Source organism: Natator depressus, chromosome 4 (assembly GCF_965152275.1).
Source record: "Natator depressus isolate rNatDep1 chromosome 4, rNatDep2.hap1, whole genome shotgun sequence".
In the NCBI taxonomy this organism is placed as follows: domain Eukaryota; kingdom Metazoa; phylum Chordata; order Testudines; family Cheloniidae; genus Natator; species Natator depressus.
Genome location: NC_134237.1, coordinates 89,274,079 through 89,346,167, shown reverse-complemented (window position 1 = coordinate 89,346,167; position 72,089 = coordinate 89,274,079). Strand labels below are relative to the sequence as shown.

The 72,089-nt window shown below is 43.6% G+C and overlaps 1 protein-coding gene across 4 annotated transcripts; it reads left to right on the top strand.

The window, feature by feature from the left end:
- The first annotated feature begins 19,807 nt into the window (after window positions 1-19,807).
- Window positions 19,808-67,005, top strand: PDGFRA (platelet derived growth factor receptor alpha). Of its 4 annotated transcripts, none has more exons than XM_074951394.1 (23): window positions 19,808-19,933; window positions 29,545-29,605; window positions 31,355-31,669; window positions 37,296-37,559; window positions 37,726-37,856; window positions 39,270-39,441; window positions 39,545-39,734; window positions 41,375-41,490; window positions 43,282-43,408; window positions 44,431-44,624; window positions 45,136-45,230; window positions 45,338-45,470; window positions 51,397-51,501; window positions 52,745-52,855; window positions 53,175-53,328; window positions 53,835-54,001; window positions 55,577-55,692; window positions 56,117-56,239; window positions 56,833-56,944; window positions 59,822-59,921; window positions 60,045-60,150; window positions 61,914-62,149; window positions 64,426-67,005. In XM_074951394.1, the coding sequence occupies exons 2-23, from the start codon at window positions 29,557-29,559 to the stop codon at window positions 64,571-64,573; spliced, it is 3,264 nt and encodes a 1,087-aa protein (XP_074807495.1). In that variant the 5' UTR covers window positions 19,808-19,933; window positions 29,545-29,556; the 3' UTR covers window positions 64,574-67,005. The 4 variants fall into 4 exon arrangements, with proteins under 4 accessions (XP_074807495.1, XP_074807494.1, XP_074807497.1 ...); XM_074951393.1 differs by lacking the exon at window positions 19,808-19,933 and adding an exon at window positions 20,223-20,365; XM_074951395.1 differs by lacking the exon at window positions 19,808-19,933 and adding an exon at window positions 22,819-22,860.
- Window positions 67,006-72,089: the final 5,084 nt, after the last annotated feature.

Below are 72,089 nucleotides of genomic sequence, written 5' to 3'. Positions count from 1 at the left end.
GTAAACAGTGAGGTGGCAAAATTTGCAGATGATACAAAACTACTCAACATAGTTTAGTCCCAAGCAGACTGCAAAGAGCTACAAAAGGATCTCTCAAAACTGGGTGACTAGGCAACAAAATGGCAGATGAAATTCAATGTTGATAAATGCAAAGTAATGTACACTGGGAAACATAATCCCAACTATATGTATAAAATGATGGGGTCTAAATTAGCTGTTACCACTCAAGAAAAGGATCTTGGAGTCATTGTGGATAGTTCTCTGAAAACATCCACTCAATGTGTAGTGGCAGTCAAAAAAGCAAACAGAGGGTTGGGAATCATTAAGAAAGGGATAGATAATAAGACAGAAAATATCATATTGCCTCTATATAAATCCATGGTATGCCCACATCTTGAATACTGTGTGCAGATGTGGAAAAGATTCAGAAAAGGGCAACAAAAATGATTAGGGGTTTGGAACAGCCTCTGTGTGAGGAAAGATTAATAAGACTGGGATTTTTCAGCTTGGAAAAGAGACGACTAAGAAGCAGATATGATAGAGGTCTATAAAATCTTGACTGGTATGGAGAAAAAATAAGGAAGTGTTATTCACTCGTTCTCATAACAGAAGAACTAGGGGTCACAAAATGAAATTAATAAGCAGCAAGTTTAAAACAAACAAAAGGAAGTATTTCTTCACATAACACACAGTCAACCTGTGGAACTCTTTGCCAGAGGATTTTGTGAAGGCCAACACTAAAACAGGGTTCAAAAAAGAACTAGATAAATTCATGGAGGATAGGTCCATCAATGGCTATTATCCAGGATGGGCAGGGATGGTTTCCCTAGCCTCTGTTTGCCAGAAGCTGGGAATGGGTGATGGGATGGTTCACTTGATGATTACCTGTTCTGTTCATTCCCTCTGCGGTACCAGATATTGGCCACTGTTGGAAGACAGGATACTGGGCTAGATGGACCTTTGGTCTGACCCAGTATGGCTGTTCTTAAGTTCGTATGCACAATTAAGGACAAAATCATCTAAATATCTGGTAAAGTCATCTTCCGTTGTTGCTGTTGTATGTAAATTACATAATGTAGTGAAAATATTATATAACTTTCCTGATATAGTACTCCTCAAACTTCCTAATTTTCTTTGGAAACACAACTTCCATCATCATCATCCTGGCAAATCCCAAAGGTATGTGCACTCCTTGAGTATTGAGCACCAGCTGGATTGATGTCTGGCAAGATGCTTAAGAAGATCTGGCTGGATATTTAATTTATGTCCATCAATGGCAACCTTATTGCACAATCAAAGCTTTTGGCGCCCATGTGATCGCTGGCCATATGGCAGCATTCCATGGTACACATGCTTCAGAATTTGTTAGTCTTCTAGTCTAATAACACTAGAGCTTCCCAAATCAAACCAGCGGTGATGTCAGGTGGGAAAACAGCTGGATCCTCTTGCCTTTGGGGCAGTTCTCTTCCTGCCTGGGGGATTGGTGGCTGGGTGCCCCGCTTCTGCCAGAGTCTGTTACCTTGCTGCACTGAGTGACTATGTCGGAGTGGCAGTGCCTCTCTCTCCGCAGCACACACAGCACACTGGGGGTGGGCGGACAGCAGGAGCAAGCCACATGCCATGGACACACACAGCCATTGCTGCACCAACCCCATGGGCCCGGCGAGGTGAGCCGACCCCACGGATAAGAGTCTGGATAAACTGCTGACTCAGGTGTGGGGTTGGGACAGAATCAGGTCAGGTCTGGGTTGGGCCTAAAACTTAGACCTGAGCAGACCTCTTGTGAGGTTGCAAGTGAAAGTCAACACCAGAGAGAGAAGCTGCAGCTTTTCTCATCACTGTGCTTTTCTCTTCCCTCTTGTGTGTGTTTGTCTTGTTTTGTCTTCTAGGAAATGGGATCAGACTTTAACAACAGACGTTAGCTCCAGCCCATCTCAACTAATGTCTTCTCTTTTCCCCACAAAGGACAGTTATTATCATCAGAGATTGTCAAACGAAGGGCATTTTCCTTCTAAAGACGCTCTCCAGCTAAACGGAACAAGAGCAGATACTGGGCTAGATGGACCTTTGGTCTGACCCGGTATGGCCGTTCTTATGTTGTTGTTAAACTGAAAGCCTTATTTAATACTTTACATTTCAAATGCTGTAATTGTTTTTTCTTTTCTGTATCTTTAAATAAAAGGTTAAAAGGATTGTTAATGGTGCGTTTTCCTTCGGACTAAGCAGGCTGAGATGGGCGAGGGAAAAGGTAAAACCAAAAATTGGAGGAAAAATGGGCTTTCATTGTTATGGGTTGGGTTTTTTTTGTCAAAATAACAAACTTTTGGAAACAAATCCACAACAAATGAAAATCTATCAGAATTTCCCATGGAAAAACAATTACCACTTTCTGACCAGTTCTTATGTTTATGTTAACTCCAGTTGTGAAGACAGGGCTTGGTCTTACACCGTTCAGGTCAATGGGAGTTTGTCCATTGACTTGAGGTGGGAGCAGAATCAAGCCCTTAAAGAGTAACAAACTGTCTATGCAATGTTTATAGATCAGAATTTGTGAGGCAAGGAAATGAAGAAAATGAACGTTTTTGTGAGCTTTGCATCTTTCTCAGCAGTTAATGAATGTGCCATTATAAGTTATCTCACCTTTGCCCCAACCTTCATTCACTGTGGCCAACTTCCACACTGCAGAATGTGGAAAAAGTTCCCATTTTAAGTGTGTGTGTGTGTGTGAACATGTGTACTGGAAAGACTGATACATTATTAATCCATGCTCCAGGTAGCATGACATATTTCTACATCTTGTTTAGTGGAAAGAATGTCCTTTTAATTAATATACAGTGGTAAGTTTCTATCTAAATGCTTCTTAGGGTCCCTGGTTGGTTCTTAAGTGGTCAGTTCCATTTTAATAATGTTTTTGTTATAAAGAGCAGTTGCACATGCTACTGCTACCCAATATTAACTCTTTTTCAAGAAATGGCTATTGTAAATACCGTTAGCTCTGAGTAATGCCACCTTTCCCCCTTTGTTGTGCTTCTTGTGCAACCTTTGCAGGCGCAATCACATTGGGCCTGATTCTCAATCAATGTAAATTAGGAGTAACTCCATCGAAGACAATCCAACGGGTTCTCCATTCAGCTACACCAGTTTTAAGCTGTTGTGATTCCATTGAAGTCAAAATGGTGTAAGGGAGTGGAGAGTCAGGCCCAATGCAGTTACATCAGCATAAAAATGGTGTAAGGGCTAAGGATCCAAAACTCTCTGAAGACCCTCTGGAGGCTTTTTATCATCTTCCATGGGCATCAGGATCAGACCTTCTAGATTTAACAGTGGCCTGGACCTTGTGTAACTTTCTTTATCTACCTTCTTCCTCTCCATGATAACAGCAAACCCAGCCTTTCCACCAGATCTTGTGTATAATCCTTTTATGAGACTGCTGTGTGAGGAGCTTCAGATGTTGTTAGCATAATGCATTCCATAGAATACAGCATATTTGCTGCAGTTACTTTACTAAAAGATAGGAAATAGCTAGATAATATCAGACCAGTTTGAAAGCCTAGGCAGATGGATCGGTGGGAGGATATATCAGTACAGATCACCTCATGGAAAGCTCCAAACACTATTCTGTTGGGGGCAGGAGGGAATGATGGGTGAGGTTTGTATCCCTCTTCAAAAAAGAAGGCTGTAGGTCTCACCCCCAAATTGGCAGGTCTCAGGGGAGCCTCAGGGACATCTGTGTGTTGACCATGTCCATCTGCACCACCTCTGATTCTCAGCAGCCCTTCTTTCTTGGTTCCTTAGCAGTGTGGTTCAATGGCAGCTGTACTATTGGAGACTCTCCTGGCCACGGCTGCCTCTGGCGTGCTGGTGGGAGTGCTCTGCCAGAAGGATTACACAACTTCAAGCTGTGTTATCTTTACTGACTGGAGCTAGGATGTTGTCAGTCCACTACTTCCTCCAACCCCTCTGCTCCCCAGTCCCTGTTTTCTCCCCTGTGTGGACCCTGGGCCATGAAGCATCTTCTGTAAGGTCTAGAGAAAGGGGACAGGCAGCCACAGAGGTAGCTGAACCCCCACATACACATGGGAGAGTGACAGTCCATGCATGGAGTGTCTACTCCAGGCCACAGTGTTTTATATTTATTGATAAGCATTTCTATAGCATTTAAAATATATTTGATAGTGGTACAGGCCAGGACTTCCTTCAGTCCTGCCCTATGAATACTATAGCTGTGCACACTCAGAAGAATTAACAAATCTGTTACATAAAGCACCTCCCCCACCCCACCCTCACTCCAGGGTGTGGAGCTACTTCATGGAGCCTACATGTGTGCAGTGTCTGGAGTAGGCTCACAAGGCCCTTGTGGGGTAAGAAGGGAAGATACAAGCAGAAAAGAATCCCCAGCCTTGCTCCCTGTGCATTCCCATATAGGGGGACCGTGTGGAGACCATGTGGAGCCATTGTCCCACCAAATCCATGCAGTGGAACCACACAGGTTTTCCTTACTGAGGAGCTTCTGAACCTGTGGAGGCAGCTCCTGATTGTGGACTGAATGCATAAGATCATTGTAAATTTCTGTTTATAACATGCTGATAAACATATCACGTCACGGGATCTGAAGAATCGGAGCTAATGGTCCTAGTTCTGAGAGATAGGAAACAGCCTGAGATTTAAGATATATCCCAAAGAGCATCCCCTGGTTTTTACTATGAGATGAAGTTGTTGTGTTTCACTTCCTGGAATTTTGGGCTGTACAGTTTATGCTTTCCCTGTCTTCCTTTCCCCCTCACCAAATATATTTAACATATACATTCTCAAATCAAAGCGTCCTCCACATTCTGGCTGAATAGGTCATGCTTCAAATGGAATCAGACAAAATTGGCTCTCTCTCTTTTTTTGTACCTTTCCCAAACAAAATTCTCCCTCTTTCCCAAAAACAGCTGTTTCCTTTCCAAGTATAGTCCTAACACATGAGTCTGGAAAAGTGGGATGAGAACATTACTAACTATTGCCCAAACCCCACCTTTTGGACATGTTATTTGCTTAGACATTTGACAGCTCTGGGTGCATAGTGCGTGTTATACCTCATGTTGTCCAGGCAGATTTTTCATTCCCTGTTTTATTGCTGAAATGTCCTGGCAATTTATAATAATCAGATGTAAAAAGATACCATATATGATTACTGTAGCCTGGGAGAAAATGCTCTGACATTTAAGATCTAATTCTCTTCTCACTTAACTAACTCTGTCCTTATGTAACTCCTTGGATTTCAACAGAATTATTCCTTATTTATACCCATATAACTGAGAGAAGACTCAGGCCCTTGATGTATTTTTCCACACACAGTTGGCTACAAACATTAATTGATGCATTTCACTTTCTAAGTTAAATCCTGCTCTGTTTCTAATGACTGTATCTTTCAGTTGTCTGTGTATGATATGGTTGGGACTCTGGGTTCCAGTCATGCTGTGCACAGAAAATATACTGAATATGGTCTAAATTTATACCTTTGCCTTTATTAGTTTAAATAACAAAAAGAAAACTTGAATATCTGCCTATGCTTTCTCCCTGTGCTTGGCTATTGCACCTGGACCTAGTTCCCTTTGCCTGAGAGACTCTCAAACCCATCTCATGATCTTGGATTGGCTCTAACTGGACTCACCTGATCTAACCTTGGAGTGACTCAGAAAAAACACCTCTCTATCTGTATGCAGGGTTAAAGACCCTGACATTATGGCAGCTCAACAGAAGATCCTTTCAACCCCATGCAAAGTCCTAGAATCTGCCACCCTATTAAATACCTCCCTCCCAGAGTAACACCCATAGATGCCATCCTTGTTTCTCTTCTGCAGAGGATCCAGCGCCAAAAATTCCATGTTGCTACCAGAAAATCTATTGTTGTTCTTTGTGGCATTTCCTTTTGTGGTCATGAATAGGTTCCATGACCCCCTAAGTAACTTCTGGCGCTCAGAAGGGTACAAAAGTTTTCCCACTCCCTCCCCAACAGAATTATCCAGGGTAGTGAATGGGTTATCCCACATGGAAAGGGACCATAAGACCATGACTCATATAGGATTACACCCAAGGAATACGTCCAGGAGTCCCTGGTTATGCTTTCTGCAGTAGCTTCATTCTGAGCAAGCCCTCATACACCAATGCTTGGGCACTAGACCTGGTCAAAATTTTTCACATGAAACATTTTTTGATGAAAATTGGACTCTCTTTGAAACAACAAGCTTCCATGAAAAGCTTTTGTTTTTTCAAATTTTTCTACTTTTTCATCAAAAGCAAAAAATTAATTTTTAAAACAATTTCTACTCTTCAGGTTTTTTTATTTCCCTCTCCCTTTGTCCCCCTCTCTTTCTGTCCCCATTATTCCTTTTCACCACTGAATGCAATAGAAATTAAAATGTTTGTTTTAAACAAACAGCAAATTTAAAACAAACGAGATAGAAAATTGAACCCTGTGAACCAGAAACAACTTTGAAATTTCAAAATTGTTTGTGAAATTGTTTTTCCATCTCTATTCTTGACCACCTCTGGACACACGCCATGTCTTTTAGGCCAATCCATTCCACCTTCTCAGAATCACAAGCACAGAACATCCCTTGGATTCCCTGTATCCCATGTCCTAAGCACGACTTCACATCTCCCCGTAGTCCATGTTCCATCAAGGGGCAGAATCTTTGCATGTGGCCCTCTTTACCACAAGCAAAACATATGGGGCTGCTAGTGGCTCTCCCCTAGAGTCTCTGTGAACTTTCTTAGAGTCCCCAGTCACTTCATACTTCTCAAGAGTGGTTCATCCATCTGTCTATTTGACTGTTCTTCCATTCTAAATTGTAGCTAATGGTGGTCTCTTTGGAGAGTCAGCCTCACTTTGGTTTGTTGCATAGCTGCTGCCAGTGTAGACGGCTGTTGGTACTTCATCAAGTCTGCACCTTCCCAGGCATACTGCTCCATCATATCCATTAGTTTCCCCACTACATAATGACAGGTTTCAGAGTAACAGCCGTGTTAGTCTGTATTCGCAAAAAGAAAAGGAGGACTTGTGGCACCCTCTAAGGTGCCACAAGTCCTCCTTTTCTTTTTCCCCACTACCTGGATCTTGGGCGTGAGTCAACCAGGTGGCCACTCCATCACATGTCAAGCATACACAAGAATAGGGCTTACCTGGAAACAGTCAGTATTGCTCCACAGAGACTCCCAACTGCTCCAGAACAGCAGCTTTCATGGATCATAATCTGTAGCTGCATCCTCATCCAGGCCCTAATACGCCACTTGTGCCACTTCCATCAGAATAAGAGCCAACCATGTAAACCAAGACTTTCTCTCGCTGAGCAGCAGTACCTACCATTTGAAAGCCATCAGATAAGTTGCTGGGTCATCTTCTGGTCTGTTCTTGGATAGGGATGGTGCACTTGGATTAAATAGTCTTGAAAGCAGCTGCTTCTAGGAACGCGGCTGCTGCTATTGTGCTCCAGCCTGGATTTGCTGCCTTTCCTGGAACTCTTCCCGGTGTTGCTTTTGGGCTGCAGGCTGGGCGTGCTGGGTGCTTCTGCCCCTTCAGAAATTCCAACAAGGATGGTAGCTGTTGTTTCTGCCAGTCTGTCCTCCTGTGCTGGATCGCTCCCATTTTCCTCAGTTGTGCAGAGGCTAGCTGAGCCGGCTTCTGACATCACATGTAAACAAATGGCATTCCCACTCCGCTGCGAAGAGAATAGACACATGGGAACTAGTCCAGCTTTACCTCCTTCCTAGGCTGTCATTATTTGAGTTAACAATAAAGGCAAAAAGTATAAATATAAACCCATGATTTTGCCTTGGCTGGTTCTAGTGCTTCCATATAATACCTCTCTGTCTGCCCCCAGAATGACACTCCAACTCCAGGACTGGTGCTTATCTAGCCTCGCAGAAACTTAACAAAGCTACCTCTGTATCTCTAGGCAGGGTTCAGGCTAACGCAGCTGAAGAGCCCTGTTATGGTCCTGTTTTGAGTTGACATAATAGACTCCCTGCCAAAAAAGCCCAGAGTCTCAGGCTATTTTTGAACCCACTAAGGGCTTGGAATGCTAGGTTGAATCACTGGCTCTTGCCATCTTTTCACCTCTACGGGCAGCTCAGGGTTTTGATTTGTTCTTTTCCTTGCTGAAAGGAGACCTTTCCATAATCATTCATGTCTGCCACATCTGGGCCTGACTACTGCAGTATATCTTGGTGCTACCCTTGAAGACAACTCAGGAGCTCCAGAGAGTACAAACCGGTGAACCACCTGCTCAGTAGAGTGGGTTTCCATGAGCACGTTATACCTGTGCTCCATGTGCTTGACTGTTTTCCCATCTGCTTCTGAGTCCAAGTCAAGCAGTTGGTTTAATTCTGTATGCCAGCATGGCTTGGAACAGCTCTTCCCATCTGGCTCTGGACTTATGCAACGTTGTAATAATGAGCTCGTCTGAGATGCTGCTGCTGACAGTTCCAGATGTGCACTCTTGGAGGTTAGAGATAGGATGTTCTTAATGGAGGGCTCCTTGTTTGAGTGCTTCCAGCTGTAAAACTCTCTCTCTCTCTGGTGGTCTGACAAAGCCCAAGTTTACTGACCTTCAGAACTGTGCCACCCACCGCAGCTAGCCCCCTTCCCTCCCGTTTACATACTGGCTCCTTCCAACTACCGTCTCCAATGCCCTGAGATTCCCCATCTGCTACCTCTGGCTCAGGGACTTGTGGACCCTGGTGGGCAGCTGTGGGGGGTGAGAATGGGTGTCAGAGGAAGGGAAAAGAGCTCTGAAAAGAACTGAACTAGCCCTAGCATCAGCATCCCTATTTGGTATCCAGTGATTACAGCTACAGTACCCCTAAGACCTGACACATTTGCAAAAAGTGAGTTTTCCACATCCCTCATGCAGAATAACCTATGTTTCTGAGAGAGACTTAAAAGGCATCCAGCATCATCCAGCTTCTACTCTATGTTTCAAAATAATAGATGGTGTGGTATGTACACAAGGTGACTGACTCACCCCTTTTTCCTCCTGTGACCTTTATCTCTATTCAGATGCTAATAATGGTTTAAGCTAATGTTTGCCATTCAAGATCCTAAAGCAATGCTATGCAATGGGCTGTAGACCATAACAGAGCAAGTTACTTTTAACTTTCCTCTTTCCTAAGTCAATATTGGGATAGGCTACAATGAAAAAAAACACCAACATACGGAAAAGAAGTTAGAACCAGGGGCGTGCTTTAGAAGCACTCTGAACAAGCAACTGCACAGGGCAAAGGGCAATTAAGGGGCACTGACAGGTGCAAGTGTGCTGCGGGACCATTTGTCTCCCAGAAAGAGAAGACACTCTGTTTCTTATATATTTACAATGGCGTCTGTCCATTGAAACTGTGTAACTACCTATATAGTTTAACCACACACAAGCAAAATTCCATGGCTCTGACTTCCAGTGTTTACATTGGTGACATTAATAACAAATGCAGGTCTGAGCCTGAAGCTGGAACTCTAGGATCAGCCTGTCAGCCAACCCTCTATGAGCAGCTACTGACATATTTTCTTTGGAGTAAAGCAGTTCCCTAAATCTTTCAGTTTGTTAGGCTGACTGATACTGGGCATCATAAACTCATTTGGGGCACCAGCCCCATGAAGGCGAATTATGATTTTAATATAACATCCACTATTGAATATGTCTATGCGCAGCTTCTAACAATTTTTCACATCTACATTATGAGCTTTAGTAACATCCTTTTTTGGGTATTTGAGGTACTACAAACTTGGAACGGAACACTTAGCACCATGCACAGTCTTATACCCCCGTGCAAGTGTGTAAAACCCTGTGAAACCAGAATGGCTCTATATTCAGCTTTGCTGAAAGAAATTGGGCTCATTGTGTTTTTATACCTATTTTCAGTTTTTTTTCAGCAAAAATGAATAGCAGCAAGAAAGCCCTATATTTGTATATAGGTATAAAAACACAATGAGCCCAATTTCTTTCAGCAAAGCCATTCTGGTTTCACAGGGTTTTACACACTTGCACGGGGGTATAAGACTGTGCATGGTGCTAAGTGTTCCGTTCCAAGTTTGTAGTACCTCAAATACCCAAAAAAGGATGTTACTAAAGCTCATAATGTAGATGTGAAAAATTGTTAGAAGCTGCGCATAGACATATTCGATAGCGGATGTTACATTAAAATCATAATTCGCCTTCATGGGGCTGGTGCCCCAAATGAGTTTATGATGCCCAGTATCACATGAGTTTTTATACCTATTTCCAGTTTCTTTCAGTAAAAATTAATAGCAGCAAGAAAGCCCTATATTTGTCTTTACTGAAAGACACTGGAAATGCCTTTTGAATACATAACGGGCCCAATTTCCAGTGTCTTCCATTTTCATTGCTACATATAGGGCTAAATGTATTACTTTTCTTGCATGAATATGCTAGCAGAATAAGAGGGGGCCTGGAGTCTTTTTCTCCACTCCCAAGACACCCACACAGGAAAACAGGAGGATGGACCAATAGATAGACTTAGGCTGCTAACTACAGCAGTAGATATGGGGCCTGTGCCACACAGCTGCCAGAGGCTGTGATCATATAATATGGGGTGCCCCCCTAGAACCTGCTGGGTGAATGTTGCCACCACTTTTCCTCTTTGGTACTAGAGCACTGCAGAACACTTTTCTCTCTGGTCCTTTGAGCCATTCTGCCTCCATTTGTCTGCCCTCGTTCCAGTTGGGTGCTGTATAGGACATCGTCCCCATTTTAATTCTGAAAAGTTGACAGGTGCTGTATTCTGTTGCAGCTTCTCACTCAGACTGGTAATCTCCCCTCAACGGGAACCAAGACACTACCTTTCTTTAGGTTTGTTTTTTACATTAGACATCCAGGTCTTGTCTACCCCGGTTTTGTAGAAGACTGTGTATGAGTTGTTAGCTAGTGGGATTTTGATAGCACAATAACAAGAGGGAAGCCTGAGCAATTGATGAGAAATCCCTTCCTCTCTGACTATAAGAAATTCGTTGGCAGTTTGTTTGGTTAAGTGTTATAACTCAAAGGTACAGCAAACAGCTGGGATAAATTATTACTTTGTGATAGCTTCAACTGTAACTGATCACTGAGAATACACCCATTTCAGTTCTCTGGTGCCACAAGGAGGCCTCCAGCAAAAAGAGGAATGAAGAGACTTAATAGTCCTGCCATTTCTGCTAAAAAAACAAACAGAATGTCTCTTCTCCTCCTGCAACTTAAAACCCCCCCTAAAAAAAAATCTTTCAGGCCTCCTTTATAGATCATAAAGAACAACTAAGGCCACAAACCTAATCCTCCCCTTCCCTGCTGCAGCCCACCTTTAAGATGCTCCTGTTAACCTGGGGTGAAATCCTGGCCCCATTCTTGTCAACAGCAAATATCCTATTGACTTCAGCAGGGCCAACACTTTAGCCCTGGAACCAGGGCTTAAATTCAGATGGAGCCGTCTGGAGTGTTGCTCCAGTAAATATTTTCAAACCTGTGGGAGCCCCTGCTCTCCTCCCTCCCCCTGAGGGGCTAAAGCCCCCAGTCCCTGCGATCCTCAAGCCCCAAGACACACACCCCCAGCGGAAGTCTGGAGCCCCAAATGGGGATGGGGCATGGGGAGCTCTGGGAAATAATCTCTGAGCATTTAAACCCTGCCTGGAACACATCACTCAGCTATGTAAGTCAAGCCAAGAGACTTCTTGGGGTTGCAAAAATTTATGATAAGCTGATTTTATATCAGTGATATAAGCTAAACAAATACATTGATATCAGACAGGGTGGCCATTAAAGGATATAGTGCCATCCTGATGCATGGGGAGTTATATAGGCAGGCCTACATTTTCAAAAGCTACTACTAATTTAGGGTGTTTCAGTTTTTGAGCCTCCAACTTGAGACACCATAAAGGTGCTTGCTTTTCAGAGTTATTGAGCAAATGCCCTCTGAAAATCAGGCTCTTTCCAAATGTGTCAAGCTGGGCACCCAAAATTACTAGCCACCTCTGATAACGTAGGCCAAATATTCTGGACTATTGTGACCTGCATGTAACTCATAGCTAGAAGAAGGAAATATGCTACTTTATCACATGACAACCCCCAGCCAATCATAATGTGACAGTGTTCTTGTGCTAAAACAACAATTGCATCCTTGATATTCTTTTAAATTAATTTAGTTAAATAATTGCTTCTATATTATTTGATCTTCCTGCAGAATGATATATTTATGTGCACACAATTACTTGAAACATACTCTGCTCTCAAGGGTTAACTTGGTTACTGGAACCAAACTGAGCATTTTAAAATGCAGCTACCATGGAGAATAGATGTCTTTAAAGCCCTTATATCATATGTTAAATAAAAGGGCTCCCAAATGATGTTCTAGTTTGAATTATTTGTCTTTGCAAATTCTCTGGTTTTATTGACAAAGAAAAGATATGTAGGGCAGCCACATTCTTATCTGTTATACCAGTTTAAATCTGGAATATTTCCACCAAGCTAAATGAAGTTACACCAGATTTAAACAAGGGAACAGGAATCTGGCCCGATTCATATAGTACTTAGTTTTCAAAATATAATTTGGGTTTAAAACACTTCCTGCAGCAGCTGGATGTTTCTTTCATGTTTCCTATCTACTAATTGAGCTGGCAAGGCGCTGTCAGATCTCACAGTATCAAAGGCTGTAAAGAGGAATGGTACTGATAGCCAAAAATGGCATAAACAATGTTGTCTGAATTTGGCAACATTGATTTGCTGTTGTAATCCAATAATTGTTGTAGACTGAAAACATTTCAAACAGAACAGACCGGAGACTTTTAAAAGAACAAAGCCTAAGAGAATTCTGTCCATAATTAAATATGGCAATTAAGGGGCAATTGTCAGCTGGGGTGGATCAGTGCTGATCTACCGCAGTGGAGGATCTGGTTCTTAACCTCTTCTTCATTGGGCCACCTTCATCCCTGCTGCCACTTCCCTGGGGGAGCTATCAGCGGAGTGTCATACATGCAGTGAATCTGACTGGCCTCAGACTGGCACTTCCTTGTTATGTATACAATACTAAGAAGGAAGGTAGATTCGTTTCATGATCAGATGCAGAAAGGGCTGATAGACCGAACGGATCTGACTCTGTTCCTCAATCATTTCGGAATGAACTGTCTTGGGGCATTATGAATATTTGACAGGACATTTTCAGAGGCAAAAAACCCACAGTTCTAAAGTGTGTCAGGAGATACGAATACCTTCAGACGAGGGCTTTGCATTGGGTCGTCTCCCAGCAAAGCTCTCACGTTCACATTATACAGGCTGTTTGAAACCACCAGCGTCCTTTGCAACAGTAAACAGAAAATCTTCATAAAATGAAACCGGCTGCAAATGAGAAGAATTCATAATGGAGATTCCTAAGCAGGAGCCGTATTTGTCTTTGCTGTCGTGAATAGAGGCAGCAGGTGGTTTCAGCGAGACAGGGGCAATGCTCTGTACAGAGGTAAAATTTGAATTGTCGATGCAGAATCTGACCAGTGTCACTCTGGTCTGTTGTCTGGCGTCCTTGAAAGAGGGTGAGTTCTCCGGTGGACTGGAGCGCCCTCTAGTGGTGTTAACTGTAGCCACCAGGAAATGTCTCAGTGCTTCAGAGAGAGGATACATTTCTCCCAAGGTTTACTCTTCTCTAACGCTCCCGCCCTATGAAGGCGCGAGGGTGTTACTATGATTTTAAGAATAGTGCAGACACCGCCTCCAAATTGCTTGAAAGCGTCCCTTACCATCCGCTAAACTCTTGCAAAAACAAGCCCCAGCCCACGCTGTGCAATGCGGCTGCTGCCGCCGTCTGCAGACGTTTTATTTCAACCCTCCAACAGATGTTCATACCGTGGTACTCTGAAAGTCGCACAGCACGCAGATTAATAATCCTTTCGCTGACTAACAACACGCCCCAGATCCTCAGGATTTAATGCTCATCCTCGTGCCATCTGGAGGCTTTTGTGTCCCATACCCCCTCCCCGCGCCTCCACTTTTGAGGCCATTAGTTGACTTTTTCATACCTGTGTCCTGCCCTGTCCGTCGAGCTGATCTACCAAAGGTACATTTAGCTCTGTACCCATTTCTAGCTCTGCCACAGCCTTCCTGGGCAAAGCTCGCCGTGTCTCAGTCCCCCAGGTGTAAAATGGGAATAATATGCTTCTTGCCTCCCAGCCTTTGCCTGCCTGGGCTCGATGGTGAACTCTTCCCAGGCCGGGACTGTCTCTTACTATGCGGGTGCCGCTACACAGAGCCTACCACAGTTGGTGCACCAATCCTGGGTAGGGCTTCTAAGTCTTGTCATGTAAATACTAACATGAGGACACGCCTTTGTCTGTCTCTTAAGAAGGCTGGGGAAAGCAATTTCACTTAGGAACTGATGGCAGAAAGTGGTGCAAAGTGGCGTGGGACCTATGGAAATTCTGACTAATCCCCCTACTGCCCCAGCGAGCATATCCAGGAGTCAGTTTTTCCTTGCCTCTCTGGGCTGGATGAGCTCACCCCTACACTGGGTTAGGGCTGCTTCAGGCCCAGAGCAGCCTGTTTATTCTGCCACAGTCAACACGCAGGGCAGAAGCCGAAGGAAAACAAAGCTTGTTTTCAGAGAATACAACTTGCAGCCTTTTTTTTTTTTTTTTTTGGACATCCTTTAACGTTAAAAGCCAAATGCAACAAGTAAAACATCTCCACGTTGTTGCAGCAGCCTCAGTAGAAAAAACTTTGGGCACGTCTACCTTAGCCAACAATTATTATGAATAAAAATAAAGGTAGGAGGAAAGGGGGGGGGCGGGGGGAACTAACCGTTAACTTCTTTTGTCTGGCTCAGCTCCCCTGCAGTGTCACTGGATCCCTGCTATTCAAAGCCAAATTATGTTGAACAAACAGATTGAGTGGAACTGGTGTTGGGGAAGAAGAAAAACATCACAGGGAGACTGTAAATGTGTGCACGTCAGCAGAGGGCCTGGCTAGCCTTGTCAGACTCAATCGAGGTGACGACTGGATTTCTTTTTCTCCTCTCTGCTTTTGTCTTCACAGCGGCCAGTGTAGTGTCTCTGGGAAGCTTGGTTTGCTTGCTCGGCTAGTTGTTTAGTCTGGCAGGGATAACAGCCCTCTTGCTACCCTCCTCCCCCAAATGTGGCGACAAACGGAGGCGCTGAGAAGCCCCCTTCTTGGGGGTTTGGTGGGTCTCTCTCCGAGTTCAGCGCTTGAAACAAGATTTGTGCTTTGAAACTAAAGGTGACATCGCGGGGGGTGTCAATACACCAACCCAACCCAACCGCGGTTGTTTCTCCTAGCCTTTCAAGCAGCCCTTTAAGAAATCGTCCTGAAGTGACTCGAATAACCTCTGATGCTAAGTGGCTTAACGATTCCAGAGCAAAAGCTGGGGGCGCGTGGAAATCAGGCTGCTTATGAAAAGGTGCCGAGACGCGAGGAAATTTGGTTTCAGTGTTTCTCGCTTGTAGGGCTCATTTGCCCGGGGATCAGAAATGATTTCCCAAAAGCCATTTCCTGTGGCCGCTGATGCACATGCTGCTCGGGTGCATTCGGATTTAAGGCTCGGGCTGGAAAGTCATTTTTTTGGAGTTTTCTAGGGTAGGGAAGAAGTTGTTCTCACTTTTCTGAGTGCTACTCGGCCGCAGGTAACTATGGTTGCAGCTGGGAGTGCCCCAGACGTGCCAGCCTGAGTGCCGTGCTTAGCAGAGTTTGGCCAGGCTCTGAAAGACGGGGGTGTTGCAGAAAAGTCACAGATCCGATTTGGGAGATTCAGTTTAATGGAGCCAGATATAGCGGCCGTTTATTTCGGAGCCAGGTCAAAACAAGGGATTGCCTACTTCATTCCTTATAGCTCTCCACTTTAGAGCGTGTCGGGAAATAAGCAAGGTTAGCTGCAAAAGTACAAGAGATGCGTGTCCCTGACCTTAAAGAGTGTCAGCTTCAAGGAGAGAGCCACAAAGGTAGGGCGGGCAAGAGGAGGGGTTTAGATGAAATCGGCCAGCAACACAGTGCTTCAAAGTCCATGCTGCAAATGCTTAAACATGGGTAAGGATAATTAAAACCAGACCTCCTCGAGCTGAGACAAAGGACTCCATCCCCGCTCCATCTGATCCCGACCCCATACAAATGAAGCCCGTTAAAAACAGTGTCCGATCCGATGCTGCCAGGCTCGGAGGGCGGCATGAAGGCACACACACAAGCCAAGGAGCCCAGCGAGCTCTGCCCCGCTACAGTAGAGGCCAGGGGTCCAAATTAACAAACCATTAGCCTGCCTAATAGCCTCAGCTAGTTAAACTCAACCCATCTCGCCCCTGGGCCAGAGGGACGCGCAGGAAAGGGTCATTATTTACAGCAAATTGTTTCTTCTCCTGGGGACCAATAGCGCTGCGGGGGCCAGAGAGGCAGCTTGAAGGCTCCCAGCCCAATAAACAGACCACATGAGCAGCTCTGGACAAGGAACCGCTGCTGGTTTCAACCTCACTCCCCAGCTACCCCCTTCTCAGTGTGGATTCCTCCGCTCCGCTCTTGGACCCACCACGAGATCTGGACTTTGAAGCACTGGCGAGCTGATCTGTGCATAAGAGCTACTATTGCCTTGCTGGCTGGGCCAGCGCTGCCGTGTATACACACGCTTGAAGTATAGGTTTGAAGTGTAAACATGTACTTTGAGGCAACAGCCCTGTCAGCTGGACTCCCAATGTTTTGTTTAGGACGCGAAGCTCCCATCTGTCTGCCACATAAACAGTCTGGGAAGGAAAGTCCCCCCGAGAGCACAATGCCCTCGGTTTCAGGCTGAACTGCCCTTGCCATTAAGCCGTTGGAAGCGTTTGTAACACAAAAGGGGGCATTTGAACCACCTGGGGGTAGGGCCAAAAAGCCACCCCCTCCCCGCAATACCACCCCCTTCAGGAGGGGTTAACACCTATTTGCTCGATGCGCAGCGAAGGAAAGCTGCCGAACGCAAGAAATGCATTCGAATCCAGCTGCGCTTGGATGGAATTCGAAGTACAAGAAAATTTGTCACAGAAGCCGAATGGGGAAGGAATGTGAACGGCCTAAGCCGTGTTTGAGGGGAGAGGGCTTGTTTAGGTTTGTTTAAATACATCACCCTTAAACAGGCTGATTCTGGCAAAGCCGTGGGGAACCACAGTGCTTTGAGGGGAGGGTTGAAAATATCCAGATGTTGAATTATGTTTGAAACTGGTTTCTTAACCGTCCAGGTTCCTCCTCTCCCTCCACCAACCTCAACCCCTCCCCCCAAGCCAGTGCTTCACGTCCATTCCTCAGCGTTGCTTACAAAAGTGGGCTACATGTGACAGTGGAGTGCCACCTCATCAATGTTTTTGCACGCCCCTCACGGCTCAGTGATCAGGGCAGAAGCCCTGCATTTCCCAAGCCTGTTTCTCAGCACAATAAGTGGAGGAGCGGAGGGGGGTGGACAGGAGCACAGTGGGGTCTCTCTCTCTCTCTCTCCCAGCAAATGGCCCGGAGGCAGCCGGGATAGTAACAGGGGCAGAGCGGAGCCCTCCAGCCAAGGGCACACATATGGTGTGCATCTCCACTGCTTTCTATCAGCCAGATACCGAGATAAGAAAAAAAATAAACACCCAGCCTTGTAAATGGGAAGGTTTCTCGCCCTCTTCCCAAGCTGGGGACCGCACATGGCCCCCTGCTTGGCTCTGTACAACAATCTTGTAGGATCTTAGAACAACAGAATGTAAAAGGCGTCTCGCTCTTCCCTGTGTAAGCCACGTAGGGCGAGTGACACAGAGGGGGCTGGAGTCAGCTCGCCTGGCTAATGAATGGGGTGACTCAGGGACTGAGATAAACGGCTGAAAATGTCAACACTTCAGGCACCGATCCCCGCAACAGTCCAGAAACAGAGTCAATACACGCTGAATTATTAGAGGTGTCTCCTGCTTCGGAGGCGTGTACACAATGGGTCCGATCCTATCCACAGCTGGAGGCAAAGGGAGTTTGGCCACTGATTTCCGTGAGGGTAGGACGGGGCCTATGGCTTGTAACTACCCACGTTGTATTTACTCGGAGGGAGGAGAGGCGCTAGACATATATTTCGTGTTAGAGATGGCTGTGATGGAGCCAGTAAATAAAACTCTAGGTCTCGAAATACCAGAGTATCCTCCAAATGCGAAGGTACATTTACTTTTTCTCTAAGCGCTGTGGGCTCCCACATGGAAGCAGTTAGCGAATGTTTGTTAATGATCATAACAAAGGCATTATTCAAATTAGACAGGTAATTGCAACCAGAAGGAACATTCCTTTCTTTTCTTTCTCTCTGTTCTGTTTCTGTCTGCAAGAGTGGCTCTCCCTTCACATCTGGTCCGGACACTACAGCATCAGATGTCCCCTTTATCGTTTTAGGGATTTAATACCCAGGCGATAGTCACACAAATAAATCCCAACCGAAACAAAGCTACTTTGCAAAGCTACTAACGAGTTCTTTGCGATCCTGGAGCGCGTTTGATTGGTGTGAACCTTGCTTTAAAATTCCGAATCTCACATTTATTTAAACCCTTGTAACCATGCAGGGTTGATCATTTTCGTTCGAGGCTTTGTTTTTCCTCTCTCCATCACCCGCTAAAAGAGCAAGGCCATTTGTAACCTTGTTGCTCAAATAATTCCAAGCTGCATATATTGTTCCTTGCTTGCTGATCGATTGGAGCCTGGTATTTATTTACAAGCATTACGGTATCCTGTTAGCATTCCGAACAAGGGGCTGTTCATATATCTGCCTCCAATGATTTCCTGAAGGAACATGTGGAAGCAATAGTGAGGTTGTGCACTCACCCAAGCCGAAGATGCCTTGGTGGAGAACACGCAATAGGCTGCAGGCACTGGGAGCACCAAACAACCCAGTGAGGGGGGACCCTGCAAACGCAGCCCGCGGGCTCTCAGCTTGAACAGGATTACAGTCCCTGCCTTTCACAGCTCCCGCTGCCCAGTCCCTTCGGGGGATTTGCGCTTCAGAGACCAATTCTCCTTCGTTTGGGAGGGAGAAAACCACCAGAGTCTATTGCTTGACTTTGAGAACAAACTGCTTTTGTTTAGTAACGAACAGAAGGACAAGCGCCTATAAAGGCAAGGCGGGAGAAAGGGAAAGCCGTGCAGAAAAAAAACGAGGACGCAATGCTAACAAGCATTTCTCTAGGACACCCTTCCCGGCCGCACGCACCCCTGGACACCCCAAGTTCTGCCCTGGAGAAGGGGATGTGAAACGCACCTCAGCTCCCATTCCTGGGGCTGCAGTGCCCCCTCGCACCCAACAGCTGAATAACTCCAGTTGCACGAAGCTGTGCTCTCTGTGCCTCGTTTGATAGGAGCTAGCCAGAAAACGAAGAGCAGCCCCATCTGACTCCCAAGATTACATCAGTCTCTCTCTCCACACACACTTATCTCCAGCAAATAGCAACAATCGAGCCCGACGAGATACGTGTATCTCCCGGCTGGGGATCAAAGCTCTGGCCGGAGACTATTCTAAACCGAGCCGTTCAAACCCGCAAGGCTTCGTCTGCAATGTCTGTCCAAGCTCCTTAATGCTCTGCGGTGGCTTTGGAGGTTGAGCGAGCCTGGGGAGAGCGGGATAGAACACATGGTCCTCCCACGTGAAACAGCAGGGTTCGGGCACCGTTCTCTTTCGTCGTTCCTTTCATTCATAAATACTAGGAGCTCGCCTCTGGCTGTGGGTGCCTGGCGCTTCACAGCCATCCGTCCATCCATCCACCCACCTTCCTACACCAAGCCCCAGCTCAGTCAGGCATCAAAGACATCACTAAGCTACCAGTTCACTTCCATCTCAGCTTCTTCATCCGTGCCCTGACACTGGGAAAGGGACCCCAGCCTATGCAGCCGCCCCACCTGCCCAGAGCGTGTGTGGAGGGAAGCTCATTCGTGCCATTGGGAACACGGTGGGTTTTCAGGAAACCTTTCCCCCCTGCAGTGCAAAACTCTCAAATTCGCCCCCCATTCCCCGGCCATATGGCTCCACTTGCGGCCCCTCCTCTCCGCGGCTGGAGGTTGACTGGCCCCCCTGCCTGCGTAAGAGCCGCTGGAGGCTGGGCTTCAGGTGCGGACCGGACCAGGGAGGCTCTTATTCTGAAGGGGCGGGGGGGGGGACTCATTTCCTGACAGCTATTTACTTAACGCAAATGATTAGTTTTGGAAGGATGGACTCGAACATCGAATCAATTACAAGACGCGGTCTCTGAGAGCATTGCAGTCTGAACTGGAGGGAGCGAGGGAGGAGGAGGAGGAGGAGGAGGAAAAGTCAGAGAGGACGTGGACATATTTTTGACTCTTTCTCTAGACTTTTCATTGCGGATTAACGTGTGAACGGGAAGGTAAGGGGTGAGGGGGGGGAGTTTTTTATGCTCGCTGCAGGGGACGTTGCTGATCCGGATCCAAGGAATGGAAGGTTGCTGGGGATCAGCCCCTGTGTGGACTGAAGAGCCGGGGCACGGGGGCGGCTCACCTCCTCAGGGGATCCTCGCTGGGAACTCTAACTCTGGAAGTTTGCGCCTGAGCCTCAAAGGGCTCTGGAGGCTTTCGCTCGTCGGGGGGCAGCTACCTCTTTGGGGGGCTCGCACGGGGGGTTCCTAGGGCTGGGAAGGTGGTTTGTACCAGGAAGGTGACGCTTTCCCCCTCCAGTGAGACCCCCCTGAATGGAAGCAGCGCGCTTTGTTGGAGAGGGTTGGGGAGAGGGGCGATGGGGGGGGGTGGGTTGGATGGAGACAGGGGACGGGCGAGACCCGGGGCACTCGCTGGACCCCAAAAAAGGACAGCAAGGGCACTGGCCGAGGAGAGAAGGGTGGACACGTATCACCGATCCCCTTCGGCTCCGGAGAGGGATGGAGCAGGAGCTCCAGTGGCCTGCGGGCAGGGGAGAGAGCAGCGATCGCCCCGGGAGTGGCGGGGCGAGGGGCCCCCGACAGTCGGGACTGGGGGGCGGCAGCCGGGGGACGCGGGGCCCCTGTCTGGAGGAGGCTGCCCCGCTGGCTGAAAGGCTGCGCTAATGACAAACACATTTGGGCTGGGGCGGAGGGGCCACAGCGCCGCATTCCTGCAGCCTGGCTGGGAGCGATTCCGGGGACGGAGCTGCGAGCGGGCTCCGCGCCCCCCTATCTCCAATCTGGAGTGAAGCCCTTTGTGTGAAGACCGGGATCGGCGGAGGAATCTCGTAACGGGAAGGAAAGCGGAGACTTTGCCTAGGAGTCCGGATCAGCTCTCGGGGCAGCGTACTCGGGGAGTTGAGAGGGCTTGGCGAAGGTAAGAGGAGGGTCTTTCTCGGACCCTCCCTTGGCCGCTGTGGTCCCAATCCCCCCTTGACTTTACCTAGCCCTCCTTCCCTCCATCAGGTCCGACCTGCCATCCCTCTCTTCCATTGTTCCCGTCGTGGTTAACACCCTCCCTCGTCTTTTCCTGCACCTCCCGAGCCCTCTCCCCCAGCGGGCTAAAGCGCTTAGAGATCCTCGGAGGGCTGTCTGTCTGCAGGGGCAAATCATCCCCCAACCCGATCCCTGCGCCCGGCGGGTTTACACCTCGCTCTCCGTTCTCCCTGCAAGCGGGGAAGCTGAACTCTAAGCTCTGGGCTGTTACCTGGCGGCGGGCCCAGTTCACACACACCCAGCTGCGCTCCTCGTGCGACGGACATACCAGAGCCACAGAGCTGCCAGCATGCCCTAGCTGTCTGCCCCGTCTGCAGCCCAGGCGGGCGAGCCCTTTAGGTTGTGCCCAGGGAGTGTAAGGGACCATCAGCCCTTTGCGGCGTGTGATGTGTTTGGTTGGATTTTGTCTGGCGCTGCGGTTGAAACTTGCTGGCCCTGCCATGCTGGGGTCCCCTGGAAAAGTCCCGAGAGGACTACGAAATGGCTTATTGGCTCTTTGCTGCGTTGCTCAACATTTTTGGACGGGGACCCAGCAGCTAGTAGACACTCCTAAGAACAGGGCTGGACAGTGTTTTGGAGCGAGATGGATCTAGGGAGGCAGCACCAGCCCTCAAGACTCAGCAACACGTCTGGGAACTGAGACGGGGTAAATCCCAGAGGAGAGCGGGCTGCCTTTAGTTCCTGTGAGGTAATTACAACGACAAACAGAGTTTTAACTCCGCTCCTGCCTGGATTACAGAGTTATTTTCTGTCGGGAGTTTTCAACCCCACCACATGCAAATTCTCCAATTGCTTTGGCGACCTCCCACACCAATGTCTAATAATCCCCGCGAAGGGCGCCTTGCAAACACACGAATCGACTGCATCCTCCGGGAGCAGATTTGGGAGTGACACGAGACTTCTCTCTCCGTGCGCCATGCATCAGACGGGTGGTCCCCGGAATGCGGATTGCGCTCGCCCGGCCGAGCGCGTCCAGCTGTAGCTGCCTCGTGTGTCAGCCACGGAGCGTTCCGGGGTTGAGAAGGTGTGAGGTCAGGCAGAGAGAGAAACTCTTTCCCCCTGTCCCCAGTGGACGCCTTTATCTGCGCAGGGGAGTCCTCAGCGTCGGATCCCCTGGAAGACCGGGCATCCTGCACAGACAGGGTGAATCCCTAGCCTCATCAAGCCCCCAGGAACAGCGGCTTTGGGGGACCCTGCAGACTCCTCACAGCCGCTGTGGAGACCTGCTGGCACATGGAATAGTGTGGCCTGGGATTCGAGCCTGAAGCGGGCCCCGAAGGCTTGGGGAGGGGATTGAAAAAGAAGTTCTGAACAAGAGTGTCAGATCAAGGAAATGTGGCGCTTGGAAAACATTTGACTCACCCCAGTAAACACCAAATTTGTGCGGCTCCTCCCCACTTGTTTCGTGTCTGGCTGGCTCGCCTAAGGGTTGTTGCTTCAGCTTGGCAAAGGTCTTGCTATTGTTTCCTATGAAAATAGCGAAGGGGCTGAAATTTGACGTCACTGCTGGGTTCTCTCATTGTTCTTGGGCTCTTTCGGTTAATCCTTTCTCGCTAACTCTCAGCTCCCTCGGCTTTTCCAATATGTAAATGTTATAGATAAGTGTTCCTTAACATGTGTTGACTTTCTTCGCTGCTGGGTACCCTAGGATCATTTGGCCTTCACTATCTCGGAGTCAGTCAATAAGTGGCAAGCGTTGGCCAGACGTTTAAAAAACAGAAGAGGGGGTTTGAAAGTGTGAATGTAAACATTCCCCGCCCCCCAAACTAAACAAACTAGCATCAAGGCAGTCTTTACAATATCCAGTTGTCCTCTGGCAATGGAGACTGGGCTTCCCGGTTGAGTCCTGTATGTGTAGTGTGTGAGCATGCAAGCCGTAATGCAAAAGTCCTGTAGACTTTAACAGAAAGGGATCACACCGTTGGTTTTTTGAATGTAATCGAGAATTATATTCCCTGCCGTAGGATTTTGGTTCAAATAAAGAACATCATTCTTTATTGAAATGTTTAGGAGTTTTAGAGTAATTTTCATAGCACCCTATTCAGTTTCCATGGACCTTACTGGTTTCATCTCTATTAAGTTCTCCAAGAATTTTCCATATGTGTGAGTGTGTGTTCTTGGGTTTCTGAGCCCACGGTGGAATTTTAACCTGACCCGGTGAGAGCAGAGCTGGGGAGAAGAATGGTTTGATGGATCTGACACAGTTTCCTCCAGGTTGAAATCTCAAACCTTGGTTTCTCGCAGAGGAGCATTGGTTGCGCCCCATAGGGAGAGAAGGAAATTAGTGGCCTCTTCATCTGAGTCCGGTCTGGGAGGGAGGGAAGAAATACAGAGCTCCGTCCTTCAGCTGTGTGCGTGTGTGTTCTATAGGAATGTTGATTCTGCAGTTTTTTCCTGCCAGCAATTAGTGCTTTACGTTTCCGTGTGTGCATAAGGGAAACATCTCAGCCTCCTTCCCTAAAGCTGGGGGCGGGATGTGGGGGGCGAGAACACACCTAACCGTTCACCATTTGTTAGCACCGACAGTGGAAAAAGGCAGCCAGGGAGAACTTTCCCCCGCCAACAAAGCCTGCCTGGTTTAAGGAAACTGCTGAGGTCGCTTTCGGCAGCCCCAACGCGGCGCTCTGGGGAGGGAGCGGGGGACGAGGCGTTAGCTAAACGGCTCGCGCTGGAGAGCAGGGCTGGTGCCTGTGGGGTGTGACGTGGTGGATAGGCTGGAAGGTGCCAGACAATGTTTTCCCATGGCAAGAGGCAGGAGTAGATTGTCCAATCTGGGGCAGGCTGGGCTCTGCAAAAGGTCCCGTTTGCAGTGTTGTGCTGCCCCCTAGCAGTCATCCTTACGGTTACCGCCCAAGCCCTACAATGTTTTAAGGCATGTTGGCCAGTTTCCACTGTCCGTCCCCTTAGGTTAGTCTCACTGCTTGGTTTCAGTGGGGTTACACTGCTGTAAAGCGGGAGCAACACACTGAGGAATCAGGCCTGTGGTTCTTGAGCCCAAGAATTTCCAATCTCAGGGGCAGGTCCTGGCATAGGATCCGCTAGTGCAGTTCCCTGCACCAACGCAGAACTCAGGGGCTGTGTCAGTGGATTCACAGACAGGATCAGACAAAAACAATAGGACAGAAATCGAAGATTTTGAGGTTCATCTTCCATTTGGCTCAAGCAAAATTTGAACTATGGAGATCTGGCTTTAAAAAAATGCCCTAGAATCAGGGAAGAATGATCTTCAAACAAGCGTCTTCATTCTTAGCTTCTATTCAGATTTTTTTTTTAAAGAAATGTCCCTGGCTAAGCAATGATTTGAATGAAGAGAAATATATCCAAAAACTTGATAAAGCTTCAAGAAGCATGAAAGTATATTTCAAAAGTTCAAGGGAATTTCAGAATCCCCAAACACCAGGTTCCCCTATCCCTAGTCAGAGCTCAACTAACTTTTAAATGATGGCCCTGTTTCTGCAATTACATCAGTGTGTGCAGGGAGCGGACACACAAGAGTCTGCCAGAGTGGCTCTGACTATAGGATTGGGGCCATATTTGCTATTATTTGTCACCAGATGTGTAGACTACAAAGAGATCTTCATACAGCAGGGTGGTTTATACAGATTTTGGTACCAAGGAAAGCAGGATGTAGTAAGGTGCATTTTCTTTGTATTGTACTCTGGGTCAAAACTAGAGGTTGGATGCATATCATACTCTGAAGGCCTTGAGCCAAAGAGGTTTGTTTCAGCTGTTTCAAAGAGCAGGGTTTTCCAAAGACTGCTTCACTGGGCCCCCCCAAAAGTGCTCATAGCTTAAAATGCAAACAGACAGAACCTTCTGCCTCCCACCCCCAGGCTTTCAAGTTAACCTTTCCTTTGGGTTTCCCACTTTAGACTGTCTTCTCTTTTTTAAATTTTAGACCCTGATCCTGCAATTTGATCTGCAAGGAGAAAGCTTTATTCCTGTATTCTCTCTATGAAGTCAAAGGGGCTAAGCATGGGGTTTGCCCCATGGAGCAGACTGCAGGATCAGGGCCTTAGACTGTAAGCTCTTTGGGACAGAGATTGCTGCCTGTGTGTCCTGTATAGTGCTGGGCACACTGTAAGAACCTAATACAGAGTTAGAATTGATATTTAATAACTGTTGCTTTGCTATGGTACAGGAGAGATATTCAGGCCACCCTGAATGTAAATATTTTGAAAGGGGCAGTGGAGCAACCCTCTCTTTAAGAAAAAAATATTTAATTGTAAACTGCATTTTGCTAATGTATTTTAAGCGGACAATCACAGAAGTGTTTTCGGTTTTGGTTTGCGTGGCCCTTTCCTCTTAGCACTCATGGAAATCTTCAGAACTTGCTATTGTTCACTGTACAGAGGGTCTTGCTTTTGGGGAGTCTTATAAGAAAGGAGCCAATGACCAAGAAAAGTTACAGGTGGTGTATCCACATATTTAAATCAACCTAGTAAATCACACCATTTTCATCCAGTGATTTCCTTTTTCTTACCTGGCTCCAACCTTTCCTGGAAAAGCTCAGAGCTTCCCCAGAGAAGCCAGTTTTAGGGAGAACCTGCACTAAAAGCATCAAACTCATTCCCAAATTAAGATGATCTCATCACTATGTTTCCAAAACCTGAAGAGATAATGGTATTTGGACCTGCTTCTGCAACAGTCTCCACTAGTATTGCAGGTGTGAGTAAGCGTTGCAGGATCAAGTCTTTTTACCAGTGCTCACACGAAGTTAAAATAATTTCCATATAAAATGACAGTTTCAAGTTGATCCATGGAGACTTGGAGTCGGCTTAAATTCCATCTCTCACCTTTGAGACTGACCCTTCTTTCTGCCAAAGAAATGCAGTTTGGCTGCACTAGTGTGGACCAACACTGCCATCATGTGGCCAATTGGATTAAATGCAGGTGACTGGTACCCAGTGGGAAATGAGGCTATTTTCTGTTATTTAACGATGGATATACAATTCTACTTTCCTGGTGAAGGTCTTTGCCTAATTTATGACAGCATGAAAGATTGATACCACTCTTTCCTTCCCAGAGTGCTGGTGCTTTCCCTCTAGCATGTGCAGAATGACTGACTGGGTCTCTCATTATTTTCTATATGGATTTTTACATCAAGGTTCACAACATTCTGGATACAAATTTTAGCAAATTTTGTTTTGACTTACACACCACAGTCAATGGAACTATTCATGGTGGTAACACTGTACTTGATAGCAACCATTTGGCAGACCAGGTCCTTATAAACAAAGATTTTGATTATATCCCTTTCATGATTTAGTATAGTCAAAATAAGTAACTGAAATACTGACAGGTTTCAGAGTAGCAATCATGTTAGTCTGTATTTGCAAAAAGAAAAGGAGTACTTGTGGCACCTTAGAGACTAACCAATTTATTTGAGCATAAGCTTTCGTGAGCTACAGCTCACTTCATCGGATGCTGTAGCTCACGAAAGCTTATGCTCAAATAAATTGGTTAGTCTCTAAGGTGCCACAAGTACTCCTTTGATTTTTTTGAAATACTAACATTTAATCTAGACCACTTAAAAAAATCTAAATAAACACAATTACTGCTTTACTCTATACACTCTTCTTTATATATATTGGCAGACTAATTTGGAAATTTGAGCCAGATCTAACATTCTTTTCATGCCTCTCTATTCCTATTATAATCAGTGGGTATCCTAGGGTGTACAAGGAATGAAGGATCACACCATAAGTATGCATACACTGCACATGTGCTTATGACCTTGGCCCAGATCTTCAACTAGTGTAGCTCCATTGACTTAATTTATGTCAGATAAGGATTAGGTCCGTGGGGTGTTCTGAACTGAACCTGGGGTATTTACTGAAGCTGACGAAATGAAAATAGTTAAAATAAAGAGCACGGAGGGCTGGGATGGAATAACTCTTTCTCTTGCCTGGGAGGAGACAATTTTTTTGCCCACTTATTGGCTGGAGCTAAATATACTTACTCCCACCAATAGTTTGCCTAAAGTATTGGCACTGAGTTAGGCAAACAGGCAAAACAAGCATACGCAAGAACCCATTGGACATGGCATGCCAGTGATCATTGTTCTTTAGATGCATGACAATGTGCAATTCCATTCAAACTGGAATCATGATGAAGAATCATATGTGCATACCCCTATTCTCTGTTTCTCAGTTGCTGAAGGTTCCTCTGGACCTTGTCCCATAGGTTAATATGTCATTGATGGAAGGTATCAAAGCAATAAGATCTCAAAGAGCAACCAGTCTGTCAATGAAATCCCTACATTGCTGCACTGGATTCAGGTACTTAGCTCCTATTGGCTTGCTTAGGTAGCTAAGGTACCATTGGCTTCCTTAGGTAGCTAAGCTGTTTGACTATGTCACAGCATAGTGTCATCACCCATAGTTCCACTGGGTATCATAGGCCCTGATTCTACATGTACTTGTACTGATTTTACACCAGCGTCAGTTAATTGACTTCAAGTGTAATCACTCCAGATTTGCATCAGGGTAAAAGGAGAATCAGATCCAGATTACTTCTTCATAGACTGCATTGTTTTCAGTGAATAGTCCATAGAAGCAATATATTGTGGTAAGAGATCTTTCTATCTGTAAAGGCAGAAGGAAACCTGGCAGACAGTATGGGTAACACTGTCTTGGGGAACATGAGCTGTTAGCAGTGAAATCAATAAGGCAGACTATGGGAATTCTTTAAAGATGTACAGTGGGTTGCTTTATCTAAAGAAATACAGGATATAAATACAGGATAAAAGTGAGAAAAGAGGCTGAAACCAGAGGACTTCTTTGATGTCCCAGAGTCTGTTATCAGTGGGAGGCAGATACATAAACACATGACCATTGTTGCTAATTGCAAAATCAGGCTGAATGGCTTGCCTTTGCTGGAATGCTGTCTGTTGAATTTCTGAAGCTGTTGCATATGTTCCTTTAGCTGGTAGTTTGTAAATCTTCATGTTGCCAGCACACTGCACAAGTCCTTCACGATGTATGAAACACATTTTGGTTTGCAACACTGCTTTATATGTTTGTTCCACATGTGGCAAGAGACAGGGAGGACCGACTCATCTTTCATAAACAAATATTTCTTGCCATTCTCTGATCATGCTACTACAAAGACATATAGCTGGAAGAATCTGCATGTTTTCTCTTCTCAACAACTGCTGTTATGCCCTTGTGGTGGGAGTAGTGGGTGTCCAGCACCTTGAAGAACTGGTTGCTAGCATGGCTCGCTATCAACATTTAGTTCATATCTGAGAGGCCTGTGTTCCACTTTAGTAGTCCATTTGTATTGTTCTTGTTCAATATATACCGATATTCCTGTCCCTATTGAAATCAACAGCAAAACTGAGTAGGGACTGCAGGATTTGTCTTGGGAAATTTGGATAGTTTGATTACCATAAGTTGAAATTATATTATATGGCATGTAGACAGTTATTTGTTGCAATTATCTCTTGGACGCTGCCTGCTGTCTTATGGCAATTTGCTCTGTATAGCTTCGAAGGCCAGAAAACTCCAAATAATCCATTATTCTTCATGCTGCTTGGGAAAAGAGGTACTGTAGAAACACAACTGCAGTCTTGTGCTCCCTCTTGTGTTTTACTAGAGAGCTTCAGTGTGTGTTTTAAACAGAAGGTCTCTTGATCAAGGGAATTCTTATTCAATGAAACAAATGCATTTATTGAACAAACTAAAAAATAGATCGAGTGTTAAAATAGAACTTTAGTAGATGATGGTACTTTGTATTATAGAAAGTGGTTTTAAATATACTCTTTCTCTCAGAATTGCTACCATCACGTTTTGTAAGCAGTTGAAAGGCCAGATCTTGCCATCAATTACACTGATGTAATTCCATTGCAACCTCATTCACTTCTGTGGAGTTACTCCATGCATAGAGCAATGTAATTACGGGCCCAGTTCTGCAAGGTGCTGTAGGGATTGTGGGCAGAAGGTGCTCAGCATGATTGGGCCATGAGTGCAGAATTTGGTCCAAAGTGTCCACATCCTTTCCCGGAGAGAGCTCTGTATACCATATGCTGTGTGTACTCCTAAACTGGCGATAGAGTCAGAAGCACTGCAAATAGCCCATTGCCTTTATAAATCTGTTCACTAACTTTACTTTTTCCTGCTTTTCTGTTTCAGCTGTGCACAGTGATGGGTACTTCCCCAAGGACATTCCTGCTCCTGGGATGTCTCCTGACAGGTAACAGTCCTAAATTCCCTGTGTCTCTTCATTCATTCTCCTTTGTAAGTCTGGGCTTAAATCAATACTCTACAGTTGATGTTTCAGATAGATTTGTTTTCGGTGTGATCAGTGATCATGAATTACAGCACAGATGATCAGTCAAGCGGTTGTAAATTCTTTTTTTCTGACATTAATTGTAATAAAAGCAGCCGGGAACATAGTCCCAAGCCTGTGATTAAATCTACTGAAAATAGTCATATTTTTATGGACAGCCCATCTTTTGTTACTGCGCAGCCCAACGAAATAGATATGATACAAGGGAGTTCCCTGGTGGAGGGGAATGGAATCCACTGAGCAGCTACTATTGCAGCCTCAGGGCTATTGTAACCTCTGCAGCTGCTTCTTCCTCTCCGGAGGGAAGAGGTTTGGCTAGTGGATCTGTGTCACTGCTGATGCACCAGCTATGCCACGTCTCTCCTGCCAGACTTTCTTTAGCAGCACGTGGGAGCAGAGCTCCATGGTGTGCAGCAGAGTGCAGGCTGCCTGGGTGGGATCCCTCCCTGCATCCTCCTATTCTGAGCTACATCATGCACTGGCTGCACTGGCGAGCAGGCCTTCCATATCAGCAGAAGGAAATGGGGCCGGGGGGCAGAGCAGGTTTTGCCTCAAAGTGCCAAATATAAAAAAGGCCAGTATTACTAGCTAATATAGGTAACATACTTGCAATGGCTTGAGAATCAGAACAGAGATCACAATGGGCCCAGTCCTTGGCGCCACTAAACCTGCTTTGTGCTGGTCCCCTGGCATACAAACCATTTATCTACCTCCCTGATGATTTCTCCGGGGTCTCGAGGGCTGTGGTGCTGGGTGTGGCTGTTCTCACTTAGGTTGGGGACTGGGCCAGCTCTTGGCCAGCCCAAGTACAACTTGCCCAAACCAGAGAACCTGGCCTTGTAAATCCAGATTGTACATTAAAAGCACTGCAGTTACACTATCCTGTCGAATGAGTTACAGTTATATTGGATCACTGGTCTTCCTTACATTTCAACTAGAGGTGGGCCTGAGCCACCTAGGGTATGTCTACACTGCAACCGCTCCCCCTCAAGCCCCAAACTCACAGCAGTGAGTCTCAGAGCTTGGGTCCACGGACTTGGGCTTGCGAGGCTGACAGTATGGCACTAAATGTAGCCACATAGACATTCTAGCTTGAGCTGGAGCTTGGGCTCCGAGGTGCGCTTCAAAACCTAAGCTGGAATGTCTGCATGGCTATTTAGTCCAAATTTGTAGAGCCACGCTCTGAGACTCGCTGCATCAGGGTTGTTTTTATTTATTTATTTATTTATTTTGCAGTGGAGACATAACCAAAGTTTGGATCCAGGCTACTGCTGTAGCCCATTGCAGAAATAGAGGTCAGCTGTAATGTTCAGATCCAGGTGTTGATCTAGCATGAAATGCTCCCAAAGTCTGGGGCTGTTTGGATCTGGGGTTTTGGTTGAGAGCCATCGCTAATTTCAACTCTTTGTCTTTCATTTCTCGATGCAAGGTGGACTGAACTGAAATGAACAGCATTTTGTCTGAGAGGTTCAAAGAGAAATTATTTTGCCCTCCATAGGGAAATGCTGTGACTGCTTTCAAAAGGGCTCATTTACAGGGAGATCAGTGTGTCTGGTTTGGCTGTTTTATAGATAAATTGCTCATCCTTTCTCACATCTATGTGGTGAGCATGTGCTGCTTAGTAACCGGTTACTTATTCATTTCCTTTGATAGGACCGTGGCTAACTTTTTGCCAGCTTCCATTGCCGACTGTTCTTCCGAATAGAGATGAAATGGTCGTGCAGCTGAATGCCTCGTTTACCCTGAAATGCTCCGGAGACAGCGAAGTGACCTGGCAATACCCAATGGCCGAAGGAAGCCACAGGATAGACATTAGAAATGAAGAGAACAACAGTGGTCTCTTTGTGACTTTGCTGGAAGTGGGGAATGCCTCAGCTGCTCATACCGGATTATACACTTGTTACTACAATCATACTCAAGAGGAGGACGGGGAGGTGGAGGGGAAGGACATCTACATCTATGTGCCTGGTGAGTGGGTTATGCTGTGTTACAGCTGAAAGGTTTGCCTGGGTTGCGGTGTAGGAATATCAAGGACCCTATTAAGCATTTAAATGGAGAGCAGCCTCTTGATCTGAGCTGGGCATGCTCCTCTTCACATTGATTTTGTTTGGTATGAATTAGTTCTCATGAAAGGTAACAAATTGACAGCCTTGGAGGCTGAAGCTTTCTCTCCTCAAAGCGCAGGAAAAGGGCAGTGCTCCCCCAGTGGATACCTTGACTCAGACATGGAGACAAGCTCTGTGGGTGCACATTGCATGTGGTTCAGTCTCCATGCCCATTGACTTCTTTGCTAAGGCTTCCAACTAGGGGAACACAAATGCCAACTATTTGGTGGTGGCTTGTGTAATGTGTCCTTTGGGACTTGTACTGAGACCAGCTAACTTCATGCATACCACTAAATAGTCAGGTTTCAGAGTAGCAGCCGTGTTAGTCTGTATTCGAAAAAAGAAAAGGAGTACTTGTGGCACCTTAGAGACTAACAAATTTATTTGAGCATAAGCTTTCGTGAGCTACAGCTCACTTCAGCGGATAGTAATGGTTCTTGGTCTCCATTGACCTAAATTGGGTTTGAACTGATAGCTCAGAGGTCATATATTGCTACTTTCAAATATCCGAAGTGTGGAAATGTATTAATTGATAGAAAACTTGAACTGCAGTGCAGGAAGATGCTCACATATTTACAGGGCATAGGAATCAAAGGTGATTAGTAAGATGTAGCTGTATTGGAACACCTGTCACGAGAGAGGTGGAAACAAGAAACGGCAGTGAGGGCCAGTCTGGAAAAAGGCAAATAATGTGGTGTTTTCGTGAATCGTTTGTCACAATTTTCACAGCAAGACTTGCTTTTCCTGCCCCCAAACTGCCTCTCATGAACAGTGGAAAAATCTATTGGACCCAAAGAAACGACAATGGCAAAAACAATGAGGCTGTGTAGTCTTGTGGATAAAGCACATGACTGTGACCCAGGAGATCTTGGTTTTGTTCCCAGCTCTGCATTTTGTCCTCTGGGTGACCCTGGGCAAGCCATGTCCCTTCTGTGTCTCAGTTTCCCCCACCTGTAAAATGGGATAATGATACTGACTTCCTTCATAAAGCACTCTGAATCTATCAAGCTAGGTATTATATTATTATTAATAAGAACACCACCCAACAGGGATCTCAGGGAACATCACCCCACCTGGTAATCTTCCCATTCCCTTTAGAAGTGCCCACTTCCACCCTCTCCTCCTCCACACACTCTGCGGGGTAGGGATGTCGCAGAATGTCCATCTGTCTGCCAATCCTCTGAGGTTGGAGTCAGAAGTCTATTAAACCTATTTGTCATGGCTGTAATAGGAGTCACTGGTTGAGTCATGACTGACTGTCACATGAATCTATGAGCATCAAAGTCTTTAAAAAGGAAGAGACTATAACATTTGACATTTGGGGATTTTGGTGTGGGGCAGGGGAGGGTGAGTGGGTGGATGGAGGAGCAAGTGGGTGGATGTAAAGATAAATGGCTTTACAAACTTTATTGAGAGCCTTTGTAAAGCATTATATAGGATTGCCTGGGGCTCTATTGGGAAACAGGGGATTAGAGACAGCACTGCAGGGACACAAGGTACCAGACTGGTAGACTGGCAGTGAGCATTCTGAGCGTTAGCCTACAAGCGCAGGACAGGAAAACAAGGGAAAAGAAAAGAGGTTGCAAGTCACCCTGTAAAACTTTAACATGTTTGTGAAGGAAAACAAGATGCCTGGACTACAAAAAGATTATGTAAGGGAAAGAGGCAGCACCAGAGATTTTGTGAAGTGCCCTAAAACTTTGACGTCTGTTATTTGGGTTTTCTATAGACCATAACGTGCCGTATTAGCATGACTCTTCCACGATTTCCCTCTACATTTACCATGAAAAACTTGTAGCACGAACACGTGTTCTTAAGACAGTTATTGAAGCTTGGGCAGAGCCTGTGGGCCTTATACCTCAATATCAAGTCAGCTCTAAGCAGTCCACTACAAAACTGATGCTGTTGGATGGTGCGGTAGCTCACTATTAGCTCAAGGACAAGGAAGGTGAAGACAGATATCAGAAGACGCCTACAAATTCATACAAAGTCTGTATTCCTTTAATAGAAATAATATGCACACGCTTTGTGACCTCATAGAATATCAGGGTTGGAAGGGACCTCAGGAGGTCATCTAGTCCAACCCCCTGCTCAAAGCAGGACCAATCCCCAATTTTTGCCCCAGATCCCAAATGGCCCCCTCAAGGATTGAACTCACAACCCTAGGTTTAGCAGGCCAATGTTCAAACCACTGACCTATCCCTCCCCTCAAATGAAATTTCACAGACACTTCAATTTAAACACACTGGGTTAGATAAAACAAGTTTATTAACTACAAAGAGATAAATTTTAAGTGAATGCAAATCAGAAACGGTTACAAGGAAAAGATAAGATGCAACTGGTGCCTAACTTAAACTATGTTAAATTCAAAGCAAAGTTTTTCTCACCACATGCTCTCAGAAGTCTTACTGACCAAACTTCTTAGGCCAGGACTCCTTCTCCAGTTCAATGGCTGCTACCTGTGTCCCTTCTTGTGCAGTTAAGCAATGAACAGAGGAAGAGAGGAGGGGTTCTTTGGGGTGTTTGTCTCTTCTTTTTATGGTGTCAGTCCCCCTCGCAGAAAACATTTCAAGCTGAGATTCTGGAGACAAAAAATCTATGGAGAAGGATGTTCCCTGCTGCTTTTCCTTACCTGTTTGAGGTTTCTTTGTCTACTCTTCCCACTTGATGACTTTGTTTATTGATTAAATGCAAAGTAAGCAGAGTGCACATTCCTTTGTTTGAGACAGACATGTTTGCCAACCTCAGTTCGGAACATGTGTTAAGATCACCATATAGTGGAATCTTATAACTTCACCTACAATGTTGTCACACATATTTTATCAGGACAATATTGACTAGCAAATGAGTTTACAGATGATACCTCACAAGGCATTCTTTGTATAAAGATTATTACAACAGTGAGTAGGGTGTGGACACAAGCATACATTCTGTCACAGTCCCCCAGACCTGAGCCTACCAGATCTGCAAGATATAGGCATCTTGTAGTTCTTTCCCCTCACTAAAGGGCCAGCTGACACTGTTGCAAAAGTTAATCTTTTTTCACCTACTTTTAGAATTTTCAGGAAAATTTCTGTTTCCACCATGAACTTTTTTTTGTTTTTTTTTTTTTTGTTTGTTTTGGGCAAAGCAATTCCTCTCCCTACAATAAATTATGAAGGCTGTGGGGGAAAGGAAATTTATTTATTAAAACCAGGATGCTTTATGACTTTTACATAAAGATGTAATAGCCATACAAGCAGGAAAAAAACCTAGGTGAAGCCTCTTTCTGTTTTTAATTACATTTGGAAAGCAAATGTACCGAGTTGGGTGGATGAGTTCTATAGTGCTGTGTTTGGATTGTTGTTACAAGGAGGCTGCCAGTGTGTTATAAATCCCATTGTTGGAGGGGTTTATATTTCCATTATTAAAATTGATGATGAAACTTGGCTCACAAGCTCTTAGGTTTGCAGCAGTTATATATGTGTTTAGAAGTGGCAGATTATGATCATTTTCAGAGCCACCGTTTTAAAGTTGGGTATGTTTTGCAATTTAGATTTTAAACTGAATGTGGATTGGATGACTATTGGAACTGGGGTACATTGTGTTGGTTTTAAAAAATATTGGGGATTTGTTTGCTTTTTTATGGTTGTGCCTCATAATTCAAGGTATATGGGGGGGGGGGAGGAATAGATCAGTGGTTTGAGCTTTGACCTGCTAAACCCAGGGTTGTGAGTTCAATCCTTGAGGGGGCCATTTAGGGATATGGGGCAAAAATTGGGGATTGGTCCTGCTTTGAGCAGGGGGTTGGACTAGATGACCTCCTGAGGTCCCTTTCAACCCTGATGTTCTATGATTCTAAACCATGTGCAACAGCCATAGTTAAGGACACCTAAGTAACATGGTGATGGATACATAGATACAGATATGTAGTTAGAAATATTTTTAAATCTAATTTAGCTGAAAACCAATCCAATCCAATCAATGTCTTTGGTTTCTAATACTTTTTATTTTATGGTGGGGCAGAAGAGAGGAGGGAGAGGAACATTTTATAAAATGAATGTTTCAGGAACTCTTGCCATTGATTACAGGGGCTCGAAGATTAAAGTTGAAAAAGAATTAGAATAAAAGAAGGAAGTGATGGGTGACTGTAATGGGGAGACTGGGGTTCCCTCACCTTGGATTCCTCTCTACAATCAAGTTTCAGAGTAGCAGCCGTGTTAGTCTGTATCCGCAAAAAGAAAAGGAGGACTTGTGGCACCTTAGAGACTAACAAATTTATTTGAGCATAAGCTTTCGTGAGCTGTAGCTCATGAAAGCTTATGCTCAAATAAATTTGTTAGTCTCTAAGGTGCCACAAGTCCTCCTTTTCTCTCTACAATCACACACTCCTGTGGCAATTTCAACATCATGTGCTTTATTTACAGTGTGCTATACAAGCCCTTGTTCCCCGTAGCTTAAGGCTTTTACCTCCACTCCAGACACAGGTTGTGAGGGAGGAGAGCTGTCACCTCCCTGAGATCATGGACTTCTCTAGCCCTTCCATCCTCTTCCTGTCTCTCTCTTCACTGTTCTCAGTTGATAAGCTGAATCACCTTGTTAATTGGTTAATCACCTGGTGCTTAATCTATTATCTCATCAATTTGCCCCATGTGGGGACTCTTACAAAGTGCACTGAGTGGGGAGTCAGCCTTAGGCCACATTGACACTAGCAAGCTTTACAGAGGCACAGCTGTACCAATGCAGCTGTGCTGCTGTAAGATCGCTTGTGTAGTCACTCTATGCGGATGGGAGAGCTTGTCCATGCTGGTGCTTCCATCGGGGTAACTTATGTTGTTCATGGAGGTGTTTTTTCACGCCCCTGAACAAATTAAGTTATAGCAACAAAAGAGGTAGCGTAGTCATGTCCTTAGGCTATTCATGCTCTAGTACAGTGATTTGTACATCTCCTTTTTGTGTGCACCAGTTAATGTAGATTTAAAATACAAATCAAGACCCATGAGCTGGAAAATGGGACTTTTAGGTCCAAAGTCTACCCTGAAGGTTTTGCTGGAAATTGTTGTCAGTGGGGTATGGGCAACAATTTTCACACCTAAACATTAGTGATTTTATGGCTTTTTGCCTTTTGCCTGTGAATAGCATTGTAGGAAAACTCCACTAGATCAGTGTCTAAAGGAAATAATAACACTTCCCTTTTTCCTGGAGGTCTTAAACTTCCCAGTCTGGTACATTTCTGTTACATAGGATCCTGACTACCAGTTGGACTACTGGGATGTCTTCTTACATGTCTTATCAGATGGCAAATGTCATTATGGTGAGAGTGTGTCAACTCTGTGTGTGACTTTGACATAGTTGTGGTTTTACATATGATAAAGGAAATTGCTGGAAAAGTAAAGAAACAAAATATATTCATTTCTATCAAGGTGCATAATTATCTGCTGGTGTCTCCATTCTTGTACTATGGACACATTAAAAATGATAAAATGTAAAAATACTTATCTTTTTTACAGATCCAGATATGCCCTTCGTTCCTCTGCTACCAGAGGATCAATTCATCCTAGTAGAAGATGGTGATTCCACCATTATCCCTTGTCGTACAAGTGACCCTAATGCTCAAGTAGCTTTAATTGACAGTGAAGCAAAGGTTGTATATGCCTATTATGACAGCAAACAAGGCTTCCTAGGAAATTTTCCTGCAGGCTCATACACGTGCCAAACAACTGTTAAAGGAATGGAGTTCAAGTCAGATCAGTTTTTCATCTACATTTGGAAAGGTACTCTTTCTCATTTTTTAAAGGAAGGTAAAAATATTGAGCCTGATTCTCTTCTTGCTTACACCATAATTGCGTAAACGAAATTGGAATCTAGCCCTTGAAGTCCACCATTCATATACTGCACATGGTTTTTAAACTTGGTGCACTCTCTTTCTTTTTCCCTCAGCTACTTCAGAGCTGCCAGTTGAGATTGAGGCTCTTCAAACTGTATATAAAACAGGCGAAACGATTGTTGTAACTTGTGTGGTCTTTGACAACGAGGTGGTTAATTTACAGTGGAATTATCCAGGGAAAGTGGTAAATATCTTGTTTTGTTTCTGCATAATTATAATTATCAGTTGGTGAGGAATATGGGGATGTGAAGGGGTCAGCTCTTCACTGTTAGAACGAGGACAGAGGAAGAGAGAAAACAGAACCGTTTCTTTTATTTTCAGGTTATCGCTATAGAAAATTAGTATCAGGTGTTAGAATTCATGTTAGTAAGTATGCAAAGCATTCAAGGGAGATGAGGGGTGACTGGGAACATAAGAAGTTATCAGGGAGTGGGACTGTAGCATTGAAGGTATAAAGCTCTGTGAATTTATGCTCTAGAAAGCCTGGTGGGAAAAAAAATGGAATGTTCTGGAAATGTGTCCAAATGTCTGCATATAACACTGGTGGTGAAGTGAATCTGACTCTAAAAATGACTCTCTTCAAGACGTAGACTCAGACGGGCTGATTTTTCTCAGTTACACTGGTGTAAATAAAGAGTAACTCAGTTAAAGTCAGTGGAATTACACTAATGAAAACCTGTTGTGAGAGGAGAATCAGTCCTAAATTCTCATAACATGTGTTCTGTAGTGAAGGTTTCTCTTCAGTGAAATCCCATTTATAGTCAGTGCTCCACATATAGTGTGATTGTGCTGCTGTGTAAAAGGTCTGATAATTGTGGGTTATTGTAAAGTTGCAGAATAATTGTGACTCAGAAATGTAGCTTTCATTTAAAAAAATTTAAGAGCCTGAAAAAAAAACTCTACTTCCTATAGGAAGGTTTCATTTTATTTTCAGTTTTACATATTCATAACCTCAGTCTCCTACCAATCATTCTAGTTTCACACAATCCCCAACATATTTTTGGTTCCCATTCCTCAACATGCAGGTGCTGTATTCCCTTTTGAACATTTTTATTCTCAGCTGAACACCCCCCTCACTACCCACCCTTGCCAATGAATTATTCTTCGAATTAGCGCACACCAAATGTAGGAACTAGGAAACGGGCATAATCTGTCAGGAAAAAGGTATTAAGAATTCACCTCACCTTGTGGGAACTGATCAAAGAATATTCAGAACCAAAATCAACAGCATCACCACCAAAGCCAAAGGATACACTCCCTTAGCTTGCTTTAGCACTAAAATGCTCTTTCAAGCTCTCCACCTAATTTTTAGATGGTACTTTACTCCAAGTGCACAACATATGCAGTTTTTAACCTACTCACCCTTTGGTAGTTGGCTCCAAAATTGTGTATTCTTATGGGCACACCTGCTGCATCCATGTCTGAAAATTTGTCCCTAACGGATTAAGCCATTCTTTTTGAATATGGAATTTGGACCATATAGCAGTAACTCTTTCATTGCTCTCCTTTAAATGGTATCGTAATTCTTTTATACTGTATTTATTTCCTGCAGCTGGGTTGTTTAAATAAGATTTTTTTTCCTCTCTCCAAAACACAGAAAGAAAAGGGTGTGATAAAAGTTGATGACATTAAAGTTCCATCCCAGAAGCTGGTTTACACTTTGACTATTCCTGAGGCTTCAGTGAAAGATACCGGGGATTATGAATGTACGGCCCGACATGCAACCAAGGAGGTTAAAGAAAATAAGAGAGTAGTCATTACAGTTCATGGTACAGTCCAATTCTAGTATCCAAAAATTGTTAGCATGCTGGCAAATACCATGTTTGAAATAAAGTGAGTAGCATTATTTATGTGAATCTGTATCATTTACAGATAAAGGATTCATTCATCTGGATCCCCAATTTAGCCCTTTGGAAGCTGTCAATTTACATGAGGTCAAAAATTTTGTAGTGGATGTGCAGGCGTACCCAGCTCCAAAAATGTTCTGGCTGAAGGACAATGTGACTCTGACTGAGAATCTTACAGAGATTGTTACCAGCTCAAACAAGATCAATGAGACAAGGTAAAGAAAGGTCTTGCCAAGATGACAATCTGAATTTCTCTTCCAGAAACCTTGTGATTTCATTTTATCAAATCTATGACTAGAATATGGTGAGAAAAACCAAGACATAATATATACAACCTCATCTTCCTTGCCTTGCTATAGCCTTTCATCATCCCCTTCTCTTTGACATCCTGTCCTCCATGGACTTCCGTGTCACTGTCCCCTCTTGATTCTCTTCCTGCCTTTCCTACTGTTCTTTAAATGTCTCCTTTGGGGGCATTGCATTCCCACTCCTCCTCTTCATTGGAGTCTGTCAAGGCTCTTTCTTTCCACCCATCCTCTTCTCCTTTATGCCCTATACTTGGGTAGCCTCACTCTCTTACATAATTTTAACTATAATTTCTCTGGTGGCAATTCTCAGATATACTTCTCCTATTATGGTTCATTCTCATATCTCTCACTGAGTCTCTGATAGCTCACCTTGGATGGCTTGCAGTCAACTCAAGCTTATCAAACCAAACCAAGCTCATAATTTTTCCTTCACACATTGTGCCCTTATTTCATTTTCCACTGCTGTTGACAATGTTATCATTTTTCTGTCACCTAGAAATGTAACCTGGGAAGCATCTTTGATTCCTTCTTCCTCTTTCCCTCCGCATTCTACTGCTGCTTTCTACACAGCATTCATAGATTCAAAAGCCAGAAAGGACCATTGTGTTCATCTCATCTGACCTCCTGTATAACACAAGCCATAGAACTTCCCCAAAATAATTCCTAGAGCAGATCTTTTAGAAAAACATCCAATCTTAATTTAAAAATTGTCAGTGATGGAGATTCCACCGTGACCCTTGGTAAATTGTCCCAGTGGTTAATTACTCTCATAGTTGAACATTTACACCTTATTTCCGGTCTGAATTTGTCTAGCTTTAACTTCCAACCATTGGATCATGTTATATGTTTCTCTGCTAGATTAAAGAGCCCATTATTAAATATTTGTTCCACATGTAGATATTTATAGACTATAATAAAGTCACTCCTTAACTTTCTCTTTGTTAAGCTCAATAGATAGACTCAAAGAGTTCAATCACTATAAGGTGTGTTTTCTAATCTTTTAATCATTCTGGAAGCTTTTCTCTGAACTCTCTGAAATTTATCAATATCCTGCTTGAATTGTTTGTACCAGAACTAGACACTTTATTCCAGCAGCAGCCAAATATATATAAAAAACTCCCTCATTTTCCATCCTATCAGCTAATTCACTTGTCCAACTTGTAATCATCTGCCACCTTGACTACTGCAACCTTCTCCAATCTTACTATAGTCCTGTCTTCTGGATACTAACCTGGCCTCTCACCAGTCTTTCCAAAATGCTGCTCCCAAAATAATCTCTTGGTCATCATTTTGTTCACACCAATGCCCTTTCTAAATCCCTGACGGGTATAATAATGCTTGCTTGCTTCTCATGCGACAGAATTAATTAACATTTGAACAGAACTTTGACAGGAAGACACTATAGAAATGCAAAGTATCACTACATTATAGCCACCATATACCTACATTAAATAAATAGATTTTCTACTAAAAATTGCTTGATTTTTTGGATTAATTTATTCTTATGTTCTGTAAAATAATGTGTACAAAATCTCTTGTTTCTGTAGGGTCCAAAGTATATTAAAACTGATTCGGGCCAAGGAAGAAGACAGTGGAGATTATACTTTGGTTGCTGAAAATGGAGAAGAGACTAAAAGCTACACTTTCTCATTGCTAATACAAGGTAAGCATATCAAGAACCCTATTGGACTGGGCAGAGGTAGCCGTAGACAGCAAAGACTTAACTCCATTTAAACAATGGGTGTCCTGCTAACCTATAGGTATACTAGAATGAAAGGCCTGGAAGCCAGGAATGGCTGTGTTCTAATCCTGACTTTGACTTCTTCAGTGGCCTTGTGTGAGTAGTTTCATCTCCCTGCCTAGCCTGAGTTACTCCATCTACAAAATGGGGATGACATTTATTAAGCTACCTCACAAGGGATTGCTTTGAAGACAAAGAGTGCTAAGTGTTATGATTTCAGCAGCAAATTAGTTTGGCTGCTTCCCTGCCACGTCGCTTACTAACACAAGACTAGCTGATTGGCTGGAGCTGGATTGGTGTTTTCCAAGAGTAGTTCCTACCGGGTATGTCAATTGTACTGACTGGTCACTCAGGTAAGACCCTTAGGAACAACAGTTCACCTTTTACCACTCCACACTTATACAGTTTATCATCCTCTGCAGAAGAAGCAAATTGTGGAAACAATATTTCCAGTACTGCCGGTCCCCAAAGTTCAAAATAATGAGTCAGATCCACCAAAATCATGAGTTTATTTGCAACTTTTTTGGTCTAACTTTTGATTTTTGAGCTCGCCCTTCCATGCCAGTGTGTGTGTGGCAGTTACAGTGTCGCCAACTCTCCCAAATTTATAAACTGAAGTGACTTTGGTCCCCTCTGCAGGAGTTCTCACTGGCTGCCTGAGGGTGTGGAGCTTCCAGCTTCTCCCCAGACCCAAAATTCTAACTAATTACATCAGCCCCACATCTGCCCATCTGTCAGTCCGGCAATTAATTACCTCCCAGCCACCGCATCAGTTCTGCCCCTTACCCAACTCCCACATCAATTCTGTCTCCCTCAACCCAACACCTGCTGTTCCCCCAGCCTCACCTCTGCTCCTTTTACAGCTCCAGAGGTTTTTTACCCCACCCCCCACCCTCTTCCCATGTCCAGGCTGAGTGTTGCATGGATGGCAAGGAGAAGGGGGAAGGAGCAGAGAGTAGCCTAACCCAATTTTCACAAGGAGGGAAGGGAGAAAGGAGCAGAGACACCCTGAGGTGCTGGGTGCTTTCTACTCCCTCCTCCTGCGAAAATGGTATCAGATTCTCCCTCTCTTCCCTCCCCTACCTGAAAAGTCCTCTTGGCTCCTGAGGGGAGGCCGGAGAGCTCTGGCTGCTTCCTGCAGGCGCGCCCATGTTACAAATAAGTAATAGTAATAGGGATATTGCTAAATGGCTGAGTTCTGGGAGGTAGGTGGGAGGGGGCTCCTCTGGTTTTCTCTGTATTTTTCATCTTCACTCTCCCTGTGCTCTCAAATGAGGCCGAGTAGGGAAGGATAAGGCTCCCTCTGCATCCAGACAGAGACATCCAAATTGCCACCCAGCTGGTGTCTCTCAGGAGCAATGTGAGGCTCTCAAGCTCTCTCTATGCCCCAGGACCAAGCATACCCCTTCCACAGCGCCCCCTTCTGTGACTGTGCTGTAGCCTGGGACCTGTTCTCCCCTGCAGGATATAAGTAACTTTCATCAAAGTCAATCTGAGTTAGTCATATCCTTCAGGGGAAAATCAGGCTCTGGAGAGCAAGCAAAGAGCTTAGGGCCCAGACTTGGATTCCCTGAGGAGCAGAGCAATGTGCTGTTGCAAGGCTGTTGGCCAGACAAATGACAGCAATTTTAAACATCTGTCCTGTTCCATTTGTAATTCTAACCCAAATAAAGGGGGGGAAATTCTAACATGCTCTTTTCAATTCATTTCTAGTGTCAGCTTCAATTCTAGACCTGGTGGATGATCACCACGGCTCTGGAGGGGGACAGACGGTCCAATGCTTGGCAAAAGGGACGCCTTTCCCTGACGTGGAATGGCTGATATGCAAGGACATTAAAAAGTAAGAAAAACAGATGTGCCTTTATCTCCAAATGTGAACGTTTTTCCTTGACCAACATAATTTACGCTCGTGACACACATTCCTTATCAGCCCTCTGGAAACTATGATTCTGGTTTGTCTTGCCAAAGTGACAAGTTGTTTATGCTTCATCAGCATATGGATGGGGTGGGGGTTAATACCATTTCTACTGATTTTGTCCTGTAGAACACATACACTGTATCTATTTAACAGGTTTCTCTAAGATCTGGTACCTAATTAGTGATGAGTGAGCCTCAGGGAAGTTCAGATGAGCAAGTCAGATGCTTATCCACATATCTTTTGAGGCTTTCCTGCCATTTCCTGAACAGACTCATCTATCCCATTACTCTTTCACACACTCCCCCATCCGCCCTTCTTCCTGCAACTGAGCCCACCACAGATAATATTTTTTACATTCAAAGTGCGTTAGAAATGTTAACTAATTCATCCCCTCACATTTGTTGATCTAGTTCCGGGGTCACCCCTTCTCCCCCTCCTCTGGAGACAATCGCACAGAGAGACAACAAGCTTGGTGGGGCCCAGCAGCCCTGGTAACCTCAGAGATGCTTTCTGTTGTCGTTATACCCACATTTCACACTACTGTCTGGGATTTCCCCCTCTCTTCTCTCCCAAAGAAATTTGTGGAACACTGGGGCTTCAGAAGCCAGCCATGAATTCTGGGGTCTAGTGAGAAAGCCCCAGAGCAATGCAAAGTTTGGACTAAGCAACAGTGGGCTGCTGGGCTCCATTACTGGTGCTTCAAAGGTGGTAGTGCTGGTAGGCATCAGAAACTCATTGGATCTAGGAGGAGGGGAGCCAGAGGATTGTCAGGAAGTGGGTACAGACTTAAACATCTTTGGTCCTTTTCTTTTTGGTCCTTAAAATAATTCTTGCCAGGGAAAGGGAATAGGGAAAGGGTGCTTAGGGTGATCCTCACTTTGTTTACGCTTGCTCATCCATACATAAATCTGATGTCTATATTCATGGTTATTCGATTTCTGCAGATGCAGTAATGATACCTCATGGATGCTTCTGACTAACAACATCTCAGATATACACATGGAGGCTCATCGGGTTGATAAGGACCAGGTGGAAAGCCAGGTGACCTTCCAAAAGGTAGAAGAAACCCTGGTAGTACGGTGCATGGCGAGGAACACTCTTGGTGCCGTTACTCGGGAACTGAAGCTTGTGGCGCCTAGTGAGTTAACTTTGTCACTCCTGAGAGATTTAAATAGCCATTTCAAAATCCCCCTCAAATAAACCCAATCAAATCTGGAAATAATTATGCAGTGTGAATGTCTAATAGGTAAAATACCAGCTCTATGAAAGTAAATAATGATGAAAACAGATTTGGCAGCTCTTCCCCAGAAGTTTGAACAAGAGCCATTCTCCAGGTCTTAATTCTGAATCCATCTTTCCCATATTATGTGGTTCCATGATCCATCTCTTCATTTTAGTTACTAATGGCCATGGAAGTCTCTTCCAGGCAACCACTGTTGTTGTTCCTGAAATAGGAAGGCAGGGTTATTATAGGCAGTGAATGACTTAATGCCCCCTGCCTCTGGAGACTGCACTTTTCACATCTGCAGTGCACAAGAACTTTGATGGCAAAGGAGGTGGGAGTCTTACTGTCACCTACAAACTCGGGCCTCTGTCATAACCCTCTGCATGGAGGCAAATCTAAACTGAGGCCTTTTCTTTTACTTCAGCATTGCGATCAGAATTAACTGTGGCTGCAGCAGTCCTAGTGTTAATAGTGATTGTGATTATTTCACTGATTGTCCTGGTCATCATATGGAAACAGGTAACTTAAAATATGTAATTTCTATACTGAATTGAATTAGTGATCTGACCCATTCTTAAATCAGGCATGAGCCTGACAATTTATGTTTCATTTATTGTGCACGGCAGAAACCAAGGTATGAGATAAGATGGAGAGTCATTGAGTCCATCAGCCCTGATGGCCATGAGTACATTTATGTGGACCCAATGCAACTGCCCTATGACTCAAGATGGGAGTTTCCTAGAGATGGATTAGTACTTGGTAAGAACTTTGAGATCCTCTTCTTTTGTAGAGCTAAGATGTTGATTTAATGCATGTGGGGAATCGGAGCTCTTGATCTGCACTCATTGGGTGAGCTCTGTGAAGAGCCAAACTGTTGCAGATAAAGTCTGTTTATATAGAAAGAACTTTCTATGTTGCTAATTGGAATGATCAGACCATGGCAATTCTATGCCATCCAGTATTAATAGAATTCTTAACCTGGTATATAAACAAAACCAGAAAAGTCTTGCAAAACATCTAGACATCAGAATGTCCTGGCAACTATATAAGTACCACTGCCCTGTACTGGACAGAAGCTCAGCCATGCCCAAGTGTGCTTGATCATGTCACCCTCTAGTGTCTGGACCATAGACCATATAAACCCTAATACTATTAAAGTTCATGGAAATTCTCCTTTAGTGGCATTGGTAGGAGCTTTGGATTTGGGAACAGAAAGTGACAGGACAACTGTGAATCTCTGTGGCCGTGGCTGGCAATACAGCTGATAACCATTATGTTCTGTGCTGATGCAGAATCTTCACAAAATTATTAACAAACAAACAAACTGATTTTTCATGGAAAATTATTCTGAATACAACAAAAATACATCTATCTATCTACCTATTTTAGCTCCTTGACTTTCCTCCGAAATCCTCTTCTGTCTCCTATTTTTGTCACATCACCATCCTCCCTGACACCCAGGCTTGAAACTTGGGGCCATGTTTGACTTCTACCTCTCCCTCACCTCTCACATCCAAGCTTATTCCATAATATTTCTGAGATCCACATTTTTCTCTTTCCAGACAGCAAAGCTCTCTCCTGTCTTGATTGCTGTAACCTCTTTGTCTCTGGCCTTCCTTCTCTCCACAGGGCTCCCCTCAAGACCCTACAAAACTGTCACTGTCTCTTTCAGTCTTTCCTTTGGCAATCCCTGCTTTACTGCCTCAAGTTCAAGCTCATTGTCCTTGCTTTCAAGGGTCTGTGGAACTGTCCCTGCCTACTTATCTGCCTGTATCTCTCCTCATGCTACCCATTGACCACTCTTCTCTACCAGAGATGTCTGCCTTGAGCCCCATACTTTAGTGTCTCCTATATCCCTCTTCCACCCTGCTTCACACATAGTGCCTTCCCCAAAAGGTTTGTCAGTCCATTAGCCTCTCCTTCCCTCCCTAAATTCCTGCCTTACGATTCAATTCTGCTGAGATGCCCACAAGAAGTGAGTCAGCAATGGCATTTTTATTTTATAAGACATTTATGAGTTGTATGTGTAGAGACCCAATGTAATATGGAAGTAGTTATGCAGTTTTATTAAAATATTTTAAAATGATAAATCCATGATGTCAAATGCCATTGCCACATAAACTTATTTCTGTGAACCCTGCCTTTCTTCTTTCCACCCTGCTTTGCTGTTTTGTTGTCTCTTTGTCACGTCTCATGTGGAATTCAATTATAAGCTCTTCAGGGCAGGGCTCTTGTACCATTATAGGTACAATACCCCGCACAATTCTGGGTAGCGTGGTATAATAAATAATTGTCTGCCTGCCTGCCTCTTTCTCTCTCTCTCTCCTGTTTATCTATAGCATCTTAAGCATTTCTAACATCCCCATTATGGAGGTATCTATGCACCAAATAATACACAAACACAAGTGAAGAAAATCATGAAAGGCATTTTTGTTTGATACACTTTACAAAATATGTTCTATTTCTATTTCCTGTTGTGTGAGTCAATATAATCAAAAGCAGTTCTTGCCGGAGAGAGGATTTCTGTTGATTCTCAAGTGAATGTATCTGATTCAGAAATAAATTCAGTTAATTAAATTTGCTCTGCTAACTGCAGACCAAACCATGGTGGATACTTATGGGAATTATTTGACTACATCCCTGGCTTTAATTATGTGTATAAAACAAATATTGGAACTGGATTGTGAACAGTCCACCACAGTAATTTTTGTCTCTCTTTGACTCATCAGCATCAGTTTACTTCAATGCATTCTTGTTTATGAGTAAATTTAGGAAGGTTAACTTTAGAAAATGGCACTGCATGTTCTTATAGCAATCTGGATAGCACAAGTATTTTTCTTGACATGCTGAATATACATTCATCATATATGTCTTTCTTATGAGGCAGTTTCATCATATAGGCCATATTCTGCCCTCATTTATGCCAGTGAACCCCATTGACTTTACTGGTATGATGGGATCTTTTTTTTTTTTTCCAAATGGAATTTCTGCTATTCTATCAGTTAGATAGCAATGCAGTAACTTACTGAAAAGGTTATCCAAAGCCTTTAGGAAAAATTGGGGATGTGGCTTAGCTGGTTGTGTTCCTTTAATGTGTATACTTCCTCTTCTAGCTGTGTGAGCCAGCCAGCATCCTTCTACCTGCTTTACAGGCCTGTGGTATCTGGAGTGCAATACCATGCTAGGTGACCATAATCAGCTTTTGGGTTACTGGAGTATCAGTTGACTAGAATTCAATAAACTGAAGTTGCATTGATAATTTTGCTTTGTTCTTGTTCCCGCAATGTATTACAGTGCCAGAGTGTGAGTCGCCCAAGGCTGACTCACCACTCCTTGCTCTTTGGAAGCATCCCCACCTGGGGTAAATTGAGGAGGTAATAATTTAAGTTCTCAGTGATTAACTAATTAGCTGGGTGATTCAGCTCTTCAGCTGAAATTTACCCTTAAAAAGGAAAGGCAAGAAGAGCCCAGGGTAGAAGGCTGTGCCTTCAGGCCAAAGAAGCCCAAGATTTCAGAGAAGTGAGAGCTCTTGTTTGCCCTGTGCCTTGGTGGTAGATGAAGACTTGGGGAGAAGTTATGCTATGGGGAACAAACATTTATAGAGCACATTGTAAATAAAGCACTGGGTGATGAATTTGCCACTCGTGTGTGTGACGACTGTTTGCAATAAAAATTCCAGGGGAGGGAACCCTGTTCTGTGAAAATAACGTATAATGATGGTGCTTAGATACTATAGACATGATGAGCTAGGACTACCTGAGAGAGAGAAATTATATTGCAATGATCTGATTAATGTGTTTGAACACCACTACCCTCTGCTGGACATAATCGGAACTGCCCTGCTATGTGTCATAGGCCTTCCACTGCTAATAACTAATTGACATTCTTCTTTCCCTGAAGTGGTAGGGAATAGTGTTTTTGAGTACCAAGATTTGAATTCTATCCCTGCTGGTCCTGTGGATTTCTGAAGGGCCATGGTGTGTGACATAGTGACACCCATGATCTCCTAGATGGCCACTGATTTGCCACAATAGTCTTATTAAAAATCCAGTGCCACTTTGACTGCTGAAGCCAGACAGACACATTATTAATGGCTTTGCTCTCATTCCCAGACTACCAACAAGATTTAAAAATATGGCTGTCAAGAGATTAAAAAAAAGTAATCGTGCTGTTAAACAATAATAGAATGCCATTTATTTAAATATTTTTGGATGTTTTCCTACATTTTAAAATATATTAATTCAGTTACAACACAGAATATGAGTGTATAGTGCTCATTTATATTTATTTTTATTACAAATATTTGCACTCTAAAAAACAAAAGAAATAGTATTTTTCAATTCCCCTCATACAAATACTGTAGTGCAATCTCTTTATCATGAAAGTTGAACTTGCAAATGTAGAATTATGTACAAAAAATAACTACACTCAAAAATAAAAAATGTAAAACTTTAGAAACTACATGTCCACTGAGTCCTACTTCTTGTTCAGCCAATCGCTCAGACAGACAAGTCTGACTGACAATGCTGCCTGCTTCTTGTTTACAATGTCACCTGAAAGAGAGAACAGCCATTCATGTGGCATTGTTGTAGCTGGTGTCACAAGACTTTGTGGCTGGGCCACATCTGGCTGTTTGGGGAGGCAAAGCCTCCCCTCACAGGCCCTCCATACAATTTCCGAAACCCGAAAAGTTTTCCCGCCAAAAAGTTTTCCCGCCCCTGATATAGAGAAATAGAAGAATTCATTCTCCAGGGCTGTTACTCTGGTACCTTTATAGTAAAAATAAAAGAAAATGTATAGTCTAATTGGGGGCTGCCAGTCAAGGTCTCTGTACCAATAGCATAAGGAGCTTTGCTCTGTGGCAGATGCAACATCCAGCTCTAAGCAGTTAACTCCCACCTGATATCAAAATGCAAGTGTAAAAGACATGGGGAGCAGGACTTAACAAAATACGTGAAGAGGGGGTGAAAAGGAGAAATAATAATTCCCTGACATTCAGGAAGTGCTCCCACCGTTCTCCACAAGCCCCCAGATTTAGCGGAGATGCCAATGAGGGGAAGCCCTTCGCATGCTCACTTTACGATATGATTGTGGGCGGAATTGGAGAGTGCAGATGACAAGATGAAACCGCACCAGCAACATGTTTTAAGGGGCTGCATCCTGCCATGTGGTTCACAGATCTGCAATCTGAAAATGTTCCATTGCTAAATTACACACTCAGGATGGCGGAAACTTTGTAGGAAGCTTCTCACATCCTGACTGGTAAGGGAACCTATTGGTGCATAGGAAGCTGAGAGAAAAAATTCTCATATTGTTTTGTAACCAAGTTGTGAGAGACCTTAGGAAGGATTATAGTTAGGCCAGCACTGACCAGTTTTGAAAATCCCATCTTTCCTGTCTATTTTGGTGATACATGCATTTTTTGGCTGGAATTTTCATATAGGAGTTGGTCTATTAATTACAGATAGGCCATGTACTGTGGTTAAGATAAACAGTAGCTTCTCCGGAAGCATCATCTCCAGAAGCTCAGGAGAGGGCAAGTGCAATATATGGCAGATATGTATAAATCACATGAACATTAAATGTTGCAATGTTGTATTTCCTGATAAGAACGGAAACCATCTGACCTTTTATTTGTACTGTTAGTAAAAAAAAAAAAAAATGTGATCAGGAATGTGATCACATACTGACATCTGGAATTTATGAAATCCATGGAATTTACTAATTTGGGTGTGTTTTTGCATGTTGCATATTTCATTAAAAGTCTGCCTCAAGCCTTCATATCCGTTCCATACACAATTCTTCCCCGTACTGAATCCACAACAGAAGACAGAATACGCTAATCCACAATTTTTATCTGAACTGATTTGTGGCCAGAATAAAGTGGGTTAAACATGGGCTGTGTTAATACGGTACTTGGAAACTGCCATAAAATCTATTCCTGCATATGAAACACATTTGTATATTAAACTTCAGAGGACTTTTCCCTTATATGTAATCCACATATATTTTAACTTCTCTCAGATTGTTGATAGTCCCTGCTTTTGTATTCTTAAACTGAGCTGGTACCACCATCAAATCTATCCTATTGTTAGAGTGTGGACATAACGATCTAAGGCACTCTGCTGGGTATCCTTTAGGTTGATAGTTCTGTATGACATGGTATCTAATGACAGTAATGGCATCAAACTGATGATGGAGAGTCAAATTCAGCTCTGGGGTAAGCAGGCACAACTCAGCTGAAGTCAGTTACACCACAGCAGAATTTGGAACAGAGAATTTAGATTAGACATTAGGAAATCAATGTTCTATAGTTAAAAGTGTTCAGCCAAAGGATTAGGGTAGTGGACAAGCCTGACTGAAACAGGGAGTTTCAGTGATGTCACCTCCTGCCCTACAAGCTGATTAATAATGTGCTCTTGTCCTCTTGTTTACTTGGCTTTCTTTAGGAATATTATTAAATCCAAGCAATTCTTTTTAATTTCTTGTCCTTTTCTGCTTAATTGATTTTTATTGGTGATAGGAGCAGACAGTAATAATAATAATAGTTTTGGATGAATAAGTATGCTCAGTCTGCATAAATAACAACACATACCAGCAGCATTACATAAAGTGCAATGGCAGCAGAAACTGAGATAAGCTATTGTGCAACTGTTCATTGAACAACAAACTCTATTGTCTGTAGGTCGAATCCTTGGTTCAGGCGCGTTTGGGAAAGTTGTTGAAGGAACTGCATATGGATTAAGTCGCTCTCAGCCAGTGATGAAGGTAGCTGTGAAAATGCTGAAACGTAAGTGATCCTCATGGTGTCAGTATCCAAGCCAGGTGCTTCAAACTGATGCAGGATTATTAGCATTGTCTTAATTTGTATTTATAATTTATCCCTACATATTAGAAGATTCTATCTTAATTGCATTGGCTTAACATCATGATAACTCAGAAAGTTTGGAAAAGGATAAATAATCATAACCTTTCTGAACAGATTAAAATGATACCATGGTGCAACTAAGTAGAATCAGTCAGGTTCTCAGCGAGAGTAGATCACTTGGGTTCCACTAAAACTAAATCAGCTTATGCTATCTGAGGAGCTGACCCAATGACTTTAAAAGAAATTTAAAATTAATGTCTACAGCATAAATGTGATAATGTTCATCCTTCACACAGGAAAGAGCTACATTAGCTGTAAAAAGAGTAATAAACATTTGGAATCTAATATCTCTGTTTTTGTAAGTATTTCTCATAGTGGTGCTCTGACATGAGCATAGAGGTCTGGTGGTTAGCACTTGCATATATAAATCTTACAAGACTGATTGGTTGGTGCAAGATTGGAGGGATTGGACAGAAGGATTGTGGGCCCCTGATCCTAGAGCTGTCTGGCTGCCAGTTTGAACCTGCATAAAAGAGACTTGCCACAGGGCTGCCCTACTTTATTCCAGCTTCCAATGGCCCCCAAGGGCCATTTCAGCCAGCAAGTGCTGTCAGGGAGTGGGGTTGCTCAGGAGGGAGCTTCTAAAGAGGCTCTGTCAGGGCTTAATTTGTGCCAGGGCTTGCCAGGGCTGAGCCCCAGCACCTCTGGGCTTGGCAGTCCATAGCCCCTGGGTTTGCCGTGCCAGTTATGAAAATAAAACATCTCTTGAGCCCCAGCACCTAACTGCTTGAGCCTGACACCTTTCATTACAAATTAAGCACTGGTCTCTGTGCCACTTGGAGGTTCGCCCACCCATGGATGAATGCCCAAAGGGTTAGCTAACCTGGGATTATGACTGCTTCGTACCACAAAGAAGGGCAAACAGATTGGGCCCACTAGTGAATTGGATCAATTGAGTCTTTATTAGTGACTAGTACTTCTTATTAGACCTTCAGAATGCCATCACCAGATAAAGTGCAAAGCCCTCCTTAAGTGGCCTCCGTATAAATGTTTAAACCAAGCAAGCAATGTATCATATTCAATAGTTATATTAACTGAATGATATTAACATTTTTCAAGAACAAGGATCATTGACCATTAACTGAACTATTTATTTTTCTGACAGCCACAGCTAGATCCAGTGAAAAACAGGCACTAATGTCTGAACTGAAGATAATGACACATCTTGGGCCCCATTTGAACATTGTGAATCTCTTAGGAGCTTGTACTAAATCAGGTAGGTTTGTCTATCACAATATCAATGTTTGCCAAGCAACTAAAATTGAGCCTGTAACCACCCCAAATTAGAATGTGCCAAGCAACTAAAATTTAGCATTTAACGTAGCCTATATGTTGAGCAAGTACTTTTAAAAATAAATGTGAGTAAATGGATGCCTGATAAAACTGCCTATGCATACTAGTAGTTATACTCACTGCTCAACAAACTGACATGCATAATCCTTAACACTCTGTCCCCTGTATATTTAGTTTTCCATTATCTTTTCATTGACATATATTTTTTATCATCAAGGTATTATTTTGCCTTCTTTCATTAGGTCCAATTTACATCATTACTGAATACTGCTTTTATGGGGATTTGGTAAACTACCTGCATAAAAACAGGGATAATTTCCTGAGCCGACATCCAGAAAAGCCAAAGAAGGACTTGGACATTTTTGGGATGAACCCAGCTGATGAAAGCACAAGAAGGTGGGAAAGGACAAAAAGGATTATAGTTTGTCCATTAAGGGCATGATATTACAATGCAAATCTTCATTTAGGCAAACAGCCCCATTGACTTGGCTATATGGGTTTTCTTGGCAGGACTGGGCCCTATGAAAATTGTCTGAATGAATGTTGTACTTTGATCAACTGTAATATTTAAAATAAATGCCACAGGCAATAATATTAGCTGAGTTCCTGCAACTCCCATTGAGTTCAGTGGGATGTGTGAGTGCTCAGCATTTGTGGAAATCAGGTAACTTATATTTAGACTCCTCTATCCATATTTAGACACGTAATTTCGGCACTCCGCTTTGAAAATATTGGGCATGTTTTTTATTTATTACCATGAGAAGTAATTTTTTATACTTCTATACATCAGAGTGACATGAACAACGCCACAATGAACTATGACCCAGAAGCAGAACCATGAAGATGCCATGTGAAATATGAACCAAATCACTGGGCAATATTGCCTTTGTTTATTATTTCAGTTATGTCATTTTATCCTTTGAAAACAATGGAGAATACATGGACATGAAACAAGCTGATACGACTCAGTATGTGCCAATGTTGGAACGGAAGGAGGGTTCTAAGTATTCGGATATCCAGAGATCAATGTATGATCGACCTGCTTCATATAAGAAAAAATCTGTGTCAGGTAACTGCATTCATTGTTGTTAAAAACCATTCCTTCAGAAATGCATGTTACCTCTGCCCTCCAGTGGAAGGAATTAGAACTACTCCAATATCTGTGGCAAGCTTCCTATGGCTTACCAGGGAGAAAGATTCTCCTTTAGCTCAAGTGATAAGCGCCTATGCTTGTGGAGCAAGAATAATGGAGTTTTATCTTTGCTGCTTCTGCTGTGAAGTCCTCAGCAGCCCTGGTGTGTAGCATGGTGACACTTAGGGCAGGTCTACCTACAGCCAGGATTGACGCTCTGAGATCCATCCACCGGCGGTTGATTTAGCGGTTCTAGTGAAGCCCGCCAAATTGACAGCAGATCGCTCTCCAATCTACTCCTGTACTCTACCCCGACAAGAAGAGTAAGGTAAGTCGACGGGAGAGTTTCTCCCGTCGACCCTGCGGTAACGCAACCTAAGGTACATTGACTCCAGCTACGTTATTCATAGAATCATAGAATATTAGGGTTGGAAGGGACCTCAGGAGGTCATCTAGTCCAACCCTCTATTCAAGGCAGGACCAACACCAACGAAATCATCCCAGCCAGGGCTTTATCAAGCCGGGCCTTACTGACGTAGCTGGAGTTGCATAGCATAGGTCGACTTACCGCAGTAGTGTAGACATAGCCTCAGAGTCTTAAGTGGCAAAGGTATTGTTACTTTTGTATGTTTTGCAAGATTCTGATCAATGTGACAGTAATAATTAATAATAATAATAATAATGAATAATTTTTCTTTGTCTGTTTCCACTTTCATTAACTGACACTTCTGAAAAGGAAAAAAATTCCAGATGCTTTTCTGGATTATGTAACAGGGTGATGAAGGGCAACACATCCCTTTCCTTTCCCCTTTTCTCAGAAACTCAAAGCATTGCTTCCAAAAGAGGCTTGCTCACTTCTGGCTCTAGGCCTGAGGTCCTGAATCATTTGCAGACCCAGAGTTAGTTGGCAGACCAGTGCACTGCTGCTTTGCTCAGGGCCAGGAGGGGTAAATGAATAGCCTAGTCTGCTCTTTGCTGTCATTTTTTTTTGTTAAAAAAAGAATGATTGCCATAGAATTCCTGATCCTCCAGTGACAGTACAGGACATGTCCCAGTGCATACTTGCTGAGAAACATAACAGCGCTCAGCAAAACTGAAATGGTCAAAAATGTACAAAAGTTTTAATGGCATTACCGTCTCTAAATCAATGTCTTGTTTCTAACCACATGTCAAATAGTAAGAACAACTCACGTAATGAAGGTGGGGTGGCCCTTTCTAACTTAGCCGTTTTCTACAATCCCCTGTAAAAAAAAAAGTCTATATACAGAAGACAAACAAAAACTATATTTAGTATTAGATGTTTTTTCTTTTTTTAAGGAATGCAGTCTGTATTAGTGACTGATGCAAACATGCAACGGGATTATTTATTCCGAAAAGATGGTTTTGGGCCATGATACTCTGCTAAAGTCATCACCTCAGAAGCATAGAAGGTAGAAAGAACTGGGCATTGGTTTCATGGCCTGAATACACTTTTATAACACAAGCATATTTTCCCTCCGCCTTTTTCAACAGAACCAGAAGTCAAAAACCTGCTTTCTGACGACAATTCTGACAGCCTCAGTTTGCTGGATTTACTAAGCTTCATGTACCAAGTTGCACGGGGGATGGAGTTCTTGGCTTCTAAAAATGTAAGTGCCATGAGGAACCAAATAGAAATGGCCTAGTCTTTTTTGGATTTAAAAACCACAACATGGAAGAGTGCCCTTTTAGGGTTCTAGGCACCCTCTCCATTCACTAGAAACACAAGACAAAAGTGATTACAAAACCAAAACAGCAGCATTTTTCTTCCCCTACCCCATGTCAGCCACCAGTCAGAATAGCCACTGTAAAGCAGAGCTTTCTCACCCCACACTTTCCCAGCTGACAAGGCCCACCCCCTCCCACAACTGCCCTTTGTGAATGCTGGCTCAATAGGTCGTCCAATTTAAACTGTGCAAAGTCAACAAATTTTGTTTGTTTTTTTCCTTCAGGGAGGGGACAGTGCATTCCAAAAGAAATGGGCCTTCATGGGAATTGGTATCTCTGTAAATGACTTATTATCTCTCCATGCAGTGTGTGCACCGTGACTTGGCAGCTCGTAATGTCCTTCTGGCTCAAGGAAAAATTGTGAAGATCTGTGACTTTGGTCTGGCTAGGGACATCATGCATGATTCCAACTATGTCTCCAAAGGCAGCGTATGTACTTGTTTAATCTTTTTATTTCAGTATTTAATTGAGATAAGTGTCAGTATAATACTCTTGTTAAGGTTCTTCTGGTCAGTGTTTGGTTACACTAATGGACAGTTGGATGAAAACAAGAGAAACAATTTTTTTTTTCAGTTAATTCACATGACTTCACAAAGTCTGTTTGAAAGATGAAGAGTCCTTGGCCAGAACTAGTATTTTGCAGGGTGAGATTTTAACTGGCAAGTTTTGTGACTGGATGAATTACTAAGGGAATGTCATTGTGATGTAGCATAACATAGCAGTCAGTGACATATTTGCATAAGCAAATCACCAGTGTACCTCCCATATCATGTCCACAAATCAACTGAGTCGCTTGCTAATAATTTAGCAATTCAGATATTCTGGACTAGTTAGTCTGAGGAGTAAGCAGAAGCTTTGCTCATAGTCCTGTAACCTCTTCATATTTCCTTGAATAAAAAATATTACTAACTACTTTAGCAAATGTGCATTTATTAAGGCAAACCTTCTTCCTACTGTCAAATGATACATCTGCTGTACTGAGCAGGATTTCTGTAATGATTAATATGTTTATTTTGTTGCAGACTTTTCTCCCAGTGAAATGGATGGCACCTGAAAGCATTTTTGACAATCTGTACACAACATTAAGTGATGTCTGGTCTTATGGCATTCTGCTGTGGGAGATATTTTCTCTTGGTATGTACTATGAGCACTTCTTTACATGCAGTAATTAAGTTGGTTGAGTTCATGCTACATTAAAATAAGAACTGTAAATACTATTGTGACAACAAACTACAGGGGTGAATTGTCGTTATTATTTCTATTGGATATTACTGGGATCAGAGTCCCATTGTGTAAGGTGCTATGCAGACATGAAGTAAAAAGACAGTCCCTGTCCCAAAGAACTGACCATATTGGTTTATGACAAGGTGGGCAGGTTGAAGGCTGGTGCTGTTGATTGCTGCTGACTTTGAGTTGGCTGCTAGTGAGCTGAAAGCCATCCTCGTCTCATTTACTTCCGTTTACTGGACCAAAGGAGAGGGGCACACTGCATGCTGGGCTCTGGGAAACTTTCCTAGGCTGAAGGAGGCTTAAAGCAAACATGCTCTGGGCAGCAGGGCTACTGGAGCTGGCTGTTTGCACTGGCAGTTCCAAACAGCAGCAGTCTCCAAAGCACAGCTGCACCAGGCATTCCAGTGACTCACTTCAGGTCTGGTAGGAAGAGACCGGATTACATGAGTCTGCCTGAAATTACAATGATGAGAGCAGACTACAACTGTGTAATCCCTATTAAACAGCCCCAGGCTCACCACATGACAATATCCCTTAAAATGAGCAGAGACTGTTAAGCTCTAGAATGGCTTGTCACATAAATACTTCTTAAAACAGCAACAGATGCACGTCTATCAACTGTGTTTATACGGTCCCCAGCACCTTAGTACCTGAGTTTCTCACAATCTTTTAAGATTTCCCAGCACTGCTGTGAGGTAGGGCTGTATTATAACCCCCATTTTTCAGATGGGCAGCTGAGGCCCTGATCCTCAAATGTATTTAGATGCCTAAATTCTTTTTAAATCAGTGGGAGTTAGGCCCCTAAATACTTTGATCTGGGCCAGAGAGACTAATGCTGTGTCTACACTGCCCTGCAATGTACCAAAGTGCTGCACTGTAACCCCCCTACATGAATGCTGCAGGTGCAAACTAAAAGGTTCCTAGGCTGCGTTAATGTAATCCTGCAGCAGAGGGCCTGTGACACACAGTGGGGCAGTTCTGAGGGTAGTGGTGTTCAAACACAATCAGATCATTGCAATATAATATCTCTCTCTCAGGTAGTCCTAACTCATCCATGTCTATAGTGTCCAAGCACCATCACTATATGTGCTTACATTAATCATTAATACGAACTAGGAACTTTTTAGTTTGCACCTGCAGCATCCACACATGGGAGTTACAGCACAGCACTTTGGGGTGCACAGCTATTCACACCCCCAAAGTCTGAACTGCAGGACATTGTAGAGAAGCCCTAAGAGACTTGTTGAAAGTCACCCAGAAAGTCTGTGGCAGAACAGGGAAGTGAACCTGGGCCACCCAACCCCAGGCTAGTACCTGGACCACTGCACTGTCTTTCCTTTCTCTCTCCTAGCATAATAAACGTCACAAATATTGCAGATTGATTTTTCTGTAAGTAGGGCCTGTTACAATTGTTCCTAAAAGACATTTCACATAAAACTGTTGACCATATTAAGCTCTCTTTCTGCAGGACATTAATGTGAGCTCTGGCATGTGTATTTATTTATTTATTTATTTGTATTACTGAAGCACCTTGGAACCTCAGTCATGGGCCCCTTTGTGTTAGGAGCTGTACAAACACAGGGCATTAAAGTCATGCTCTGGTTCTATAGAAGAACAGTTTCCAAAGATGTACATCAGAACCTCAACAACTCACGCTAGTCCTGGGGAGAGCCATTATGAATAACTGAATTTTGTAAAGGGCCAGATTCTGCCAGAGTAACGCATGTTGAGTGGTTTCTATTGAGTGCTGAGCTGTTGACTCGCCCATCAATTCCAATGGGATGCCACGTGGAGTAATGTGCTGTTCAATGTCAGTAAAAGTGGCAGAACATTGCCCAAAGTGAAAAAATGCAATAAAAATAATCAAGGATAATGCATCATGAAATGTACTTTGTTCATTAATTTTGTCAACTGTAGTTTGGCTTTAATTAATTCTGATAACACTTCATAATATAGTGTTACCCCTTTTGGGCCTGAGCTCTTAGCCAATATTCAGGGCCAACACCCACTTGATATTGACAACTTCTAGCATAACAACACTAATCCAATTTTTTTCACAGGCAGAGCTTTCATCCAGGCAGATACATTTAGAATAAAAAACATATAAAACATCTGCTGACAAGTAAAAGCCAATAAAAAGAACAGATATTGTACTAGTAAATATACTGTAGCATATGCTGTATAAATAACAAAACCTTCCCAGTACGTTAATACACGTTTTTACAGCACCTGGCAAAATTGGACTCTAATCTCAATTGGGGCCTTGGGGCATTACAAGCAACCAATTATAATAGGAATAATGAAATCTCACTACAGTGTCCTGCTATTACATCTCTGTTGAGAGATGGAGAGACAACAGAGATTATGAATTATTTTTTATTTAATTTTCAGATTTAGAGCATCAATCCCTAACTCCTGACATATCAGAAGATTTAAAAAGAACAGCATCCAGTTCAGAAATCCAGTACATTGATTAAAGAGCCTTAGAAAAGCCACCTCAACTCCCACCTCCCCAAATCTAGCTCACACTCAGCACTTTCCAAAATTTCAGATAGCAACTAATGCAGAAAATATTAATCAGACACATGAATTGAGCATCATCATAAACCCCCACTCCAATCTCCATGTCCAGCTCATCAGATACCCAGCGGAAGAAATTTGTGGTTTAATGAAGGTCTGCTGGCTGTTTGGTTTTTCATATATTTAGTCGTGGCTTATTATAACATTGGAAGTATTCAAATAATGTAAAAGAGCCACTTTTGTTGCATTTTTACCATTAAGGTGGCACACCATACCCTGGCATGATGGTTGATTCTTCTTTCTACAACAAGATAAAAAGTGGCTACCGAATGGCAAAACCTGACCATGCTACCAGTGAAGTGTAAGTATGCTCTTTTTTGTTTCTCCGATACCAAAACCTACCTCCAGTTGATTTTGTTTTTGTTTCTCTGGCCGTTGATTTTCAACTTCCAGCTGATGAAACTGGTTTCCGTCTTATTTGCAGGTATGAGATTATGGTGAAATGTTGGAACAGCGAGCCGGAGAAAAGACCTTCTTTTTACCATTTGAGTGAAATTGTGGAGAATCTGTTGCCTGGCGAGTACAAGAAGGTTTGTTCTCTGGAATTTCCATTGCATTTTGTATCTGTTCCCAGAGGAGTTGTAATTTAGCTGCTCAGGTCATCTGTGCAGTAAGCATGTCATTAAACCATGTGAATGAAATGCTTCAGATACGCTGTTGCAGTGTATAAGAGACTATAAGGCTATAAAACTAAGGTTGCTGGTGGTAACCAATTTACACTATTACATAAGGGTCAGCACTCTCCATTTCCTGTAGGCCCATTATCATCTTAATCCTTCTGTTAACCACAGAGCTGGCCCTACACATTTGCATAGGATTTTTTCAGAAAATGTAAAAATCCTAAGAAAGGCACCAATTCCCCTGTGTGTATAATCTCCCCCAGCCTCCATCAACCCCTTCACCCCAGCTTGAACCCTGATGCCTAGGCACTAATGACTCTAGTTCACACACACACACACACACACACACACACTCCTATCACTCACTCCTGCTTCCCATGCACCGAGCATTTATTAGTGGGTTCCCCCACATGTACATACTTCTGCTTTCCCCCAGCCCTCACTCACTCTTGCCCCTCCATTCTAGGGTGACCAGATAGCCAGTGTGAAAAATCAGGATGGGACAGTGGTGGGTGTAATAGGAGCCTATATAAGACAAAGCCCTGAATATTGGGACTGTCCCTATAATATCAGGACATCTAGTCACCCTACTCCATTCGCTTCTGCTGTTCACCCTCACTCCTGTGCCTCCATAAACCTGCTCCTCACTTCTTCACCCCACAACTACCCATTCATTTTTCACTAATGGGCCTCTTACCCCACAATATTCATCCCTTATTGCTGGGCCTCTACCACCCCATACATCATCCATGCTTCTCTGTATACTTCCCAGCCCCTCATTCCTGAGCCCCTGCAAACTCACAGATGTCTGAATCCCTCTTCTTCCTCTTCACAGACCTATTAATTATTTCTGCCCCTCCTCAACACACACACACTCCTCACTTGCCCACCATCTTTGACTCCATTTGCATACAGCCACACTTCCTGGGCCTCACCCAATGGAGTGAGAGAGGAGAGGAATTCATCATCTCGCCAGCAGGAATATCTTCTCATTTCTTCTTTGGAGAAGGTGCCAGATCTGGTCAGTAGACTCAAGGGAAGGGTAGCTGCCAGGAGCCAGAGGAATTTACTCCTGCTCCCTACTTAGGGAAGGGGAGAGAACCAATGGAGATCTTCATTGTCACTCCTCATTAGCTTAGAGGAAGGAGAGCAGGTGGAAGAGCTCTGCACACAGAAAATAGAAGGGAGAGAGATCATGCAGTGCCAGTACTCCCCACTGATCCCCAGCACTAATACTGAGTAACAGTCACATGGTAACCAGTCTCATGGCATACATGCATCTCTGAATAATTAAACTAACAACTCCCTGTTTGGATCCAAAGTTGCCTCTGAAAGATGCTGTCACTTGCCTGCAGAGATGTTAGTGCACCAAGGTGTGCACGTAGAGGTGTACAAACACTATTTTAAAATGAAACCCACCCAGCCATCTTTTAAATATTAGTAGCCTATGTGTATTATCAGGCCAGAGGCACTGGTCCAAAGAAGCCTTGTAAAACACCTTAGATAAGCCTGCACAGCTCAGCTCAGGGCAATAGAGCTGCCCCTGCTCACACCAAAGCAGAGTGCCTCCTGTTCTGGTTTAGTTACGCAGCACAGCTAGTCGCAGCAGGTTGCTGAGGAGCGGACGCCTTCTTGTACAGCCTCAAAGACCATTTTAAAATGAATCTTTTCAGAGCTATGAAAGGATTCATCTGGACTTCCTGAAAAGCGACCACCCAGCGGTCACACGCATGAGAGTGGACTGTGACAACACCTACATTGGTGTCACTTACAAGAATGAAGACAAGCTAAAGGACAGGGAGAGTGGATTTGATGAGCAGAGGTTGAGTGCTGACAGTGGCTACATCATCCCCCTGCCCGACATTGATCCCGTCTCCGAGGATGAACTCGGCAAAAGGAACAGGCACAGGTAGTTGCTGCTTACAGTACGTTATGGGCCAGATTCTGTCATCCTCACTCACCCTTCTACTAGACTGGTCCAGATTCTGATATTCTTACTCTTCTTGAGTAGCTCCTTACTAGAAAGATAGCCCACTGACTTCAGTGGGGCTACTTGTAGAGTTAGGTACTATTCATTATGAGTCAGGGTATAGAGCAGGGGTGGGCAAACTTTTTTTGGCCTGAGGGCCACATCAAGGTTCCAAAACTGTATGGAGGGCTGGGTAGGGAAGACTGTGCCTCCCCAAACCCTAATCCTATGTGCCCCCCCACTTCCCACCCCCTGACTGCCCCCCTCAGAACCCCCAAACCATCCAACACCCCCTACTCCTTGTCCCGTGACCACCCCCTCCTGGGAACCCTTGCCCCTAACTGCCCCGCCCCGGGATCCCACCCCCTATCCAACCCCCCAGCTCCCTGACTGCCCCGACCCCTATCCACACCCCCGCCCCCTGACAGGCCCCCCAGGACTCCACCCCCATCCAACCCCCCCGCTCCCTGACTGCCCCGACCCCTATCCACACCCAGGGCCCGCTCTACAGTTTTTGCCACCCCAAGCAGTGAAAAAAACTGCCACCGTGGATGGCAAAGGGGAGAAGCTGCCGCCGATTTGCCGCCCCGGCTGGTGGGACAGAGGGGCTGCCGCCGCGGAAACACTGCCGCCCCTTTCTAGCTGCCGCCCCAAGCACCTGCTTGGAACGCTGGTGCCTGGAGCCGGCCTTGTCCACACCCCTGCCCCCTGACAGGTCCCCTGGAACCCCACCCCCATCCAACCCCCCCTCTAAACCCCCTTTCAGAATGTGGCCCTGCGAACATGGGCGGAGGACTCAGGAGGAGCAGGGGCAGCCGCACAGCTGGAGAGAAGCGGCAGTTTCCCCTTCAAAGCGCCGCTTCTCTCCGAAGGCGGCTGCGCAGCCGCCCTCCTGAGCCCTCCGCCTGCGTTCGCCGCGCTCCCACCACCCGCACCGCCCACCTGCTCCCCTGAGGCTGCAGGTGAACCTCCCTTCCTGCTCTCCCCTGCCCCCGCAGTGCAGCCCCCTCCTGCGCTGGTGGGGCGGCACGCTGAGGCTGCAGGGGAGGGGCCAGGGACAAGGCTCCCAGGCCAGGAGCTCAAGGTCCGGGCAGGGTGGTCCTGCGGGCCGGATGTGGCCCGCGGGCCGTAGTTTGCCCACCTCTGGTATAGAGTGCAGCTCTCTGTGACTAGCCCCAGTGATTTCAATGGGGCAGCCCATGAAGCCAGGTACTTGTTATAGCCTGGGACCTGCCTACGCAAGAGACCTCCTCTCTTGTACTGTACTGCCATAGAGAAGGGATCTGGCAGGATGTTACCCAGGAGGCCCCTCGCCTTTGGGATTAACTTTCCAGCTTGGTCCAACATAACAAAATTGACTGGCCTTTGGGGCACATAGTAAGCCCCATTTGTTCATCCGGGAATGAGTGAGTTGGAACAGGGTTTGAGGTATGTGAGGGATTGACTGATTTTATTTCAGAACGGCTGTTTCTTGTAATGGGGTTAGACTATTTCAGAGGGGTTTTCTGTGATTTTTAATTGGTGACAGAGCTTTTGGATGGGATTCTTATCAGTGGATTCTTATCAATATAAATAGATACATAAATAAAATACCTAATGTGAATGAAGGTAGCTGAATGTAGCACAATGTGGCTAGCAGTATTTTCAGCTACATTCATTTTATACTCTGTTAATTATAAAGTTAAGATCCTAGGAGCCAAGTTTTTGTACCTTTAGACTATTATCAAGAGAAACTGGAATGAGGTCATTTTTGACCATGGGGCAAGAGTTCCAGGCCTGATCTAAGCACCTATGGTCTCTGTTGTACCATCTTTTCCTTAAGCATCTCATTCCCTCTCTTTCCCAAGTTTTTCTAATTATCCATTTGCCACAGCAGTGTCTGATATTGGTTGGTGGGGACTTCTTTCAAGTCTAATGTTTCACTCATGAATACTGTATGGATGAGTTGGCAGGAGGCATTTTCAGGAAAGTGTGGTCAACTTGCTCCCTTGAATTCCAAAATGATTCATTATCCTCTGGTGACTTCCTCATACCAGATATCAATCACCCTAAGAAAAAGGTAGTTAGAGATCACCTAAGATAACCCAAGGTGCCAGAAGGTTGGTGCATAGATCCACTTCCAGGTCAATGAGTCAACTGTTAGAAATTCAAATATCATGTTTATTTCACTATTATTATTTCACTATTATAGCTCCTAGTTTCTTTGCCTCTTACAGTTCCCAGACATCTGAAGAAAGTGCCATTGAGACTGGTTCTAGCAGCTCTACCTTTATCAAGCGAGAGGATGAGACCATTGAGGACATTGACATGATGGATGACATTGGAATAGATTCCTCAGACCTGGTTGAAGACAGCTTCCTGTAATTCACATGGAATTAATGGATATCTTTGAGCTTTGTCACAAGAGAAAGCTCGCCATGTGCTCTAAGGACTTTTTACTCTGTAGAGAAAACCACTTTATTGCAATACAAAGGATGTAAGGAAAGTAGAAATTTGTTCCCAGCGCACAGAGATCATCCTGAATATGAAAGAGTGGGACATGCTGAAGTCAGCTTTTCATTGTTGCTTTTTGTAGTACTTCAGTAGCATCTCAGTGGTATTTGCAGTTTGAATAGGTAGAAGGACAAAGGCCATAAACAGACCAGTTTTGTGTTTCAAGGGCATTCCTGACTCCGATGGATAGAATTTCCACTGCAGCAAAACATCACCATTGTAATTATGTAAATAACTGTCTGCTCAAGGATCTTTTGAGGTGTGCATTGAATATATTCTGTGGACTTAGAAGAGATCACTCAAGATTTCTGTGTACTTTGCCCCTCAATCTCAGCTGCTGCTGAGCTATCATGTGAATGAAGTACATGCAAAAACCACTTTTGAAACTTAAAGGTACTGGAACTACATAACATTTTTCTTTTTACAGTTAATGCAAATAAAAGGGAATAATAATAATAATTAATTAATTTAAAAGCCTTCTATAACAGGTGTTAGAAGCCTAGTGAATCTTTAACTATAGAAGATAGCTGTTTTCATAATACTACTGTCAGTAACACTAACTGTATAGTTTATAACTCATTGTCCTTCCGCAAAAGCACAGTTTTTAAAACTTTAAGTAGGTAAAGAGATTTAGGATTCAAAATGTTTATATGAAACAATTATTGTATTTGACTGTATACGATATAATAATGGCTCTGGTGAGCTAAAACTAGTTTCACTGTAGAAAAGAACTTTGTCTTCTAAGACATGAAGAGTTAGATTTCCAGCATCAGATGAGTGGCTTTCCTAATCAGATGTTCTAAAAGCAATTAATCACCCTTTGATTTACTGGGGTTTTTTAAATTTAAAGCTATTTTTAAACCTTTCATTAATTTACACCATGTTTCCCAAGTTACTGTAAAAGGAAAGTATGACTAATCAATAGCGACATCATTGTTAGTATTTAAATAATATTTTGCACATCTATTCAAAAGAGAGCTTATTTTGGGGTCATATGTGAAAAACTGATTTGATATTTGAACTGTTCTGGAAGCAAACAAGGAAGTCTTGTTTTTTAGCCTGAGACTCCAGATTAAATGTGCAGTCGTCATTTTGCAACACATGTTCTTATCTTAGTTTTCAGGTTTCAATAGAAGCAGAGGAAGCTGGCTCTGTTATTTTTACCAACCCTAACTATAAGACAGGTAATTGCTTTCAAGTGTGTTGGTTATTTTGGTCTGACTCCTTCACTTAGAAAGGAGGGAATACAAAATTTAATCCACTCTTGGTTCTGCAACGTTTGTTGGTTGACATCATACGTATGTAGAATGTGCTATGATTGCTGCTGTCCCTATACGATGTGTTATTGATATATGATGCTTTGGAAGTCTTACAGATGAAAATAAGATACATGCCAGTGATGAGCCAAATCCTGTTTGGTGCTCAGCTTTTAAACTCAGTAGGAGTTGAGTGCACTGAGCACCTAACAGGAAGTTCTCAGTACCTGAAATGTCACAGTCAACACAAATGAGATCCAGACTCAAGCTTGTGAGGGAATTTTTTTTCCTATTACATGTGGAAATTGGACCATCAGTGGGTGACTAAACAGAACAAAGTGACTGGATTCTGAATAACAAACTAAAACTAAACTTGAAGGACCAGTTAGGCCCTCAGAAACGCTGTACACTTCCTCTTGACTTCACTTATTACGGAGAGTTGTGGGTGAGCAGAGGAGAGCAAAATTTGGTCCCAAATGTAGTACTGCCATTATTACAGACAAATCAGCATGGGTTTGAATTTCAGAATGTCACATGGCTAAGGCCACATGCAGTTATGGATGCAAATGAGGCATTTGCAAACAAAAGCCGGACAAATTCAAATTGGAAGTAAGGCACAGATTTTTACCAAGGAGGGTAATTAACCACTGGAAAAAACTACCAAGGGAAGTGATGGATTCTTAAGCACTTGATGGCTTCAGATCAAGACTGGATGCCTTTGTGGACAATAGGCTTGAGGTAAACTCAAACTATGCTTTAGTCAAACACAAGTGAGTAGGCTCAACACAGGGGTAACTGGATGAAATTTAAGAGCCTGGGACATCCCAGAAGTCAAACTAGATGACCTAATTTTCCCATCTGGCCTTAAACTCTATGAATCTATGAAACACAAATGGCCTGTTAGATAGCTGAAGGGTCATTTGCACTTCTTATTTTGTGACAAGGCTGAGCCCTGGCACCTCTGGGCTTGCTATGTCAGTTATGAAAGTTAAAAAAAAAAAAAAGCTTGAGCCCTGGTACCTAATTGCCGGAGCCCCAGCACCTCTTTCATTACAAATTAAGGACTGGCCAATTGAGACCACAAATTTGTGTGTACAGTCACATAACTTCATGTTCAAATTAGGCAAGCATTTCTGCATATGACCCACATTTCATCGTGTTTGAAATCAGGCCTTGTAGGTTCAGTGATACCAAAAGATAGGTCATGTAACATTCTTATATTGTCTCCCTTCCTCTTGTTGGTTTCATTCTGAATCTCACAACACATCTTGGGACTGGACATATGCTTTAGATTGGCACCAAAATATTTACTGGCTATCCAGTCCCATTGCAATCGTAAGCCCCTCAGTCTTGCAAGGAGTTGCATGCAGATGGAAGCCTGTTGTGCAGAACCCCATTGAAGAAAGCGGGGCTCAGTGCAGGTGAAGGGGTCTGTCCAACCACAGCTCATTGCAGGATTGGGGCCAGAGATACTTGCCTAGAAAAAATTATTTGGATTGTAGTATAATGGGGAGCTGTTTTGTTTTATGTTTTCAGCATTGCAGATTTTTTTTCTTTTATGGCTTAATTTTGAGAAGCCACCAGAAGAGAAATTCCCAATTCCTTCTGTATAAAGACAATCAAAACTTTCCTATGAAACATAACTTCTTATTTTGAATGGCCAATCAAATCCTTAAAATTTGGGCTGCAACTTGTACAAAATGGTCCTATTATATGATGAAGGACGTAAGATATGGTGATGTTATACATCAATATGTATATATGTATTTTTATATAGACTTCTAGGATACTGCCAAAACATTTATGACAAGCTGTATCACTGCCTTTCTTTATATTTTTTTTAACTGTGATATAATCCACAGGCACGTTAACTGTTGCACTTTTGAATGTCCAAAAATTATATTTTAGAATAATAAAAAAAAAAGTATGTGTTTCCAAAGTGGTAGTGGTGTGAAGTGTTTGAAGAAGGGCTAACTGATATGAGTGACTGAAGGTACAACACGTATTACATGTGCCCCTGTTCATATTTTGTCTTAAATCCTGTAAATTAAGATCTCTATATTTCAATAAATGATATATAATTTAAGGCTATGTAGGGGTCTATACTCATTGAAAGATGATCACTTGATAATGAATCAGATTTGCTCCATTTGTCAATGACATTTCCTTAATTGAGTTTTCTGCATGCCATGAAACACCAGGGATAAAAAGTATTTTGAGCCCCACAGGTGAGCGTAGGGCAAGGGGCTTGAGTGTCACATGACATTTGAAGTACGCTGTGCTCCCCCTTTAAAATGTAGCAAGAGCACTATTCCAGCACCTGCTGCCAACTGCGGAATACAGACAAAAACGTGGAGGCCCAGCTGTTCTTCCAAGACAGCAAAACATCTCCACTGGGGTGGGGGGAGCGCGGGGTGTGGAGCACTGGCCAGTATGGCAGCCGCTCATCCAGTTTAGCTCCCAAGCGAATGCTTGATTGGGATCCTGGCCTGCTCATCTGTGAGTGTGCTGCTGAAAAAGGTAAGATGCTTCCTGTGCTCTCCTCTTCCTCTCCACAAGGGCAGCTGCACAACACAGGAAAAGATTTTACCTCAAGTTTAAAAACCAACAAAAATAAAATACTGAAAACTGTAGGGCGGAGGTTTCCCACTAGCATTCTTGATGAATATGGGGGTTGAGATGATACTACGTTTAGAAGTCTGTAGTGGCACTTTCTCTGATGATGGCTAACTTTTTGAGCTTGTCCCGAGTTCAGTTTCATTTAGAACCAAACAAATGCCTCGCATGGGCCTATAGTCCCACACGACGTAACTTAGTACAACTGATATAATTGTGTCTGTTTCTTTAGAGGAATCCCCAGACTCCAGCATTACAGCTGTCAGATTCGCTCCTTCTCTCAGTGAAGTCTGTTGCAGTTTGCCATACATTTCAATGGAAGCTAGCTAGGGCCCAGGTGTGGAAAAATATCAGTTACAGGAATTCAGACTTGCAACCTCCTGTTTGTTGCTTCTGCCCATATTAGATGAACTCTGAGTACCATATCAACTATCTATTGAATCAGATTCTCATAGAGCAAGAGAACACTTTATTTCGCTACAAACAGCACATAGACATCCCCAAAAATGTTTCAGGCACCCCCTAGGTCCTAAATTCATGGTACAAGCCACAGCAATGGGCCTCACTTACTTTGCTTTTGTCACAAGGGAGCTTGTCTTAAACAGAATGCTGCTTAGGCCCAACTGTAAGGAAGACGGGTTCACTATGTATTCATCCTGCAATTTATGCCTTTGCTGCTACCCCTCCCAGTTCTATTTTCACCTTTCTGGAAAGTCAGCAAATACACATTCAAAATCAGAATTTTCTTCCCTCCTGATATTCGGTAAAAGTTGGCTAGAACTGAACAGTAAGTCGGTTGGCAGAAAGTGATCTGAACCATAGCTTGAATCCTTACTTATGTGAGGCGTCTCCTGACTCACTTGAGTTAAGCTTTGCAAGGTCAGGCCCTCTGTTTGTAGCAGGGAATTATGCTTTAAAGAGTATAAACTGATGCTTAATCAGAGTAAAATCATCTCAACTGCCAAAAAGAAAGAAGTGTAAGAGACTATTTGCTCTGGATTTAATAAGTGCGGTACACACATCTGTTGCCACTAGCCCCTAAATTTAAAGCTTAAAATCAGACCACACCTTGCAGCATTAATCAACTTCATACACTCATAAGCATTATGATTTGATGATTGATATATATGTACCATAGACTTTTCCTTCAGTAATTATTAGGGTTGTGAAGTGATTAAAAGCATTAATCATGATTAATCGTGCGATTAATTGTGCTGTTAAACAATAAGAGAATACCATTTATTTAAATATTTTTGGATGTTTTCTACATTTTCAAATATATTGATTTTAATTACAACACAGAATACAAAATGAACAGTGCTCAATTTATTTTTGATTACAAATATTTGCACTGTAAAAAAACAAAAGAAATAGTATTTTTCAATTCCCCCATTACAAGTACCATAGTGCAATCTCTTTATCATGAAAGTTGAACTTTCAAATGTAGAATTATGTACAAAAAACCCTGCATTCAAAAATAAAACAATGTAAAACTTTAGAGCCAACAGTCCACTCAGTCCTACTTCTTGTTCAGCCAAACAAATTTATTTGCATTTGCAGGAGATAATGCTGCCCACTTCTTGTTTACAATGTCACCTGAAAGTGAGAACAGGTGTTCTCATGATACTGTCATAGCCAGCGTCGCAAGATATTTACGTGCCAGATTCATATGTCCCTTCATGCTTCAACCACCATTCCAGAGTACATGCGTCCATGCTGATGACAGGTTCTGCTCGATAATGATTCAAAATAGTGCGGACCGACCTATGTTCATTTTCATCATCTGAGTCAGATACCACCAGGAGAAGATTGATTTTCTTTTTTGGTGGTTCGGGTTCTGCAGTTTATGTATTGGAGTATTGGTCTTTTAAGACATCTGAAAGCATGCTCCATGCCTCATCCCTCTCAGATTTTAGAAGGCACTTCAGATTCTTAAACCTTGGGTCGCATGCTGTATCTATCCTTAGAAATCTCACATTGGTACCTTCTTTGCATTTTGTCAAATCTGCAGTGAAAGTGTTCTTAAAATGAATAACATGTGCTGGGTCATCATCCGAGACTGCTGTAACATGAAATATACTGCAGAATGCAGGTAAAACAGAGCAGAAGGCATACAATTCTCCCCTCAACGAGCGTCATCAGCATGGAAGCATGTCCTCTGGAATGGTGGCCGAAGAATGAAGGGGCATACGAATGTTTAGCATATCTGGCACGTAAATACCTTACAGTGCTGGTTACAAAAGTGCCATGCAAATGCCTGTTCTCACTTTCAGGTGACATTGTAAATAAGAGGCAGGCAGCATTATCTCCTGTAAATGTAAACAAACTTGTTTCTCTTAGTGATTGGCTGAACAAGAAGTAGGACTGAGTGGACTTGTAGGCGCTGAAGTTTTACACTATTTTGTTTTTGAGTACAGTTATGTAACAAAAAAAAACATTTGTAAGTTGCCCTGTCACAATAAAGAGATTGCACTTCAGTACTTGTATGAGGTGAATTGAAAAATATTATTTCTTTTGTTTATCATTTTTGCAGTGCAAATATTTGTAATAAAAAATAATAAAAGTGAGCACTGTACACTTTGTATTCTGTGTTGTAATCGAAATAAATATATTTGAAAATATAGAAAAACATGCACAAATATTTAATAAATTTCAATTGGGATTCTATTGTTTAATAGTGTGACTCAAACTGATTAATCGTGATTTAAAAAATTAATCATGAGTTTACTGTGATTAATCGACAGCTCTAGTAATTATTAAATTATATCACTTCTGAAAAGTGTATTCATACCAGGTGTGTAATGTGTGGTACTCTCTTCAGTTTGGTGTTTAAATACATAATGATAAATGTATCAAAGATATGTGATTATATTCCATGTTGTGGGATACAAGCTTGTTCCCTGCTCTGGTTAGCATGTGGTCATTGATATTTATTTACTAACGCTTTAACCTGTTATGAGAAGTGCTACTTTACTATATCATTGACTTAATAATTCCCCTCTGCAGCATGTGGGGGTGGGCTACAGCTAACTATAACTATAACCCATATCCACCAAAATTAGGAGCCCCAAATATACCATCTCCCAGTGATTCCCTTTCAACAGACATTCCTTCCTTCTTTAGCTCAGCACCACTTTCTCCTTTTTGAGACTCTTGCTCCTAGCACACACAGATTCCTTGATTTTTCTTTCACCACAGTCTCTTTGACTTTCTTTTCACCTAGACAAACTTGAACTATCCTGCTCTGGCCACCCAGAGACTGCCCTCACTAGGGCTAGCCAGAACTCGCCTCATCGCTCTCCTCTCTGTCCAGTAAGCACCTAAAGAGATACCTTTAAACGTAGCTTTTCCAGCTGTCAGTCTTTTCTCATCCTCGCCACTGGGTGTGGCGAGATCATCTTCGTGTTCAGTCTGCTGTAGGCCAGTTCAAGCTCCTTCATTCCTTCTCAAGCCAGCCTGAAAATGTGCTCGGAACACTTGCATAACAAAGATGCTGACATGCAAGGACTGCCTAG

Excerpts from the sequence above, each read along its gene's own strand:
- PDGFRA (XM_074951394.1), top strand. The coding sequence starts at position 29,557 with ATGGGTACTTCCCCAAGGACATTCCTGCTCCTGGGATGTCTCCTGACA. Across the intron at positions 39,735-41,374 it reads AACAAGATCAATGAGACAAG|GGTCCAAAGTATATTAAAAC; the intron begins GTAAAGAAAGGT and ends TTGTTTCTGTAG. Across the intron at positions 62,150-64,425 it reads GGCAAAAGGAACAGGCACAG|TTCCCAGACATCTGAAGAAA; the intron begins GTAGTTGCTGCT and ends TGCCTCTTACAG.